The sequence below is a fragment of the Condylura cristata genome, unplaced genomic scaffold (assembly GCF_000260355.1).
Source record: "Condylura cristata isolate star-nosed mole 26May11 unplaced genomic scaffold, ConCri1.0 scaffold00025, whole genome shotgun sequence".
NCBI classification, from domain to species: Eukaryota; Metazoa; Chordata; class Mammalia; order Eulipotyphla; family Talpidae; genus Condylura; species Condylura cristata.
In genome coordinates, this window is record NW_004567126.1 from 32,253,470 (window position 1) to 32,323,854 (window position 70,385).

At 55.4% G+C, this 70,385-nt stretch overlaps 1 protein-coding gene across 1 annotated transcript; it reads left to right on the forward strand.

The window, feature by feature from the left end:
- Positions 1–18,208: 18,208 nt before the first annotated feature.
- Positions 18,209–51,220, forward strand: TRPC6 (transient receptor potential cation channel, subfamily C, member 6). Its single transcript, XM_004689428.2, has 13 exons — positions 18,209–18,226; positions 21,313–22,084; positions 31,568–31,753; positions 33,486–33,650; positions 36,364–36,580; positions 38,152–38,385; positions 40,113–40,377; positions 41,449–41,644; positions 42,630–42,833; positions 44,120–44,194; positions 48,148–48,231; positions 48,967–49,042; positions 49,388–51,220. The coding sequence occupies exons 1-13, from the start codon at positions 18,222–18,224 to the stop codon at positions 49,537–49,539; spliced, it is 2,631 nt and encodes an 876-aa protein (XP_004689485.2). The 5' UTR covers positions 18,209–18,221; the 3' UTR covers positions 49,540–51,220.
- The last annotated feature ends 19,165 nt before the right edge of the window (positions 51,221–70,385 follow it).

Here is a 70,385-nt window from a genome sequence, read left to right on the forward strand (position 1 = left end):
TGCCTGAAGGCTATGTTTGCAGCGTTACCTGCGGTGAAGTTAAGCCACTGTAACACCATATGCTGTTCATCAAAATTTAACTGTCCCATAAGTAAAATCTTAACTTTTTCTGTTTATCATTTGATGATTCTAGTTCCTGTGTCTATGGGAAAAAAAAAATTTGATTTGAAAGACTTGTGTTTACATATTAGCGATGAGAGGCTGCTGCAGAATTAAAACTAAATGAACCATAAAGAAAGTAAAAGAGAATTTTAAACTAGCCCTTGAAAGCTGACATGTGGCGGAGGCACCCAGGCGGGCGGGGGAGGGGAGGAAGGGTGGCCAGAAGAGGCCTGTCCGTGTTTTAGCGGTGGGGGGAGCTGCAGTTGCCACAGTTGGGGGACCCCATACTGGCAAATATTTACGAGGGTGTAAAACAATGGTGCTTCACTGAAAACATTTAAGAGTTAAAGGAAAAGTAATTTCGGGTTGTCCATAAAACTTCCCAGGGTTTTCAAGTCTTGTTCCCATTCACAATACTTTACTTCTTGACAATATCTGCTCTCTGGAGAATAAGCACTTTCCCCTTTTGTTCAGAATCCCAGACCTCTTTTTACGGAAAGACTTGGACAGCAGAGGGATGAGCAGAAGTATCTGAACGTGTTTCATAAGCAACATGCTGTGTCAAGCCAGAGTCCTAGTGCCAACTTAAGAGAGAACCACACGCCAGGATCAAGTGTGGCCTTGTGTGAATTTAGTATTTCTGAGAGGAAATAGTTACTTTTCATCACTGTTTACACTGGCAGTGTTTTTAGGGTTTTTTTCACCGGTGAACAATCTCACTTCGCACCTGTGACGTCTGAGAAAGGAGGAAGAGAACCAGCCCCTCGTAGAGAGGGCAGATAAGCCTTCCCTCTACCCTTATAATTTTACACAATTTGTTAGTTTTCCCAGAGTAGCAGGTGCGCTATGTGAGGTGGTGTGATTGCTAGTTCCTTTTTTTTTTTTTTAAGATTTATTTATTTGTACATACAGAACTGGGGTGCAGGCCAGAGGCTCAGGGGCGGCGAGAGGCTTCAGCAGAGACAGAGCGGGGAGCAGAACAGGCAGATCGAGGAAGTCCACTGCTGAGGGGACAACCGGCCGGTCAGGAGAGGTCTGCAGCGCCCTGGGGTCACCTCCGGGGCAGGCGGGAACTGAACTCATGCGGAAGCGGCTTCAGCTTCTCAGTGCTGGGCTTTAACCCGCTGCGCCCCCAGGGAGGGCTGCTAGTTCCTTTCAGATACGGGTATTGCTATTTTCTTAAATCATGTTTCCCCCCCTAAAAGAGCTCACCCAGCCTTTTTCAATCTGTCATTTCTGTGGGATGAACTCCATGTGCTAAAACTCACTTAATATTGAATAGTTTGACTAGGTGGAAAGATTTCTACATACATTTATGAGCTTTTACTTCTGAGTATTGGGGCAAATGACCTTGTCTGAGAATAGCTACACATTGTCAGACCTATAGAGTAATTTTTTCAAATAGTGTTTAGAAGAAAAAGATTTGGATTCTCTCTTTTTGCAAATTTTACTTGAAAACGATGACTCCTCTCTATTGTGGTGAGTGTCTAGTGGTGGCTACCAAGAAATAGCCCCTGTCCTGCCAGGATGCCAGAGGCATTTTAGAGAGTTCCTTTATTTAGAACTTAAAAATAAATCTCTCTAGTCCATCACTTTTGAGCACAGGAAAAGAATCAGGAGAGAAAAAAAAAAAAAAAAAGAAACAACCTGAAGGACTTCTAAATTCTCAAGATTTGAAACGCAGACCACTAAAAATTCTGCTTCAGAACTAGCTGAATATTGTCCTTGTATTGAACTGAATTTAGTCCTTTTCATTAGAAATGATGAAAGAATAAACTAGAGACTAAAGCTCTGGCTAGAGAATAGTCTGACATAAGCTGGAAAATCTGTAGTTAACACACCAGGCAAATCCTCGTCAAGTGTTTGAAGTGATTTTGAAACACTGCCCAATTTCAAAAACAAAAGGGCCGTGACCCTGTGCCCAAAGCCAGCGCACGCCTGGGCCCGTCTCTGCGTGCAGTGACCAGCAGGCTGGACGTCCTGGCGAGCTATGGGGTGGGGTGAAGCAAGCAAAGCCTCTGCCCAGAGAGGTCAGCAGGTGGGACTGACACGCACCTGCCTCCTGCATAAGCCAGGACCTTGTTTTCATGAAGGTCAGTTAGAAAAGTACCCCAGCACAGCATGGGGACGGCGGCACTGGGCGCCTCCCTGAGAGGCCCGCTCGTGAAGCTGGCACGCGCTTCAGCTTCGCTTCAAGCGGACAAATACCCCCAGGCCTCCTAAAAGAATAAAACCCAAGAGGTGCGAAAGGGCAGTGCCAGCCCACGAGACTGGAGGAAGCTCCAGATGCAGCCGGCACACACAGTGTTCAGGGAACACTGAACCCGGAGCGCGAGGCGGAGAGCGACGCAGGCCAGGCCACGGAGAGGGACGGCTGGGCGGCCCCGCCGAGGGTCAGGCTTCCCCTTCCAGCCGTGAGTAGGAGATTCTCCAAACGGAAGACACCTCGAAGTAAAAACTCAACGGAAGGGTTAAAATGCCAGCGAACCACAGCAGAACTGATGATACCCAGAATGTGGAGTCATAGAAAAATGAAAAATATAAACACTTCCTGGGACAGAGGGAGAAGGGGTGGAGAGGAGGCGAGTGGCCACGCGGGGCCAGACAACGTGGGCCGGCTCTCCGCAGCGGTTGTTCGGGGCACAGTGAACCCCGCGCGACTCAGAAAAGCTCACCGATTTAACATGTCATAGAGGAACTGCAGGATCCTGGAGAAAAGGCTTTGAACTAAGCCAAAATACAAGGGGCCTTACGGAGTAAGTCTCAACACTGAAAACAGGCAGAGCGGCAATGTCCTCCAGCCCTCGGGTCCTCGGGGCTGCAACAGCCGTGGCTGTTCTTGTACACAAAGGCGTCCTTCACCCTCTGGCCGGCGCTGCTGCGTTTGACACGAGCTCAGGGGGTGTCCACGGCTGAGAGGATCTTGGAAACATGGAAATGGACCAACGGGATTGGAAAAGGGTAGCTCAGCACCGAATCACAGCCTCCGAGAAGCCCAGAGGTTTTTAAATTCTATCCTTTCTTTCTAATATTGAAACAAATAGGAGGTTCTTTTTTTTAGTGGGTCATGGGAACTTTTTATTTTTTTGACGTCAGAAAGTTTGGGATGAAATTTCTCTGTGAACTCTAGATCCACGCTTTGGACAAACTCCGGACTTGTCAGAGCCCCCCAGATAAACCGAACCCCCCGAGAGTCCCCTTCTCCAGGGAAAAGCAGGTGTCTTGAGCACATTCACGACAGTGGGGAATGGACACCTCGGAATGGAGGCTAGGAAACACGTCCAGACGTTTTCTATTGTGTGACAAGGCCCACGGCTGCGTGCAAGGCCCTGGCACTCAGGTGGGCAGTCTGGCCCAGGCCTCCTGAGGCGTCCGGTCAGATTTCTACTGCTCACCCGTCTCGCTCCCACTCTCTGTCTCCAAGATCTGGGAGCTATGTCTCTCTGAACGTCTGGTACAGCTTTCACATGCATCTGCTCACACATCTCCTCTTAGCGGCTTGCCGTGCAGAAGCTGCCAGCAGGGGAGAGCAAGTGTAAGACCCACCTTAGGGTTCTCCCCTTCCTCACTTAGAATGAACAGCCTGGTCACCCTCATGGGGGCTCACGGGGGTGAAGGGAGCTCGCTCTTTCTCAAAGATTTATTTACGTATGCTTACAAGAGCTGGGGTGTAGGCCAGAGGTGCGGGGGGTGAGAGGATTCCCCAGAGGCAGAGTGGGGAGCAGAACAGGCAGATCCACTGACGACGTACACTGCTGAGGGGAGTAGCAGGGAGACAGGGGAGGTGTGCAGCACCCCGGGGTCCCTCCTGGCCCTGGGTGCAACTCCTGCTGCAGCCTCTGTGGAGAGCATCACAGTGCTGCACTTTAACCCTTTGCGCCACCAGGGGACCACCCTGAAGTCTGTATTCTGCATGACGAGAATCAAGAATCACTTGTTTTGTTTCTAAGTCTCTACTGGCTTGGATGTCATCAAAGAGTGCTGATGACAGACTATCAGCACAGAATGTTTTCTGTAGGGGTCGTGCGGGAACGGCCTGGCTTAGTCCTGGACAGACGGTCTGTTTGCCCCTCAGAAGTCGCTGTGTGACTTTCCTCTTGAGACAGTTATAATCCTTGAGCTATCAGAAGAACTTCATAAGGCAATTCATCTTTGCCTCTTTGAGAGTACGTCACAAAAGGGAAGTGTTTTCTTAGTCCATTCTTGTTTCTCTTCTTCTTTCATAAAAAATGCTAAATATAATATAATTGGACCCAGTTGTATAAAATCACCACTTGTGATTGCTCTTTGTTAGGAATCTTCTGCTGACTTTCAGGACTCGGAGAAGAGCTCATCTATATGCTGGATCTCCATTACACTTTGGCATTTAAACTTGGCATGCTACTCAAGCCTTGAGCCATTGAAACAGACTGAATCACACTTCACAAGATGTCTGTTTAGAGAAGCGTATGGAAGTGAATGAAGCAGACACTCCAGCAACGCGACTGTGGCTTAAGTGTTTCCTTCCTCATTTGGGTACCTCAGGCAGGACAAAGGGGAGACTCGGAGCTAAGGAGCATTACTGACAGCCGACCCGAGTGGCGCTTCTGCGGAGGACTGATCTAACACAGTCACGCAGAGCTGGGAGCACCAGCATTTTTGCCTGTCTGCTCTCACAGGCCCTCTCCTAGCTGTCATACAAATGTAATTTGCTCTCCAGAGCAGTCATGTGGCTATTTTTAATGTCCATTTATAAATGACAATGATGAAATCTGCAAATGTTTAGACAATGTTCAGAAAATGACAGAGCTGGGAACGTGCCAAGTAAACAACACATCTTAGCAGTGCAGGCGTGTGGCCTGGCCTGGAGGGCCGCCCCGGGACCCAGCCCACCTGCCTCCCACACCAGCGCTGCTGCGGGCAGGACGGGCGCAGAGGGTGTCCTGGGAGGACACTCGCCCTCCTTCTCGCGCTCGCAGTCACCTGAGTAGCCACAGGCTGTCTCTCCTCTACCGAGCAAGACGCCTGGTCCTGTGCTCACGATGACTAAGTTATGTTCTGGGTGAGGGGAGAAGAATGACTGCGTTTGGCCTAGAGCCTCAAAGCTACAGATACCCCTCTCAAATGCCTCTGCCTTGGTCACTAGGCAATCTCGCTGAGAAATACATTCAATGTCTGGGTGTTAAATACCACACTTGGTGGAAATCCTTAAAACTCCACTAAAAAACTATCAAGAACAGTATAGTAAAGTGATAGAGTACAAAATCTGTCATATTGCTATATGCAGTGAACTAGAAGAAAAAGAAATTAAGAAAACAATCCCATTTACAATTACATAAGGAAGTGCCTAGGAATAAGCTTACCTAAGGAGGTGAAAGGCCTATACAATGAAACCTTTAACACAGTATTAAAAGAAATAGAAGAGGGCCCTCCCTGGTGGTGCAGCAGGTTAAAGCACAGCACTGAGAAGCTAAAGCCACTGCAGCATGAGTTCAATCCCCACCCCAGAGGTGAACCACATGGCGCAGCAGACCTCTTGTGACCCACCTGCTGCTCCCCTCAGCAGTGACTGTGTCAGTAGGCCTGTTCTGCTCCCCGCTCTGTCTCTGGTGAATCCTTTCACTGCCTGCACCTCTGGCCTGTACTCTAGTTCTGTGTGCAAACATAAATAAATCTTAAAAAAAAAAAAAGAAAAGATGGCACAAAGAAATGGAGACATCGTTCATGCTTATGGAATGGCCCTTTGTTAAAAGGATCATCCTATCTGAAGCGACATAAAGACTCAGTGTGGCCCCTGTCAAAATTCCACTGGCACCTTTTCAAAGAAATAAAACAAATAGTACTAAAATTTACATGGAACCAGAGCTACCCTAAATAGCCAAAGCAATCCCAAAAGTGGGGGAGGGGGATGGAGCTATGATGCTCCCTAACTTCAAACTATACTGTAAAGTGATAGTAATCAAAACAACATGGTGTTGGAGTAAACACACACACATACACAGAGCAATGGACACTTATGTGGACAGTTAATTTATGACCAAAGAGTCAAAAGCATACATTTGAGAAAGGAAAATCTCTTTAACAAATAGCATTGAAAAAATTTTACAAAGACATGCAAGAGAAGGAATCTGGGTAAAGTGGATCAAAGCCTTGGCTATAAAGCCATAAAGACTACAGACCATGGCCCTTGACAATCTTTAGAGATACGACTCTAGTATTGGAGTAGTATTTGAGGATACTACTCTGCTAGCAAAGGAAAACAAGCAAAAATAAACAAATGGGACTACATCAAACTAAACAGGAGGCATTCTTGAGGCTCTGCTGCCACAGAAAGCGATGGCTGCTGGGGGTGGGCTCCCACAATTGACGGGGCTTGTGCCACCTCCGCAGGGCTCATGTTCCCCGGAGCTGAGACTGGAGAATTTCCATGCCAGGGCCCGGAGTCCCGAAGCGCCCTTGGCAGGGGAGCGCTGTCCCACCTATGTGGCTGCCATGCTCCAGAACCTGGGCTGCCTGCTGCTCCCCTTGTTGCTACGCGACATGTGTGAGCGTCTAAGAGAGCCCTGGGGCCCTGGGGCCCTGGGCGCTGAGGTATTTGGGGGTATTAGGAACATTGGATGTGAAAGGCCAAGCGTCTTCGGTGTCCTGCCACTGTGGCCTGGAGACTGTCCTGTGTCTCTTCTCTTGTCCATCCATTCAGTCATGTATTTGTTTATCAAAACCTTCATAGTCACGATCATGAGTCGGTGTTTACACCCAGGTCTCTACTCCTGGGGTCTGAGTGTTAATGTGGGAAGAGACGTGTTAAACGGACAAGATCATCTAGGGACATAATTTATAGGATGGAGCCCTCTGAGTTGGGTGGGGCCAGGGGGTGTCCTGAGCACGGACAGCCAAGTGCAGGGCTGAGGCCCGGAGGAAGACCATTCCAGGGGAAGAGAGAAGCACTGAGACAGGAGTAGCCTGGCTGTTCCAGAAACAGCGATGAGGGCAAAGGTAGTGTTTCTGGAGAAGAGCAGATGGTGCGGAGAAGTGCGAGTCGCAGAGACCTTCCCTCCATGTCTGTTTTCTCCATGGTCAGCCTTGGGAAAGCATCTGACACTATCAGGTTGTGGTGGGAAATGATTAGTTTGTTTGACTTTGACCAAAGTAAATACACAGTCTGGTTTTATGTTCTGAGAAACTATCTGGACCTTTGCAAGGATGGATGCAAAGAGATCAGTTAGGGTGTTGTTTTAAGAATCCAGGGAAGCGGTGAGAGGCTTAGAATAGGATTTTGGAGACATCCTGATAAGCGTGGACTCCAGAGAGATTTGGAAGCTGCGCCACTGAAAGCTCACTAGCGCACAGACACTGGGTGTGTGGGGTGAAGGCCTGCGCTGTGAGGCCGCTCGTTTGCTGCCCTGCGCAAGATGAGAGTGGCACAGAGCTGCCAAATGCCTCTAGGGCAGTTGGCGGGTGGACAAGCCTGGCCCGAGGGTGAGGCCAGCCTGGCGCTATCAACTGGCATTAAAGCCAGACGCTGCCTTTTTCTCTCTGTCTCCAAAAAGCCGCGTAGTTTCTTTTTTCCCATTTAGGTACTTTTTCTGCCGGGATTGTTTTTCATCTGAGGAAGGTAGAAGTGAAATTTTGTTTCTGTTTTTCCAATGATTCTCTCAGCATCGTTTGCTGAGACCTGGGCTCTCCCGCAGAAGCACAGCCACGCCGCCGCAGCCGTGGTAGGTCTGTGTCCTCCTCTCCTCCGCCCCTGGTCTGTTTCTCTGCTGTGCCAGATAAGCCTTGCTGGGTTAAGGCGAATCTCCCTGGCTTGCTGCTGCTCTTCAAGACCTCCTCTGCTCCGACTGGCTCTGCATCTCCCGGCTTTTTTTATGACTCTGTTTTGTCAAAGTTCCCATCTATTCTGGGTTTGGTAAGACAGGGCTTTTTGTTTTGTTTCGTTTTTTCATCATAAATAGATGCTGAATTTTATCGACTTCTTTTTTCAATGTTTCCTGCAGCTGCATTTTCCTTTCCTTTTATTATTTTTTTAAATCTGCTGCTCTCAGATGATGAGCTGGCTGCTTTGTATACATCATGTGCTCTCCACAGTCGGTTCTGCAAAGTAAGTTCTATGACTGCATCTCATCAATAAAAAATCCCAAAGCCAGATTTCAGGTACTGCATGAAAGAGCTGGCATTCAAGTTCAGATTTCTCGACTCACTTTAGATAGTCACCTATTCATTTGTGATACATTGTTCAATAAACTGCTGTTGAGGGGCTTTTGCAGTCCAGTGAAATCTATGCCACTGCTAACTTTATGTCACTTCAGTGTGATGATAAAAAGTTCTAACATGCAGAGCTAGATCCATTACTTTTCTATTTCCTGCAAATTCAAATAAGTCATCTTCACGTTCTCATCTTCTTTATTGGCCATCCATAGCCTGGAACAAGCTGACAGTCATAGGCAAGACAAATACATGACTGGAAAGCAGGTGGCGCCGGGGATGTTATAGGACATGAGTGTGATAAATCTGGCGCCTGTGTTTAGTAACTGACACGACAAATAAGGTCCATCTTGGTAAGGTAAATCGAAGCATATAGTGATAAAGGAAAAGTCCAAAAGAAAACATGGCCAAAATCTCCATGTTAGTTTTAATAATGGTGGTGGAGTAGGGGGAGAATTTCTAAGGCGTTAGCTAAAGTATAAGAATTATATCAGGGATGAATAAATAAAGCTAGGTAAGGGCTCATTTCATCTGACTGGCTTTCATCAGGACGCTCTGACATGTCATCGGTGATGGATCAGACACTATGTTCTGGCTTTCACAGTGGAAACACATTTTTACTTTGTACTAGACACTATTCTCTCTCTCTCTCTCTCTCTCCCAGTTTTCATTATTATGTTTATGCTAGTGTGACTTTTCCGGATGCATAATAAAGAAGTTTAAATTTTAGATACTAAAGCACTCACTCAAGTTAAACTAATGATAAAGGCATTGAGTGCTTTCTGAATACAACTGGATTTGACTGTGACCTTTTGATGGTGGTTAACAGCCAGCTGAGATCAATGTGTGCTTCACCCCCGACGCATCTGTAGGTCTGTCCAGCAAGACGTGCGGTTAGACTTTCAGTCAAGGGCACTATCTTCATGGTGAGGCTGAAGCAGTTTACATTTTTTTTCAGTTACTAGGGGTGCGTTTGCACTTCTTTCTGATGTATTCTCGCATTACTTTATTTCCTATTTAGTCGGGTGTCCCGGGGGCGCCCGAGGGGCCTCTCCCCTGCATGACTCTGTCCCACTGACTGCACGTGAGTTACAGTGGTCAAGACGCTGGGCTCCCAGGCATGTCGCGTAAGGCACAGTCAGGGCTGCAACCTCGACTCCTAGTTTATCTACGATGTGTCTTTGAGCCCAGTAGAGCATCCACCAACCAGTTGGTGTGTGCCCAGAACTGCTAATCCCATGGAAGTGTCCACGCGTGGAGCCATTTCAGATACTCTGGGCGTGCTTTTGAGGTAACAGCGACTCGGGGGGGGGCAGTTTCTATGTGCAGCCCTCCCTCTGGGCTCAGAGGGACTGTGAGTAGCAGTTAAACGCTTGGATGACAGCCAGCTGCACCTCGGTTCTCGATTTCCTCGACTACCACCATTCTGTTCTTCGGTAGGCACTTAGGCCTGGACTGTTCGGACCTCCGTAGATCTGTTTTGAATACCTGGAAGAGCTCCCGACCGGTTCCCACGGAGCTGGGCCCTCTCCGCCCCCATGCGAGGACAGGTTCCTTCCCCCCACTCTCTCTCTAACGCCTGCTTGCTCCCTTTGGGGCACGGGCCTTCCTCCCGGGGGAGGCGGCCTCGGCGGCAGTCTAGGCGTGCGCGTCCCTGCTGCTATGTGGTCAGCTGCTGTCTGTCGCCTGCCTCTCGCCACCACGGGTCTTCCTGGAGAGCACGCGTCTGGGTCTCTGTCCACGTCTTCCTTTCTGGCTGGATTATCTGTTCCTTGTTGAGCTGTGTGAGTCCTCTGAAGATCGTGGTACTAGTCCCTTAACACGGAGACAAGAAGAAAAGCCTATGCGGGGGACGCTGGTTTGGTCACACGCAGCGGCACTGGGCCAAGGCACCGTGTGGCCAGCCCCTCGGGGCTGTGCTTTCTGCCGGCAGGGGGCGTGAGTGGAGTCCCTAATCGGAGACTGGCAGGAGGGTCCGTCACATCCTGGCACTCAGCCTGCCCTGGCCTGAGACTTCGCTCACACAGACTGTGGCCAACAGTCATTTTCCTTACGGGGATGCGGTTAAACAAGATGAATTTCATTACACCCCAAGCGTGGGTGTGAGGTGGGGCATTTCACACTTTGTAGACCCGGGGAAAACGCCAGTGATCATTTTTTAGTGAAATGTAAAAATCTCCCATATTTTCCTTAATAACAATATCAATTTAAATTAAGAGCAATAAAAATTAAAAAGCCAACTGCTTTGACTACCTAAGTTGACTTGGTTCCCCACCTGCTCTCACTGGCCCTGTTTCCTTTCCACACCTGCTCCTGACCTGCCGATCTGCTCCAGCCTCCGCCCGCCTCCGCGGCTGGAGCGCACAGGCCCCGGCAGCGCCCCCTCCCTGCCCTGCGCCTCACTTCCGCTGTCCGGAATCACTTCGGCATCTCCTGGAGCACAGAAAGCATTGCACACAAGCGCTGCGAGCTGCGGAACGGAGGAAGCTCTGAATAACTTCTTCGTCTCCTTATGTAACTGGCTCAACTCCTGGCTGAACTTTGACATAACTGGAGGCTTAAGATGATTTAGTATTTCAGATCCACAAATAATCACAGAATAATCCGCGAGCCTTCCGCCAAAGGGCTGCTGCCTTCCCCTGCCAAACTCTCGGCACCGACGCACCTGCCCTCACCAGTCATAACATCACCTCCATCACCACAGAGACAGCAGGGAAGGAATTAAATGTATTTTTAAGTAATTCTCTTTACAGAGAAACCTATTACTACAGTTTTGTTTTTTTTTTTTAACAAGGGGGGCATCACCTGGTGACTGAATTATGGACTAAATTTTAGGAGTAATATCTACAAGCCAATTTCCAAAAAGTACGTCTAGACTAGATGTTGCAGGATTCTGGAAAACAACGCCCACTCCCTCTTACAAGCATCCAAGGCAACTAGCTGTCCAGCCAAATCAAAAGCTGATGGATATTTACAGCAAAATGGGTGACCAGGCGTCTCCCGAACCCCAAGCGCAGGCCGGCGGAGCAGCCAGCAACAGCCCAGGCCCACTCGGCCACGTCTGCCCTGCAGGGCGTCCGCTCTGGGGGCCGGCAGGCGGGAGCCGAGGCCAGGCTGAGGGCGGCGCGGAGCCCGGAGGGCTGTTCTCGCCCGAGAAGCAGGACCACGGGCCCACAGCGAGCCCCGCCCGCGAGAGGGGCCTACTTCTCTGGGGTCCTTAGCCTAAGCTGGGGGCCTTTCTGGGCAGAGACCTCAGTGCAGAGCGAGTCAAGCCCCAGCCCCGCGGGCTGACAGAGGAAGGGGAAGAAAACCGCAGCCGTGGGGTGAGAGCAGGTGCAGAGAAGGACGCTTGTGCCTCTCGAAGGGCGCCGAGCGGGAGCCAGCCCGCAAAGGCTGCTTGCCGGGTTCCGACTCCACGGCGTTCCTAACGGGAACAGCCCTGAAGGCGTCCAGGGCGGGCGGCCAGGAGAGCACCGGGGCTTCAGCGCGGGGCAGCGTGCAGGCCATGGGATGCGGGGCGCGCAGCATCACAGGTGTCTGGCGCACGCGCCGCTGGGTGCCGCGGCCTGACGCGAGGGCCCGCTGGGGGGACCGGCTCCGGGACGCGGACGGTGCGAGGGGGCGCGGGGGGGCACTCGCTGCCTCCTGTTCAGGTCTTTTGTGAACCTAAAATGCTTTAAAAAATAGTCGACTGCGAAAGTGGTGCGGCCATCTCCATCGCTCCCGTCCAGCGCGTCCTCTGGCCAGTGATTTATAGCATAAATATTTGCTCTCACAGTAGGTAGGTCAGAACGTCACATGGTCTGGCTGGTTCTCTGTTCTGAGTCTGAACCCAGAGTGCGGGCTGTTTGGCTCGGCCTGCCCCCTCGTCTGACCCGAGGGCCACCCTCAGCCAGGGAACCGGAGGCGCTCTGTGGCCGTGGCCCTCTCGCAGTGGCCAAACTCTTCCCACCAGGAAGAGCGTGAGGTTTTCAGGGCAGCGAGCAGACGGGCTTAGGCAGGTGACCCGGGCCACCCTGGACCTTGACCTAGGTCTCTAACCAGGGCTGCCTCTGCAGACCCGTCACATCCACAGCCACGGGGCCCAGGGAGTGGAGGCAGCTCTCTGGAGACCATTCAGGCGCCCCCTCTCAGGGGAGGGACACAAAGTCCAGAAACTTCAGGAAGCAACATGAGGTCCGAAATCGGCAGGAGGGAGGCTTGGTGGTGTCAGGAACGTTACCCTGAGCAGGTTCTCACCCACGAATTCAAAGAAAAAAGTTTCACATAAAACTGACCCAAAAAGTACGGCCTTGCCCTTGAATATCAGGAACATGCTGAGTGAGAGACTTAAAAACGCCAAGCTCTTCAAGAGCAATACTGGCCAGAATGAGAGATACTCCAGGCAACACAACCGAGGTGTCAGCATGGCGATAAACTAAGAGGAAAAGACACTCGGCTCGAGGGAGTAAGCACCCCGGAGAGGACTCGCGGGGTCCCGCACGCCCCACACCCAGGAGAGCGGCCAGGGGGCCCCTGCACGTCCCAGTCAAGCGCCCAGCGCCGTGACAGCTCCCAGGAGATGCCCGCAGCCACGTGAAGCCGTGGGGGCAGGAGCCTGGCTGCTCGCCCACTTCCTAGACGGCACAGGGTGGGCAGACTCCCTCTGAGGGGGGCGGGGTGGGCAGAGCTGGCGAGGCGGGGACAGAAAAACGCCTGCGGTCCCTGCGCTCCAGTGGCTGTGCGCATCAAGCCACGGCATGTCCTGGACGCGTAGATTGTTGTTTACAGGGTAAGCAGCATTTCAGTCACTGCAGCGAGTCCCTAAGTGTTCCAGGCAGACCATTTATCTGCGGCCTACTTCAGTCTTCCCTCTGGCTTCTGGCTACAGCGAGCTGATCAGTGAGTGCCCCAATTAGTATGCTTTTATGTTCTGCTTTTAACCGACTAGTCAGACCACAGTGGGGAAAGACTCTATGAGGAGGCTTTTACTAACATGGAAACCAAGCTGCTAAGTCACACCCCAAAGCCAGCCCGTTTTCTCTCTTTGAGGTGAACAGAAGCGGCCAGAGTAATGACCCTCTCATCCCCTAAAGTCCCAAAGTACGGCGGAAGGTTTGTCTGGGGACAAACGTCATCAATACTTTTGCAAAGACGTTCAATAACGTAAACTGATGCACACAAATACAACAAACTGGAGACTGACTAGCAGCAAGCGAACCTCAAAATAAGTTCAGCAGCACAGATCCGCGTCGCATTCTGGAAACTTCAAGCTCTCCGCTGCGTCCGTATCACGCCTTAGCTGCTGCCCACCTCGCACAGTGGGCATGTCCCCAGCGGGCACATTAGACCGCCAGTCTCGCTCTGCGTGAGGCACTGCCTCTGAACGCCGGCAGCTGCTCCTTAGTCTCTCCTCAGCTGGGTTACCCACGATGGAGTCGCTCGTCTCTAGCCTGTGGTACTGTTTGGCCTCCTACTTTTCAAAGTTCCGCCATGTCGTCAAGATGTAGCGGTAGGTGAGTGTTTGCTTTAGAATCGTGTGCAGTGGCACAGTTCAGGAAGGGAGAAGGAGGCTGGCTGAGTGGGGAATGCGGACACCAGAGGGGCCCGGGGCTTGTCCTGGCCGTGGAGACCGCGGCCGCCTGGGCTGCACGCCACAGACGCTTCCCAACGGGCGGGAGGCGCATCACCGCGCCCGGGAGGGACGGAGGCCGCTGGAGCGCCGACCGCAGGCTCGTTAGCCCCCAACTAGAAAGCGAAGCGCGACGACTCAAAGAGGCAGGTGAGTTCTGTCCCCTTTCTGACTTCCCAGAGGCTGGGCGGAAGTCCACATGAAGGTGTGACGGAAACCGCAGCCCACGGGTGACCGGCCTGAGGCGGGTCCTCACCCAGCAGCTCTGCCCACCTGCCCTGCAGGCTGTCATTCCCGCAGCTCCCGGCCATTGGTCTCCCCTAGACGTCAGCGGGCATTGGGAAAACAGAACACGTATGCCGCGCGTGCAGTAACCTGGGTGATACAGGCCTGACCCGCGCCGAGCAGAGCGTGAGCTAAACTGGCCGCAGGGGTGGACAAAGGCAGGCCCCAGACAGCCCAGGCCAAATGGCGGTGGCGGGAGGGGACGTGGAGATGCTGCAGACCTCGGACTGCGCATTTCGACTTGCTGAAAACAGCAGGCAGTGGAGTTGCATTAACTACAAAAGCTGGGAGGTGCCCACCTCATTCGCCTTGGGGCCCAGGAAGGGTGACCCCAGATAACCTTCCCTCAGTGCCCTCAGGCAGCCTTAGGCCTCACCACAGTGCTTCTCAGGTGCAGGCTGAGCACGCGGCCCAGAGGCGCCGACCCAAGCTGACCCGCGGGACACAGGCCGGAGGGGGCCACTCAGCCCCCCGCCTGGGGAGGTGCTGCAGCGGGACTCTAGGCTCTGCGCAAGGACCCTGTGTTGCTAAGACAGCCTTGGGGTTGGGGCCCGGCGTGGGCAGAGCCAGCCAGAGCTCAGTACTTCAAATCAGTGTTTCTAGATCCCCGCAAATTCAGACGTTGTCCGACACCCCTGGGCCGTCTGATCGGGCCCACCTCGAGTCCGGCTCCGTTCGCCTTGGCTCTGCACGGGGAGAAACGGGCGGACAGCCGCCTGCGCACGCGCCTGCCGGCCGCAGCCCACCGGGAGTGCGCCGGGAGCTGCCCTGCCGGCCCTCTCCCCGTGCCTGTCCCCTGGTCCTTCCCAGGCTGACACTCCGCCGCGCTCCGCACTCTGGGTCTCCTCAGCCTGCCTCGTCGCCAGGCTTGCTGTGAAGCTCGAAGCTTTTCTGATCTTCTGATCCGTCAGCCTGTGCCACCGTCTGCGGTCTGTGGCTTCAGAGCCTCGTGCTGAAAGCGCACAGGGCCCCCCAGAAAGCACACCTCGCGGCCCTTCCTTCCGACTGAGATGAGGCTCCTGAGGAGTTAAAGGAGGAAACGAGCCTGGCCGTGGCCCGGGCCTCCTGCTGCCTAACAGGGCAGTGAGCCCATTAGCTGCAAGTTCCAGGACGTGTGGCTGGAAGGAGTCGTTCATTTGTTCATGCTTCCAGATACCAATTTGCCTTCGGCCTTGTTTCGGAAGCGAGTCCTGCCTAGGCCCGCTTAGGTCAGTTTAGCCTTACGGAAAACAGCTAAGAATCTCTGCGGTCTGTCGAAATTCTGTTTGACCCGAAGAATTTTTATTGGCCCCTTTACTGTGACCTTCCCTAATTGGCACAGGCTGCGCAAACACCACACGGCAGTCAGCGTTCCTGCGCTTTGCAGCTTTCTATGAGAAGAGGAAACAGGCCACCCATGGCGAGGAGAACAGCGGCCGCAGCGGGCGCCGGGCGGTGTCCACCACACACTGAATGTGCCCCCCGCACCGGCTGGGCGCTGGGGCCGTCCGCTCGCGGAGGCAGGGCGCCGAGGCACCCGAAAGGCCGCTCTGACCCTCGCGTCCCACGGCGGGGTCACGCTGCCCAAACGGGGAGCGGGGTCCCACGCGGGAAGCGTCTGTGTCAGCATCTCAGGATCTAGCAGCTGACTAACAGGATCTAAGAGTTGCTAAAACTCCATTAGCTCCATCTCTCTCTTCCATAACGTGCTAAAAATATACCGCTATTTTAATAAAACCCACCTTTATTTATTCCAGCAGACTGATGTCAGTCTGGCTATGCCTCTACACCAGCAGCTATAGGTAAAAACCTGTCACACTTCATTACATTCCAGGAGAACGGGGCGGCAGCAATCCAAGCCAGAACCCAAAGCCACTGGGGCAGAGGCCGGAGAAGGCCTCCGCCGTGGCACCGTGGCCACGGTGTCCGGGTGGTGGCGTGGGCTCGCAAACCAGGGCTGCGTCAGTGATGCCCGACACTGTTCTAATACAGAGATGAGCACACTCGTCTGCTGAAACAAAAACCAACTGCTGCCTGCTGGAGGAAGGGCAACCATGAAGCAAAGCATCTACTGGCTGCTAGGCTGTGCAACAGGAAAGCCGGGAAGAGGTCTTGTCCTGGACGACCACAGATAACCCAACGATGGGAGGCCACCAGCTCCCAGCCACCAAGGCGGCCGCAGCCCACGGGGGCTGACGTGGCGGTGCTGCGGGGAGAGGGCGCCCCTGGGCCAGGAGTCTCGCCCCGCCAGAAGGCGGCCAGAGCCCTCCCCACACCCTCACCGAAACGTGCGCTGCCATTCTTGTCAGCCTCCGCAGAGGCGGGGGCGTGGCGTGTGCCCTGCCCGTGTCTGGCTAGCCGCTGCTGACCGCTGGCCTTGCGCCGCTGGGGGTGAAGCCTGCAGCTGGCCCCCACCGGGGGCCCACAGCCGGGCCGGACCCAAGTGCTGCCCATGCTTTCCCAGAGCCTCGGCACAGGGCCTCCTGCGGCCTGGGTCTCCACAGAGGTTCCGTGGGGTGCGGAAGCCACCGCGAGAGCCGCAGGGGCCGTGGCTGTGGCCGTGGCAACCCAAAGGAAGGCCGGGCCTTCCTTTGAGGCGGCGGCCCGGTGTGTTTGCGGCACGTCCACTCGTTACTGTCCCCAAGGCCACACCATACTCGCAAGTGGACGGCAGCTGACGACCAGGCGCTCCTGGAGCGCGCCGCAGAGAGGCAGACGCGTGAGCGAGTCACCGAGCGGACGGGCAGGGGCAGGCCAGGCAGGGCAGGCACGAGGTGCAGGTGTCCCGGCGGCCGTCACTCACCCTCACTTTACTGTCTGATCCCTCAGCAGGGCGGCAGACACCGTGGGCAAGGGCGTGAGCCAGCGGGCTCACTGGCGGGCCCCAGGTGAAGCGCCGGAGGCCAGCCCCGGGGCTCCCGGGGTGCTGAGGGCCGAGCTGGGGACGCGGCAGGGCCACAGGGGGCGCTGTCTCGACTCTGCAGTGAGGGGCTCGGGGCTCACACGCTGTCCGCGGGGTGGAGGATGGACAGAGTGGCAGAGGGCCACCTCTGAGGGCGGGAACCGCTCCGCACCAGGCCGGTCGGAGGGAGCCACGGCCGCGGGCTCCCAGAGGCTCCCCAGAGGCTCCCCAGAGCCCGCCCGCCGCGCTGCTGCTCGCGCCAGTGAGCGTGAGAGGTCCCCAGACAGCGGCTCCCGCTGGGTCTCCGCGCTGACACTGCTGTCAGCTGACTGGGGAAGAAACGGCCTCCCGCTTGCTCACTCCTCCAGGGAACTCACACACTCCACAGCCCCGGGGGCTTCGCTGCGCCCCTGGGGAGGCCCTGGGGGGCCTCGTCCACTTAGCCCTGCATTACACATGGGACAGGAAAACCACTCCCGTCATTACTGCCTGCTCCACCCTGGAGGGGAGGTGGCCAGGAGGGTGTGGTCGCTGATGGGGTGTGGTCAGGGATGGGGTGCGTGGCAGGAGGGGTGTGGTCACTGATGGCCTGTGGTCGTGAGGGGTGTGTGGTGAGAGAATTAAGTCAATGTAGCAGAACCAGTCTCCTGGCTATAAAATTAGAATACTTTTACAGTCACCCTACCGAGTCTGGAAACTGCCAGCGGGGTGAGGGTTAAGCTCCAGTACCAGCCTGACTTTCCCATGGGCATGACGGCACGAAAAGCCCAGGCTCCAGAAACCCCATCTTTCCCCCCTCTGGCATGAGTCTGCAAGTCTGCTCCGTGGCTCTTTCACGCTGCCGGGAGAGTTACAGGCATGCAGAGCTTTAGAGCCTCTAGCTAGCAGAAATGTGCTCTAATGAAACTATGTTCAAGGACTCTGGATGCCCAAAGTGAAAGCGGGGCGGGCCACAGGCTGAGGGGGAGGTGCGCGGCTCCCCTGGTAAGGCCGGCTGCGAGCGGGCCGCAGAGGAGGTGACCGCCCTTGCCCGGCCCCAGCACACAGCCCACTCGCTCGGCAGCAGATCTGGCGCCGGCGCTCCAGGGCAGATGACTTACTCCACCTCTGGCCATCTGGGCTGCGGGCGCTACTTCGGCAGCAAAGGGAACCAGGAACATGAGGTAGGTGGAGCCTGGATTCCCGGGACCTAGGCAGCCTGTGAGTCGCTCAGTCCTTCGTTGTTTTAGGATCATCAGTCCTTTCCTGGAGCTGGTATGCACGTACTGTGAGAAAATGAATTTTAAAAATACACACGTGAAACGCAGGCTGCTGACGGCTGGGCATCCTCAGGTGTTTTTCTCAACGAGGAGAGCCGACTTTGCAACCCTGGGTCGCTGGGGAGGAATCGCTTTCGCTGTCACAGTGCGCGGGGCTGTTCTTTCTCTGCATGGTTTTTCTAGGTTAACTTGCAATTTATGAACAAGCCTTATAAAGCTCCATTCCCAGAGAGGTAATTAACATAAATGTAGCAACAACTGGGATCTTCCTGGAAACGCTTCAGAAATTGTGACTTCAGGAGTTATTTGACTCATGCTGCTTTTACATTGTAAAACTCAGCGGTAACGGTTCTGCCAGAACAACATACATGAGACCCGCTGCTCCTGTACGTGGGGGAGGGGGCGCAGCCTGTGGGCACCCAGCAGCTCCTTTCACCCCCCCACGCAGGGAGGCTGCCTTCGCCTTGTACATTGTGGTCTCCAGAGCACTCGCAGAGCGTCTGGAAATATCGTGTGCTGTGCCTCTGTTGACTGCAGCAGAGCTACGCTCTTTTTATAAAAATGCATCTGAAATGTATGTGGCTGCATAGGACTAATATTTGGTGTTGAAAGGTCTGGGGTGGGAGATGCTAGAAAACACGTTCTACGGGAACGCCTTTGCTGTTCCTTCAAGAGCTTGAAAGAAGGCAGATGAATCCGTATTCGTTCTGAAGGAAACAGGACAGGACAGAGGTGCCAGGATCGACCTTGCGATCCTTCAAAATAACAGGCTTTAAAATCCTAACTCATTATTTAAAAAGTTTAGAAATAAGGAGGTCACAACTCAAACGCAGTCCGGCCCGCGTCAGGTGACTTTAGGGGGGCTGCGCGAACAAGTGACGCTTTGGCAGCTAGTTAACAAACGGAGATGTGTGTGAGGTAACTGGGTATAACTTTCGTTCTGCGCATGTGGGAACGGCCAGTGCCCACAGCCGCTGGAGAGCCGGCCTTTTGTGGGTCTTCTAGCTGGGAGACAGCCGAGGAGGAAAAGGCCGGCGTCCTCATCAAGTAAAGGCGCGTTCCTGAGGCTACATACAAGAAGGAAACCCCAAGTTAAGAGCTTCCCACACGTAATTTCCAGTGCACTGGAACTCATTCTGTGATCTAGGTGGGAATAACTGTCCCCACCCTTCTTTTAAGCAAAACGACAGGCAACAAACACACTGAAAACTACAGGCGTAACACACAGGCGTCTACCACAGCAATTGCAGGGACAAAGCCCGGCTTGACAGTCTCTCTAAGAATCTGGCACGTGCGACGCACCCGACTCCCGAGGAGTCGGGAGACGGCAGGTGCAGGCTGACACAGCTTCATGCGGCCGCGAGACGCGCAGGCCAGGTCTGCGCGCAGCACTGTACGCAGCGTGGCGAAGCCGGCGCTGGGACCAGGCGCCGAAGCCCCCCCAGATGCATCTTGTGCAAGAGCCACGTGCATGTATCTGTGGGGTCTCCGGTCTCCCCAACCCACTCAGTCTACATGAAACAGTATTTAGACTCAGCCTCCGAGGGGGACATACGCTGAGCCGCGGTGGACCGTCGCCTCCTGAGTGTAGTTCGAGGGGACAGTGGAAGAAAAGGGCGGCCTGGCTCTTGGCTGTCTGGCCATCGGCACTATTTCGTGTCTTTTTCTTAGTTACGTGAGAAGTTTGCTAGGAAGTTCCTACTCCCAGGCCTTCCATCTCACCTTGACCAATCCCCTGGCCCCTTTTCCCCTTCGTCCCCAACGGAGAGACAGTGCCCCTTTGCTACAACCGGAAACTAAGCCGCAGTGTGTGAAGGCAGTGAAGAGGTCAAGGCTAGCGAGGTTGCTAGTGGCCAGAAGCCCGAGGCAACGTGAGCAGCTCTCTGAGCGTCCCGCAGTGCAGCCGTCCCCACCACGGCCCCAGATCTAGATGCAAGGACACTGCTCTCGAGGCCGCACGAGCGAGGGCAAGAGTCTCGGGTTCCTGTGTCTGTCGTCGCTCTGGGAAGTGCGTGACAGTCTGTAGCTTGGAAAAATCCACCCGGGGGAATCACTCGGCACCCAGCACCAGGCCTCTCCTTGAGGGGCCCCCGGAACCTGGGCGACTGCCTGCAGGACGCGTCCTCCGGCCTCCAGTGAGTGGGGGTGGCCGTGTGAGACTCGCAGACTCGCTGTGACTGGGTGAGCGAAAGACCCCGTGAAGAGGAAGCCCCTCCCCCATCACAGTGGAGGCCTGTGCTCGCGCTGGCCACTGCCCACCGCTGCCTCTCCCGCGCCCAGGCTTCCCTTCCCACAGCCACCCGCACCTGGCACTGTGTGTCCGGCGCCCAGCAGGCTCTGAGCGTCAGCGGACGCTGCGGAGGAAGCCTGAGAGGCGGGTCGGCCTGATGCTTCTGCCGGCCCGGCCCCGCGGGCACCTGGCCCTGGCTGTCTAAACTCACCCTCCCTGACGCCCGGCCCCACGGGGCCTCTCCCAGATGCCGGGCGAGATGACGAGCTGGAGGTTTACCGACAGGCAGCTGTTACAGAGCAACACGCTCGTGCTGTTCTCTCCCTTGAAAGCTGTCAGGTTTCTGAGGGCAGCCAAGGTTGTTTTCCCCCCATTGCTTTCCGCGGGTCTCACAGAGTGTCTGGTCCTGGAGTTTCAGGGGCTCGGATAGGCAGGGTCCCTGGGACGGATTTGCTGTTTTCTCTACTTTCAAAACTACTGGAAATAGTTGCACTGGCTGTCGTGTATGTGGGTGACTGGTGTCACTGAAATCTATACCACGCCGGTTAAAACCCCGCTGGGGCCCGTGTCTGCACAGGGAGCCAGGCAGTGGCCCGCCGGCGCAGGCCGCAGTGCTGCGCGGAGCCAGTGTCCGCCTGGCCCCCACTAACAAGTCGCGCTCTCCTGCCCAGCTGGCCCGAGCTGCCCCAGGCTGTGCTGGCGCGGCGGCGCCTGCCCGCCACCTCCCTCGGCCCCCTTCACCGTGTCTCTCTCTCCGCAGCCGCGGCGACCCCAGGCTGATGCACCGGCGGCCGACTGTGCTCCGGGACAAGGGGCGCAGGCTGGCCAGCCGCGGGCCCGCCTACATGTTCAGCGACCGCTCCGCCAGCCTGTCCGCCGAGGAGGAGCGCTTCTTGGACGCGGCCGAGTACGGCAACATCCCGGTGGTGAGGAAGATGCTGGAAGAGTGCCTGTCCCTCAACGTCAACTGCGTGGACTACATGGGCCAGAACGCCCTGCAGCTGGCCGTGGCCAACGAGCACCTGGAGATCACGGAGCTTCTCCTCAAGAGGGAGAACCTCTCCCGCGTGGGCGACGCCTTGCTTCTGGCCATCAGCAAAGGCTACGTCCGCATCGTGGAGGCCATCCTGGGTCACCCGGCCTTCGCCGAGGGCAGGCGGCTGGCCACCAGCCCCAGCCAGTCCGAGCTGCAGCTGGACGACTTCTACGCCTACGACGAGGACGGCACGCGCTTCTCGCACGACGTGACGCCCGTCATCCTGGCGGCGCACTGCCAGGAGTACGAGATCGTGCACACGCTGCTGCGGAGGGGCGCGCGTATCGAGCGGCCCCACGACTACTTCTGCAAGTGCGGCGCGTGCAGCCGGAAGCAGAGGCTGGACGCCTTCAGCCACTCGCGGTCGCGCATCAACGCCTACAAGGGCCTGGCCAGCCCCGCGTACCTGTCCTTGGCCAGTGAAGACCCAGTGATGACGGCGCTGGAGCTCAGCAACGAGCTGGCCGTGCTGGCCAACATCGAGAAGGAGTTCAAGGTAGGTCAGGTCGGGTGCCGCCTCCCGCCGGCCAGTGGCCGCCGCTCGGGGCCTGCCCCGTGCTGGCCGCTGTGCACGGCCGGCGGGTCGCCTCTTTTCTCTACAATCGCGTGCTCTGGGCAGTGAAGCGTGCTCACGGACAGCTAATCAGATCTAGCATACATGAAGTATCTTCCACTTACTCCTCCCGAGCCTTGAGAAGATACTAGCCCGTCTTTAAATGGAAGTGTGCGAAGGTAAACCCCGGCTCCAGAGCAGCAACTAGGGAGCAAAGCGGTCAGAGCGACCAGCCTGCACTGGGCCCAGCACGCGTGACTGGCCAGGAGGCCGCGAGGGGGCAGTCAGTTTGCCCGGAGAGCAGACAGTACGTCGGTAAACAGGGCAGAGGGCTGGGGACGCACTCTGTATGATTTAGAGGAGCAGGGTCGCACCCCTCAGGAGTCGGGCCATGCCGTACCCACCCCCAGGCACCCAGAGTCCCTGACCATAGCCCACGGCCTCCCCTCCCCACTTCGACTCCACAGTCAGATTCCTAGGCCTGATTTCAGCTCAGCCTTTGTTTTGTTTCTCTGTATTGCACAGATATGTGACACCATCCAGTACTGCCTTTTCCTTCTAATTTATTTCATTTAGCAAAATCCCCTCCAGTTCCACCATGTTGTGAAGGGCCATTTATCTTTTCATATGGCTGCATGGTATTCGAGCGTGCACGCTTGTGTGTGTGGGTGTGTGAGACATCTTCCTAACCCACGCATCTGCCTTCGGGCACGCAGGTTGTTCACAGCTTGGCTATCTTAACGCGCAATGCAAGGACACAGGAGCAGACACCCCTCGAGTGAGTGCTGCTGTATTCTTTGTACACACCTCGGCGGGAAGTCGTCAGATCACATGGTAGATCTACTTTCAGTGTCTTGGAGACTGCCTGTGTTTTCCAGGGTTCCTGGCTCTCCAAACTTCACAGACATCTGCTGTCTCTGGTCTTCGTGCTGCAGGCCACTCTCACAGGGAGGTGGTATCTGCTCGTGGCTCTGACTGGCACGCCCCTAGGTGACCAGTGATGTTGTGCTTTGTCTCATGTGCCTTTGGCCACCTTCAAGTCTCCAATGGGAAAGTGTTCAGTTCTGCCCATTTCTGATGGGTTATTTATTTCCCCTTTGTTGAACTGTGTTAGTTCTTTGTAGATCATGAATCCCAGGAGATACTGTCACCCATTCAGAAGGGTGTCTTTAGTGAGTTGGCAAGTTCATTTTGCTAGGCAGAAGCTTTATAATTTGGCATGATCCCAATTATTTATATTCTCTTTGTTCTTATTGCTATTGGAGATAAATCCACAAAAATATCAATTATTAAAGCCTATGTATTGAGGGGCCTTGCATATGTTTTCTATGCATTTTATAGTTTCATGTCTTAAGCACCAAATCTTTTATCCATTTTGAGTTTTTTTATACGGAGTGAGAAAGAGGCCTAATTTCATTTTTTTGAAAATTTAATTTATTTATGCATACAGATCTGGGGTACAGGCCATAGATGCAGGGGTGGTGAGAGGATTCACCAGAGACAGAGTGAGGAGCAGAACAGGCAGATTGAGGAAGTACACTGCTGAGGGGAGCAGGGGGGAGACAAGAGAGATCTGCTGTGCCATTTGGATCTCCTGCCCGGGGATTGAACTAATGCTGAATCAGCTGTGGCCAGCTTTGTAGTGCTTTGCTTTAACTTAACTGTGGTGCCACCAGGGAGGGCCCAGGCCTGATTTCATTCTTTTACATGTGGCTGTCCAGTTTTCCCAACACCATTTACTAAAGACACTTCACTTTCCAAAATATGTACTTTGCTCCTCTATCATAAATTAACTGTCCATATAAGTGTGGGTCTATTTCTGGAAACACAACGCCATCCCATTAGCTTGTGTGACTCTTTCTGTCATAATACCATACTGTTTTGATTAGTCTAGAGCCTGGAAATGTGGTACCATCATTCTTCCTCTTTTTTTTTTGGTCAGGATTGCTTTGGTAATTTGGGGCCATTTGTAACCCATAATCACACGAAAGCTTTATCCATGTATTATAAACAACATGTGAAATTTTTGAGTCCTGAAAATCCTCCCAAGTCACATAAAAAGAAAAAGAATCCTTCTCACTAAGTAAAAGGGGTCCTGGATCTAATTCCAACATGGCAGTGCATGGAGACATCTCCCACCCACAAGCACCTAACAGCTGGGTGTCTGAGGACAGCTCAGTCAGCTTCACTCTCACACCATCTCATCTGTCTGGAGACAACATCAGGCTCTGCAGGTAAAGGGCTCAGTTTACCCCCCACTTCAGACCACAAACCCACACGGAGGTTGTTATCTGTGCCTCTATAATCACTAACAGATATAAGTCAGGGACCTCATGACCTCTCCTCAAATTCCACTGATTTGCTAGAGTGGCTCACGGAACTCAGGGAATCTGCGTACTAACCTAATCACCAACTTACTGCTGAGAATATAACTTGGGGCAGCAGTTGGAAGAGGAACATAGGGCACGGCCATAGGTGATGGACATGGATCACCCATGGCCTCCCAGCTGTTCCACTCCCCACCTGGACTTCCAGGCATTCACCCAGCTGGAAGCTTTCTGCACCCCACTCCTTTGGCTTTTTATAGAGGCCTTACTTTCAGACAAGATGGTTAACTCACTGGCCTTCGATTGATTCAACTTCTAGCTCACTTCTCTACCTTTTAGGGAAGGGCAGGGACGGAAGTCCCAACCCCCTGCACCTTGGCTCTCCTGGCCGCCAGCCCCGCCCTTAAGTGTTTCCAGTGGTCTCCCGCTCCATGGAATGTGAAGCACCTTTCTCACTCTCTGCATTCAGGTCATGTCCAGGGTTGGTGACTGCGAGCCAGGAACTATGCATGAAGAGCAAAGACCAATCTTATCAGTCCTAATTTTCTGCCTTCCCCATTTGAGAGGCCTTCCCCTCTAGGTAAAATGATACATCCCAAAGGTGAGTACCCAGAACAGCTTAAAAGAATCACTAACATTTAAATTCAGGAAGAAGTGGCTTGTGCATCGTTATCTCCCACAGATCCCTACTGTAAGACCCTCATTCAAGAGGGATGTGTTCTCTGACAACTGTCCAGGAATAAGGATGGGAAGGAAACCTAAGCTTGTGCTCCTGTTCCCACAATGCACCAGATGGCTGAATTCAGAGCACCCCAAAATGAACCAGCATGTTTATTTCTGCCACTAAGCTTCATCTTCAACAGAAATGTGTATTAGGGCAGGGAAATTATTGGCTCCATGGATGGGCGAGTGTGGAGTTATTCTGTACAGGGCTGAAAGACTATATTTCCAAGGAAATATAATCAACGTGGAAACTGATGACCTTAGGGTTATCAGTGTTTGATAGTTTCATGGGGCGTCTTCACACACCTCTGTGGGAAGACAGTGCCTTTATTTTGTGGGAGTTGGCTAGTGAGGACTCCAGTGAGCTCCACTATATAGTTCCACTAAGCTCCCCCCAAGTCGTCCCTTTCCATGAAACAGCCCACTGTCCATGAACAGAAGAGCCAGAGCACGACAGGGTCATGCGGCGATTTCAGCCTGGCACCTTGACTCTTTGCACCAAACAACTATTTACTGCCCATGCCACCGGGCATGCAGCTGCCCCACGCAGCTACCCCAGATAGCCACAGCGAAACCGAGCTATCGGGTGGAGCCAGAGGAACACGAAGACAAGAGACAGGCCTGAGGAGAAGCAGATCTTTGCAGGAATGCAGCACAGGCTGTGGCCCAACACACAGACCTGCCCAGGCATGCTGGGGGTGGGGGGCTGAGGTACAAATGCTCCGGGAGACCAGCACAACCAGGGACTCAGCGCACATCGCGCCAACCACCATCTGCGAGATTTGACAATTGCTAAGAGTAGATCCGAACAGCTCTTGTCCCGAGGGGGAGAAAGCACTTTCCTTTATTATTATTATTATCTTTCTTCACACTTACATGAGCTGGTGGGTGAGGACACAGAGGCCGTGGCGCTGTCTCACCACACGCCAGGCACTCACTGTGCTGCGCACCTCAGCCTCACACCCGGAGCGCGTCACTCACCGCTGTGACGTGGAAGGGGGAAAGAGGAGGGCGAGGACAGATTCAGTTTCTCATCCACTCAGATCAAATGTTTTGCTTTTGTGAAGCAAGGCTCCCGCCACCTTCAGGTTGGACGAGGCCTGGTTTTGGCAGGCATATCAAAGCAACAGCAGAAAGAAGCCAGAGCAGTGTGGCTGTCTGGCCCCCAAAGAGCCGCGCGTTCCTGGCTCCTGCCCTCTGCTGGGCTCGGCTCAGATGGGAATGATGAGCCTCAAGGTGGGCGCCAGCCCTGGTGGCTTGGTCAGCGAATGCCTTCAGCGGATGCCCTGTCGGCACCTCAGGCCACACCGTGACTTGTCTCTCCCCCTTTCCCTGGGCCTGTCTGCGCCTCAGCTGCGGCGGTGTGGTGGCTAATGGCCGTGCAGTCGCCCTCATGGCGGGACCAGCTTCTCTGTCGTTCTGCTTGGCAGTGTTGGCAAAGCTTCGTGTCTCCTGGGCCTGGCCAGTCTTGCACATGGCCTCCACATGCCTCTGCCTGTGGCTCTGAGGAAGAGGAAGGAGAAGAAACTCCTGTCGGTCTGTTTGCAAACCGGTTCTATGTTCTGGTGTGCAGAGGGTCTGGCACTGTTTGAAGCAGAAAGATCCTCTAAGAAACTTGGGGTGAAGGACCATTTTATTGGCAGACAGGCAGGGCACAGTTATCGGTGTAGACGGGTGATACACGGTGTGACTTAGAAGCTCCCTGGTCTGTGAGGCAGAAGCCCTACTTCAGAGGCAGCATGCTACCCCCTACCCCCGGGAGGAAGAGGACAGGACCACGGGGGCCCTGGTCAGGTGTCTGAGAGATGTACACACTGCCCTGCGTGTGGCCACTGCCACCGTTTCCATAATTGGAAGAAATGAGCGAAACTGAAGTGGCCTTTGTGCGATCACACAATTATTAAGTAGCAGAGCGGGAATTCAAATCCAGCTAAGTGTTGCATCCACACCACATCCCCTTCTTTATATCCCCCAACGCAATTTTTGGTAGACCTACTATGTGTCACATACCTTGCCAGATGAGTAAGCTGTAGTACGTGTGACAGAAGACATGAGTCTGTTCAAAAGAGGCGAACAACACACACACAGGAAAAAATGCAGAAAAGGGTGGAGTGTATTCCTGCAGCATTGTAGCCTCTCTGGAGGGAAGTTAATGGGTGTCCTGCTCCGTGAGGGCCCAGCCCTGAAGCCACTGGCTCACCTTCCTCACTGCTCTCCACGCATCCCAGCTTCCACGGACCTGCGTGTTTCCACGCAGAGGGAAGAGTAAGAGCAGTCACAAGCACACCAGGAAGTCACTCAGCGACCTGGCTGGTGGCCATCATCAATCATGATGTCCCTTGCATCTGACAGCAGGGAAAATTATTTCTTCAGCTCTTACTTGCCACATCGCTTGTGTTTCTGCCTTTTCTCCCAAGTAGTCTCTGATGGACATTTACCTCACTCACCAGCCCCCGCCCCGAGAAGCCCTGCCGACGCTTGATGATTATCCACATCAGCTATAAGAGAGCCCGTGACCAAGGGCCAGCTGGGGGACGCATACTGCTCCGCTGCGCAGGGGAGCTCAGTGGCACACATGGCCCTGAGAAGCACAGCTGCCCGTCACCCCACAGAGGTGGCCACGGCCTGTCTTCCTCTCCAAGTTCGTCATCTCACTTCCCAGCCCCCGTCTTGGCAGACTGCGGTATCCAGCACCGCGGGAATGCCTAAGGGAACCATGTTTGAATTTTCGATCTATTTTCAGCGTGCACCACGGGACCCCACATGCCTTGGCACTTGCTAGCACGGCTGTGCAGCGCGGGCTGGGCTGCCTGGGCAGTGCTTGTGAGGCACGGGGACAATGACAAGAAGGGCTGGGATCGCGCCACTCTGTAGGGAGCTGGCGTCCCGTAGCCTGTAAAGTCCTCATGGCAACCCCTGGAACCGAGTGCTCTAATGTTCCCTTGTTACCACCGGGATTTTGAGGCTTTACGGGATTAAGTCACTTGCCCAAAGTCCCACAGCTCGTCACTGCCTGCCTCTAATTCCAAAGCCAGCACTCACCCCCACAGTCCCATGGGGGGTTACTGAGCACTGAGGCACATACTTCTTCCCCCTCTATAAGTTTCCATGAAGCAAACACCTTTCTTTACAAAGAGCGCGCCAGACATTAAAATTCTCGATTGGAAGAACTTTTCTCACTAAATATGACAAAGATGACCTTTGAGAAAGTAATTTTAACAGGACATTTGTATGTCTTAGCATCTCTAAACCCTGTTCTATTAGTCCACTACCAGCCATCTGTTTTCAACTCAAAGGTTAATATACGGGAGCGCCCACTTCTGATCTATTGCTGTAGAGTGTGGGTGTCTGACCAAGAGGGGACCCAGAATTCATCAGACCACCAGCTCCACTTTCCTCTCAAGGACCCAGAAATTCAGAGCCACATCAGGGGAGTGAACTGCCTACATTTCAGTCAAGGAGTTCACACGTTCATTTGAGAAAACTATAGGTACGAAAAGTAAATGGTTCTCCAAGGTGGGGGTGGGAGTAGCATGCATTTCTAGAAGCAGTCTTCTTATTGTTTTAAATATGGGGGGGGTTGGGAATTGTTAAGAATTTCGAGGTGTTAGACGGCACTGAGCTCCTGCATGCCCCGTTCCAGTCCGTGTGGTTTCTCATAGAGTGTACCCCACACTGGAAGGGTCACACTCTCTTAAAATATCTGGTTCCACCTGAGTCTCTTCAAAATTCTAGAGGACGCTGACTGGCTCTGTCATATGAGGGATTCATGTGTTGACATAAATACATTTGTTAAATATACAGACGTTTTTGTCTTTCAAAGGACAAAGGCTATGTCCAGACCTACTCTGCCCTGCCCGTGGGATGCCAAGTCGCTGCGTCTGTCCTGGCTCCAGGGGCTCTCATAGAGGACATGAAACCACTTTCGGATCATGTTTTTGATGTTAGCTAATCCACAAGTTTTTCCTGACTATTTACCAAGCTCAGCGCCCTGCTAAACCTCCAGCCTGTGTGATCTTGTTATCCAACGTGAATCAGGCTGCCTGACTGTGGTCCTCACCCTTGTGCTTAAGATTCAACTGCAGGCACACACAAAGGCTGCTAATGGGTTTATGTACAAAAGAAAGGGAAATGTGTAACGCAAGGAAGGAGAGAGAGGGAGATCATTTGGTTAATGGGTCCTACCAGTTCTGCTGACCTGGGACCTCAACAGCATGCTGAAAGCCGGCATAAAGCCAGATACAAGCTGTGAGCCATGAGGCCAAGAGACCCCCAAAGCCCAGAGGTCCGGTTTTATGTCCAAACATCACTGCTTAATCCCTCCCTCAGGCCCAGCGTGCTTCTCTTTGTGATGCTGGGATCTGTAGTTCCGGTGTCTGGGGTGGGGGTGGCTTCCACAAACCCTGTGTCTGGAGAGCTCCTTCAGGACAGCTCTCCCCAGCAATCTCTTTAACGCTTCATGTCACTGGCCTTCTTTCTCATTCATAAACTAAGAATGAACTAACATAAACTAACAGCACCTGCCTCGGGATGGCTGTGCCCCCGATCATGTGGTTGAAACACAGAGCGCTGGGTTAGACTACAGGAAGCTCCAACCGAAAGCCCAGACCTCTGACGCCAGGCCAGAGTGGACCCAGAACGCAGCCCATGGGCACCTCTCCACCTCAGCCTGTCCCTGGGGCCTGGCCGGTTATTCACGGAAGGACTGAAGCTGTTTCTCTGTGACCAGCTTACCCTAACTACCCACCAAGACCCACATCCCTCAACCGCATGAGAGCCGACCCCAGCCACTGTGTCCTCAGTGGTGGTCACAGATGCTTTGGACCCGCCACTGGCAAAGTGTGGCCAGCTTAGAAGCTTCTCAGTGAGGTGGTGGGGGCGCTTTGCTGGGCCGCAGGGAGGCGTCCGGCGGGCACTTTCGCACACGACCGGGTAGGACACTGTTTTGCAGAGACTGGCCAGACACCCCAAGACATCCCTGTGGGGTCCGCACGCAGACCCACCCTCAAACCTAGTCCCTCCAGAGGGATCTTTTCATCCGACCTGCACTGCTGCCTCCAGCCAGAGGAGACAACTGCCTCTGAACCCGCAGCACTGGCTTTTAGGGTACGCTTGCCTCTGAAGCCACAGCTCAGGAAGACTGAGCTTTCTCATGTGCCAAATGGGAACCGGCCTGGCCTGACTTGCTCCCAGGTCTCCCAAGATCTGAACATGAGCCCACCTGCCAGAGGAGAAACGGGGGCGCCGTTTTTAAAGGCAGAGGGTTGGGCCCCAAACAGAATTAGGTTTTGGTAACAAAACCTGGTTCTGACACAGAGCGGCTGCCCAATCTCAGATGCATCTTTAATTCCCTGAGCAACACCGAGAAGCCAACTGGAAATGAAGTGCTCGGCTATGGGCTGCCTGACGAATGCTGGGTGAGAAGTGGCTTTATTTCGACGCGAGGGAGTGAGAGGAAGGACGCGGCGCCCGAGGAGGCCGCCGGCTGGGCGGGCTCCACTGCTTGACTAGGGCCTGCACTCCCAAGACTCTCCCGACACATGACGAGGTCGTCGGAGGCGAGTTACCACGAAAGCATGCTCATTAAACTTCGTTTTCTCCAAAGAGAAGGATTTCGGTCAGCACACTTCCCATTAGCTAACATTAGTGCTCTGGGTTAGTACTTCCGCAGAACCTCTCCCAGCGGCCCACTTACCACGTGAGAGAAAACAGTTTACAGAGTCTCCCAAAGGCCTTTCTTGCCTGCTGATGCAGTTACATGAGTATGGAGTGTCCAGAATAGTGGGCAAAGGTGTCTGCTTTGCCGTTCTCCCGATCCACAGGTGAGTGTGGCCCATCCAGCACTTTTGGTAACTCTGGTGATGGTAAGCAGATTCCCCTTGTTAAGATCGGAAGGAAATCTTCGCAGCGCAAAGATATTTCAGAGATCACGCAGCAAAACAGCAAGTAAAAAGCGTGTTGAAAGAACAGTAAGCTGGGCCATACCGATGGCGCAACAGGCTGAATGAAGCGCAGCACCGTGAAGCAACCATAGCAGCTCCAGCACGAGTTTGATCCCTGCCAGGGCAACCCCCAGGGCGCGGCAGCCCTCTCCTGTCTCCTCACTGCTCCCCTCAGCAGTGGGCTCATCCCTCTGCCAGTTCTGCTCCCCACTCTGACTCTGGGGAGTCCTCTCACCAACCTCTGCACCTCTGGCTTGTACCCCAGTTATGTATGCATAAGTAAATAGATCTTTAAAAAAAAATAAAATAAACTGAAAAAAAAATTTTTTTCCCAGCAAACCATCAGCTCACTGAAAAACTCTGCGGCGTATCATAGTAAAACTTAAAAGTGCTACTTCTGTGCTACTGGGTTCTCTTTTCTTTGTCTCTCCTAGAACGACTATAAGAAGCTGTCAATGCAGTGCAAAGACTTTGTTGTGGGGCTCCTGGATCTGTGCAGAAACACGGAGGAGGTGGGAGCCATCCTGAACGGGGATGTGGAAGAGTGTCAGGGCGGCGGAGACCACGGCCGGCCGAACCTCAGCCGGCTGAAACTGGCCATTAAGTATGAAGTGAAGAAAGTAAGGGCGGCGGGCGCGGCCCTCCCGTGCACCACTCGCTCCCGGGTTGGGGGGCGGCGGGCGCGGCGACACTGGCTGGGCTTGTCTCGCTGACGGCAGCAGAGGCGGCTCCTTTCGTGAGCACAGGGCCTCGGGTGATGATCCCTCGGGTGGATCATCTCACGGAAGATCCACCCGGAGGGTCAGAGCGCGGCAGGGATCGCAGCTTCCTTTAACTGAGGACACGACAATGACGGCGGGTGTCCGGATCACTTGGCGCCTGCTGCATTCCATCAAGTGAGATCCAAGTCCGTCTCCCCACCCGTCGACTCGGCCCAATCTGGGAGCAAAGCCCCCAGTGCCATGAACTTGAGTCTTCTCCCACTGCCCCTTCATCTGTGGGATCTTTTTAGTCTCCTCGCGACACCCTCCCTTGACCACCTTCTCAGGTTGCGTAAGCTATCTTAACAGAAACAGTTTTCACAGCTGTATCTGGTAACAGAAGTTAACACGAGCTTCCCGGAAGTTTGCCGACAGTCTAGACAGGCGTCCTTTCTTCCTCATCAGTTCGCCATGGAGCGTAATCAATTATATTTCTCCCCCCAAATTCATATTCTGGACAGCCTCATGCGGCGCTACATCATACCCACCTCCGTCCCCCAGGGCTCTATCCGCTTCATCTGAGCGCAATGAAGCATGTTGATCCTTTTCCTTAGGTTTTGTCCACGGTGAACAACCTTGTATTTTACTGAGTTTTGTTTTCTTTGTCTTTTCTAGAACGACTATAAAAAGTAAACATAAAGCTTGCTGACTTGCATGCATTGTATCTGTAGAAACAATTCCTAGCTACAGAATATGGCAGGTTTTTATTTTTTTAATTTCGGAAAGGTTTGCTAAGTTTCCTTTCGAAACAGGCACACTTGTTTACACACACACCAATATTTTTCCTTCCCTACTAGCACATGGGAAATACTAAAATTTACCATCCTTAGAAGATAAACTTTGTAACTTGTTTTAATTGCCTTTGAAGTTAGCCATGTTAAATAGTCATTTGCAGTTTCTTTATATATCCTGACCTTCATTTAATCTAATATTCTTTGCCAATTTTTATTCTGGGTTTGTAATATTTGTATATTATATAACATCCTCTGTCATATGCCAGATTCATTTGTTAGATATATTAGGTTAAAAAAATTCTGAAAACTGCAGTGAAATCATAAAGCCTTCTTAAAGATTTTGGCACAGAAATAAAAAGAGAGAACAGCAAAGTAAAACAGGCAGCCCAGAAGCAGACCCATCACCAAACAGGAATAGAATAACAATAAGATCAGCATCTAGGTGGGTAGGAAAGCTGAAATACTTTCTCTAAAAAGTGTTAAGACATTTAGAGGTAGCAGGGTGTTCAGGTCACTCCTTCCAGATAGAAAGTCCTTGTGTAGAACATGGCTAAACCTATTTCTAACACTAAATTTCCAAATTTGTCCTGTGCTTTGAAAGAAAGCTCATTTGCTGTCAGTGAACAGCGCGATGCCTTGTGCTTATCGCTGAGGATACGCATGCACACAGGTAGAGAGAACAACTCAGAACCTCCCGCCATCTTGCTCGATGTCCGTCAACTGGACGTTTTAAGTTTACTCTTTAATTCTAATGGTATTTTCCACCAGAAAGCACAGAACAAAGCACTGAGCACCAGCCTAGCTTACGCCGCACCGTCCTTTAATCACGCTGTTCCGTGTCGTCTCTCTCCTGCTAGTTTGTAGCTCACCCAAACTGCCAGCAGCAGCTCCTCTCCATCTGGTACGAGAACCTTTCCGGCCTGCGGCAGCAGACCATGGCGGTCAAGTTCCTCGTGGTGCTCGCCGTGGCCATCGGACTGCCCTTCCTGGCCCTCGTTTACTGGTTCGCGCCATGCAGCAAGGTAAGTCTACGGGGCCTGGCCTCGGCCAGCATCCAGGAGCACATCTGCTTGGATTTCTGGAGCCAGTTTAGCCGGGACAGCTTTTATCCCAAATGAAAACATCACGATGTCAGAGTCGAGTTTCAATAATCTTAGCATGTTTACTATTGCCAAAGGAGCATGCCTTTTCATAGGAAATGGAGAAAACCCTCCTGTAACATCACCACCCTGTGTGGCAGAGCCCTGAGCTCCCACACTGGGCAGCCTGTGTCCCCCGGCATGTCCATGCCTATTCTTCTCTACTTCTGAATGAGGGGCATAAGCACTGAGAGGATATTCCATACAGCATCCTGAAGGTAGGACATTTTTCCTATCTTTTTCCCCCTCCTCTGGCAAAATTGGAGATGGATGTTTTGTTTTATATTTTAGCTAATATGATCAATCAGTGTTAATTTAAGAAAAGGACAGTCATAAAAATATGAACAGACTGCTTGCTCCAGTGAAGAGTACTTATTTTGGGGACAGAGCACACTGTCACCGACAGCAAAGACAGCCTATTTTCTTGGCAAAATCTATCTTCTCAGACTTTGGTGAAAACAGTGCTCAGATGGACCTCGGCTTTCATTAGTGTGAAGAACAAGCTTGAAAAGTGTTGACCTGTCATTGTGTTCACAGGTGCAGAAAACTTTCTGTCCTACATTGTCTGTCACTCTCATTCTTCACGTTTTTGAAAGTACATATCTGGAATTGTCTAAGTTTCAACTCTGAAAGTGCGACTGGAATAATTCGAAAGGGCTCAAGTGTCGGCAGGACCATCTATTTCTGTACCACGTAGAAATGTCAGCTGAGTCACCTGCTGTTCTTAAATATGATTCATTTTCGAACATTTGTAAATGTGGGTGCGGGCACATGTATCACCACTCTCCACACAGCAGAAGTGAGCTCCAGCCTCTTCTGCTTCTCTTGGCGGGCCGTCGCCAGCCCTAGCGCCAAGGGTGCAGTGAGTGACAGGCAGAGGCACGCAGCCCCTCGGCGCTCTGCCGGCCCCGCTGTTCAAGCTTCTTTAAAGCTCCTTTTAGAAATCTGATTGCAGCTCAGAGCACACAGAGGACAAATTATACCCAAAGGGATCACTCACCTCATTCCCCAGACTTCATTGAGTGATGCCAAAATCTCCCTCACTTTAAAGGCAAAACCCAACTCTCGTCCCTCGGTAACGAGGAGTAGGAGATAGAAGAGCTGCCATTTCCGTTTCCTGCCAGCAAAGTTTTGGTTTTGCTTGCTTGCCTGCTTTTTCCTTTAAAGCAGAGTCTCTAACGAGCAGCAAAGATGTCTGGTGTTAACGGTCCTCTCCTTCCTGAATGACATACAGAGGGTGGCGCTGAGGGAGGGTTTCCCAACAAAGATGGCAGCTATGCCAGCCAGGAGCGAGGCTCAGACCAGACAGAGCAGCCGCAGACACACGGACACGAGCGTCCTCGCGGCCTGCCTGGCTAAGAGCCTCAGTGTCAGGAGAGAGGGGCTGGCCTACGGGACTCACCCCATGCTTCCAGCGGCCGTCGGGGAGGCCACACCAGCTAGCTGCTTCAGCCCTGGAAGAGGCTCCTTTGTTTGCTCTGAGAATTCATTTAGGATAAATGCGCCTGTGACAAACACGCACACGTATTTTAAAGGGCAACATGAAATTTCTCTGTAAGCCAAACAGAAGCGTGAACTGTGGCGTACGGGACCCAGGGTTCAAATTCTGGCCCCACCATGTATGAGCTGTGCGGCCTTCAGGCAAATGCCTGCGTCGGGTCTCCCATCTTCACCTTCTTCATCGCAAACAGGCCTGAGTGTCTCCGATCGCTTTGGGTACCAACAGCCACGCCCACCTGAGTGCTGTGGGGTCTCAAGCGCCCTCCACTCACATGTTCGTCTTTCTGCTCTAGGAAACTCCCTTGCAAAAGCTGTCAGAGCCCAGGGCTCCCGCCAGCAGGCAAGCCCAGGCGCAAACGGTGCTTCCGACCCTGGGGGTGCACTGAGCACTGCAGGTCGCTCGGAGAACACAGACCCCCACCTGGGGCGCCATGGGTCAGGGGCGCAGGGCTTTTACTGGCTGCACATTCTGCAGGAAGAATCTGATTTCACATCACTTAGGAAATGCACTCGGCTAATGAGGCAATGACGCTGAAATCTGAGCCCACAGTGATGGACTCTGGGTCGGTCTTCACGACATGGCACCGGCTCTGGGCAGCCTGCTGGCCACTCGTGGCTCCTTCCACAGTGTCACCCACGGGCCACGCCCGTGGGCCAGATTGGAGCACGGCAGCCAGAGGCCTCCCAGGACCCAGGCCCACAGGGTGAGCTCAGGTTGACTCCCCCCCGCCCCCTCGGCCCCCGCACGGCGCACCCTTGGGACCCAGGCCCCGCGTCGTTCGCTTTTAATGCGCACAGTGCTGGGCCAGGGCTAAGCCTGTGCCCCGCCGCAGCCACTGTTCCAGCAACAGAACTTATTACTTTGTCCGTATTATGTAATATTTGAGTTGACTAGCACTTAACAGAAGTAACCTATCCCGTTGCCAGCCAAGAACATGGCGAGTACAGATGTGGACGGCAGCCCGGTCTCCATCGCCTTGCGGTGACTGACCGCAGCACACCGTGGGCTGGGGACCCAGGAGCGCGGTGCTCATCCTGGGTGCGGGAGGGTTTGCGCGCGCACAAGACGCTGACCCCCCTTTGCTGTGTCGTGCAGATGGGCAAGATCATGCGTGGACCTTTCATGAAGTTCGTGGCACACGCAGCCTCCTTCACCATCTTCCTGGGGCTGCTGGTCATGAACGCAGCTGATCGGTTTGAAGGCACCAAGCTCCTTCCTAACGAGACCAGCACCGACCACGCCAAGCAGCTGTTCAGGATGAAAACCTCCTGCTTCTCGTGGATGGAGATGCTCATCATGTCCTGGGTAGTAGGTAAAGTCCACTCTTCGGCACCACTCGCTTGAGCAACCTTAGCGGCGCTGGGCGACCCCCCCTTCACCCCCCAGTTACGCAGGCTGCACAGCATGGCAGCGCACCCCCACACTGTGCCGGCCTGCGCTCTGAGCGCGACTCTCTTGGGCTCCCTGTGGGCGCCACAGTTGGCTCTCGCACCTCGTGTTTTCTGCATTTCCAGGAAATACCCAGAAAGACACGGGACGGTATTAACTAGCACCCCCCCCCCCCACGCTGTGGCCAAAAACAGCGCCCACACGTATTCTGGGAGATGTGTGGCTTTAAGCGTAAAAGCCAGCGGATGATTTTCTGTTGAGACTGAAGAGGAACTGAAGTTAAAAACCACTCGTGGCTATGGGCATGCATTAAGGGCCAGCGACTGTACGCTCACTCACGCCACCTCTCTGCGCCACTTCCTCCTCTAACAGACCATCTCCCTCGCAGCGTCCGTGCAGCCGTTACGGAGCGCAGGGCTCCTACGCGGTCGAACGAAACCCAGGACAGTCTTGCCGCGCTGTGCTGCTCAGGTCACAGAGAGGGCCTGCCGGCATCGGCGGTCAAGGAGCAGGTGGTTGGCTAATTCAGTGGCTGAAACCCAGTCAGAAGGAGAGACACAGGCGCGGGAAAGCTCCAGGCCGGAGCACTGTTTACGTCAAGGCCAGAGGGAGCCGCTCAGACGCAGAAGGCAAGGACCCAGCCCAGGCTGCCCGCTGCCCCTGGCTGGACCGGGCCACTCTGCAGGGTGGGCATGGGTTAAGCCACCATGTGCAGACAACTGGCAAAACAGGGAGCAGCCCCAGGAAGGCCACTGAAGGGGGCAAGTGACCCCCGCCCCACACTTGGGGGCACTGGGAGAGCTCACTCTGGAGGCCAGTGGAAGCCAGAGAAGGCAGGGCCTGGTTTGTTTATGGGGTGCCCATCTAGAGAAGAAGCGAGGCAGGGCCCAGAAGGCTGATCCCCAGGGAGGAAGAGGGAAAGGGAAGCTACGCCGGGGCAGCCTAGATCTCCACGCGGCCGAAGGAGAATTCCCCAAACCATCGGGCCGTCCCTGAGCCAAAACAGCCATCACGTGCCCTGCAGAGGCGCCCTCTGCCACTGGCCAGGAGCCTTTTATGGGCAAGGAGGACCTTCGGGGGAGATGGAGAGAGATTTCAGAGCTAGAGGCCGGTGGGCGCGTGTGTACCCGCGCTAATAAAGTGCGGTATGAAACGGCCATGTAGCCGCCTCCTGTGCCAGCCCCGCCCGCGTGTTTGGGTCACGTGACTGTGGGTGTTGGTGTGCTGCGGGCATCATAAAGCGCCCTCCAGTGAACTTACTGTAAGGTGCTCTCGAATCAGTGGATCGAAGTACATGTGTTGTTTGAAGGCTTCAGCAAATTATCGAATTGCTCTCAGGTGAGGCACTGTCGACTGTGGCACTTGTGGGGAGTGGGGGTAGAATTTTGTCACATCTTAAAGTCAGGCTGAAACCTTTCAAACTGATTTTGTTTTGGTTGAAATGCAGTGGCTGGAGTGAAGCTGAATCGGTATCTTGACTCCTTTCCGATACAGGCATGATATGGGCTGAATGTAAAGAAATCTGGACTCAAGGGCCAAAGGAATACTTGTTTGAGTTGTGGAATATGCTTGATTTTGGCATGTTAGCAATCTTTGCAGCATCGTTCATTGCAAGATTCATGGCCTTCTGGCATGCCTCCAAAGCACAGAGCATCATAGACGCCAACGACACGCTCAAGGACTTGACCAAGGTCACGCTGGGAGACAATGTGAAATACTACAACCTGGGTGAGTCTGCAGACTGCAGCTGACCTGAGTGAACGGAAGTGCAGGATGTACTTATAAATTAAGGCTAGCTGCAGTCCAGGAACCAGGCTATCAACTGAGGTTAGCTTCCAGTGTCTTCCGAGTATCTGTATCTGCAGAGGCAGAGGCGTGCTTTCTGCTTCTTTCTTTGATTTTTTTTTTTTTTAACTGGCTGGGAACTTATCCTAGTCACAAGAATCACTGCACTGTCTCTCTGGGATCAACTGGCTAGCTCCATCCCACTGAGACTGCCTGTCATGTTTGGATTAATATGTTTCCTCTTGTCTATCAGAAATAGTGCACATTTGTGTACCATTTCCATCAAAAACATGGGAATTGAAGTTGCTGAGTAAACAGCAACAACAGCCCTACTTCCCATCCAGACTTTGAATTGGAGGAGAAATAAAACAGAAGATCACAGAGGCCAGATCACCCTCTGCGATTAGCAACTTCAGAGTGGCCAGCATAGTTTCGGTCAATGGCGCTGCAATATGGAAGCCCAGATAAAGGCAGACGTAGCCTGCAACTCCTGGATGCCAACAGACAGGCATTTCTCCCCAGAGTCAGGGCCTGAGCGTAGAGAGTCCCCCACGGAGGGTAGGGTGACGACTCCCTAGACAAGGAGGGCGGGTGAAACAAAGGATGCCCTGTTAGCCAGTCCAGTTCACAGCAGAAAAGTCGTTCTGTCTCCCTGGGAGGAAGGTGATAAAGGTACAGGAATAGCCAGTGATTTGCCGGAGGGGAATAGATTCCTGCGGAATACTTATTTCCAACCCGCTGATGAGAATCAGTAAATACTGAATTAACATCTCTGTGGGCTAATTGGCCTGTTACCTAAGGGTTACTGTCTTATTATTGATTCTTAGACTATTTCATTTTAATGTTTTTATTTGAGAAATCAAAGCTACCTATTTATTTTAGTACTTAGAGCCAATGTACTATAAAAATGGAAGTTGCTTTTCATGGTTTCTTGTATTTTTGCCTAATTCTACTTCTCAGAAAATAAGCAAACACAGGCTAATAACCCTATTTTTCTTCTTTCTTACACATCATGGTTTCTTCGTACTGGTTTTATACTGATTTCTTAATTGAGTTTTATGACCCAAAAATGCCAGAAAAAAATCAGAAATGAAGAACTGCTGTGCTTTTATGATAAAAACACACTTGTTTGTGTAACCAATAAAAACAACTCGTACTAAGTTGATGTAACTGCAAGCACTCCACAAGCCAAAAACTGTAATAGTGTAAGCATAGTTTAAGGTTAAGTAATACATGCTATCACTTATTAAATGACTTATTTTCTTTTATTACAGCTTAAGATTAAATAATAAATGCCACCATTTATTTAGTGACAAGCACTTTCTAAACACTGGCCGTATTTATTGAATTCTCACAACAGATAAATGAGGTAGGCATGGTATTAACTCATTTTTAAAGTTGGCAAAATAAATAGCGCTACCAGAAGTTAACTAATTTGTCACAGTTCACCCAGCAGCCTGTAGTTTGAGTTCCAAACCACCACAAGGGCCATTTTCCCATAAATTCCAAAGTTCAAATACAGCTGACAATTAGGAAACCCTACAAGAGACTTCTATTGGGAATTGGGTTGGATTGCTAATATAATTATATTTGTTTCCTAGAAAAGAAGTTACCTGCCTCAATAACATGAAGACAATCACCATAAGGCTCGTGTTTTCCTTTTTCTTTAGCCAGGATAAAGTGGGACCCCTCAGATCCTCAAATCATCTCTGAAGGCCTTTATGCAATTGCTGTGGTTTTAAGTTTCTCAAGAATAGCGTACATTTTGCCAGCCAACGAAAGCTTTGGACCTCTACAGATCTCACTTGGAAGAACGGTGAAAGACATCTTTAAGTTCATGGTCATATTCATCATGGTGTTCGTGGCCTTCATGATCGGGATGTTCAACCTCTACTCCTACTACATCGGTGCAAAGGAAAACGAAGCCTTCACAACGTAGGTGATGCACGGGTCCTGCTGCTAAAACAAGCAGGTTACATAAGTGTCGGCTTCTTAGTTCTAGCCTCTGTTATGAGGTGAAGTTCCTCTTGAGCTAAGTGAAAGGAGTTTTAGATGAGTGAAAGGACTTGAGACCATGACTGCATTTTTGGAGTCAGGTATTACAATAAATTCCTCACAGACACCACTTTATTGTCTCTGTTTTACACCTGGGGAGACTGAAGTGGAGAAGTGAGCCCTGGTGTGGCACGGCTGCTGGTGTAGGGGGCAGAAAGGCGGTGGACTGCCCAGCACCCGGCACCGGGCGCATCCTTGGGAGCTGACAGTGACGGTAGCTGTCTCCCTGTTTGTTTGTTAGGTCTTATCGAGAAGACCCAGTTTACTAATAGTGACCAGAGTTTTGACATATGTTCATTATGGAGACACGTGGTTTGTTTGTAGGTATGCTGGGAACAGAGTATTCGACCGCTGGGCCGTCAGGGTCAGAAGTGCTGCTGAAGCGGGACTGCGGTTCTCCACATCCTAGGCAGGTGCAGCTTATCAGGGAAAAGGCTGAAGCGGAGGCCACTGTCTCGGTCAAGTGCTATGCCTGAAGCATGAGACCCCGGTTAGGTGGTGCAGGAATGCTGGACCCCAGCCGTGGCCTCTGTTCTAGCTGCACCTTTGTCCTCGCTCCTGAGGACGTACACATCCCTTACTTGCCAGGCCTGAGCAGAAGTGCTGCGCCCTAGCAAACTCATTTTTCCGAGTAGCAAGTTAGCTCTTCGCCGCCAGCGCTGTGGACTACTGAAAGGTCAATGCCCGGACTTAGGCGTCTGTTGCACACTTGCTCTGCGACAGACACCAGGTGTTCCATGAGCAAACACTACAGGCCCTCGCAGCAGTGCGGGGAATAAACCCTTGCTGCATCCATTTCACAGCAGGGCAAGTTGAGGCTCAGGAAGCAAAGGCTTTGGTCCCGGACACCCACAGTAACTTGCGAAGACGCGGACCGACGAGTTGTGTCATGCTACGGCTGTCGTTCACTTGTGCACTGATCACTTCATCTCTCTCTTCATTTTCCCCCAGAGTCGAGGAGAGTTTTAAAACACTGTTCTGGGCCATATTTGGACTTTCCGAAGTGAAATCAGTGGTTATCAAAAATAACCACAAATTCATCGAGAACATTGGTTATGTTCTTTATGGCGTCTATAACGTCACGATGGTCATTGTTTTGCTAAATATGTTAATCGCCATGATCAACAGCTCCTTCCAGGAAATTGAGGTACAAGCTCCACACTTCCCTGCCCTCTCGCCTGCATGCACTAACGACTCCAGGCTGTGCAATTTGTAGTTCAGTGCTCACCAACCCCCAGCGGAGAGCAAGTACAGTTTCCCACCTTCGGCCTTTTCCTGTCTTGTGTACTTGTTTACCAGGAATTAGAAACTTCTAACGCTTTCTGTATTTGCTTCCAAATACATAAGCAGAGGATGGGCTGGGCTAGCAGAGTAGGCAAAAGAGAAATGTCTGATTCACTGAAAATAATTTAGAAATATTCTACCAGTGTGGTTTTATGTTTTCTTCAGAAAAGCACTGCTTGTAAGTACTGCTATTCTCCAAATCTTTTTGCACGCGTTCTCAGGTGTAGAGTGAGTGTAAGGTTTTACTCCCACAAGCTGTGCCTGTGTCCGTTCAAACAAGAATAGACAGAATACAGGAGTGACTTTTCAGTGTTGCTGAAAATGCAGGAAAATATATTTATATCTGTCCGTATTTTTGTAAACACAAGCAAGTTTTAGGATCTGCTGTCCCGTGAAGGATTTTCTTTTTCTTTCTTTTTTTTTTTACATTTATTTATTTATACAGAACGGGTACAGGCCAGAGATGCAGAGGGTGAGAGGATTCACCAGGGACAGAGAGGGGAGCAGAACAGGCAGATCGACGAAATACACTGCCGAGGGGAGCAGCGGGCGGGTCAGGAAGGGTCTGCCGCGCCGTGTGAATCTCCTTTGGGGTAGGCGGGGATCGAACTCATGCAGAAGTGTCTTAAGCTTCTTAGTGCTGTGCTTTAACCCGCTGCGCCACCAGGGAGGGCCGCTGTAAAGAATTTTCAAATGGCAGAGAGATGTAGGTGACATTCTGAGAAGACCTGGGGCTGGGGTTGAGTGCTCCGCCCGGCACCCCACCCCACGCCCACCCCACACCCGCCCCTGCCCGCGGCCCTGGTATCTCTGGCGCCTCTCCTTGCTGATTGTGTGTGTCTGTCTAGGACGATGCTGATGTGGAGTGGAAATTTGCGAGGGCCAAGCTTTGGTTTTCCTACTTTGAGGAGGGACGAACTCTTCCTGTTCCCTTCAACCTGGTGCCAAGCCCCAAGTCCTTGTTTTATCTCTTGCTGAGGCTTAAAAAATGGATGTCCGAGCTGTTTCAAGGCCATAAAAAAGGTTTCCAAGAAGATGCAGAGATGAACAAGGTAATGACTTGATTTGTCTTCTCACGCGAACCATTCTAACCGCTGTGCCACAGGCCTCTAGAGCAGGCGGTCCGGGGTGACCTGTCCATCTGTCCCCAGGTAGCCCCTTGGCTCTGCCCTCTGGCCTGTGTCTGCTTGACAGGCACATTCCGCGCCTTTGCTACTTGGCCTGTCCCCACGAGGTGAGTGACATGCTCACATGCTCCGAGGGGGCCCGGAGGGGCAGCTTCTGCCCGCACAGCCCATGTCCCCCCGCGTCAAGATGCTCGGCCAGGAAAGGCGGCGGCAGCTGGCGGGAGTCAGGGCAGGGTGAGACTCAAGTGGCTTCCATGATGAGAGGCAGGAAATGAGCTGCTCACGTGCCCACGGGAGGCCGGACCGGCCGTGGGCAGAGGGCCCCTGGGCAGAGAGCACACAGCGTACGCACCAGAGGCCGTGCCCAGGGGAGGGCCAGCGCGGCTCACGGAGGGCGCTGAGAGCAGACGCTTCCTGGAGTGGGGGCCACAGGGGGCACGTGAAGGGAGCTGAAGGAGCTGACAGGCGCCAGGGCGGAGGCCTGAGCGGAAGGGGATGAACGCCTCTGCAGTTCCCGCGGGACAAGTGCAGTTGTTCTGGATCCTCAAGCTCAAGAAGGGAGGCGGCCGCAAAAGCCGAGGCCGCGGTTTTAGCTCTGTGTGAGAACAAACCTGCCCCAGGTCAACCGGGCACAGAGTGGAAGCAGCGAGGTCCCACCTTGGCCGGTGACAGGGAGTGCTGGGAGACCATCCGGGATGACAGACGTTGTCTACCCCGCGGGCTCCGTCACTAATAGAAGACCTGCTCCAGTCCTGGCCGCTGGCTGCTGGCCGCTAACTCCCGGGGGGTCTCAGGCAGGAACAGACTCTCTGAGCTGTAGTTTGCCAGAGACGTCACGCGTGACGAACCCCAGAGCACGGCGCTGACAGAGCCGCGGGGCTGGGCCCTCCCCAGGGCCAGGCAGGCCCCTGGACATGCTGCCAGCCAGCGCCTCCTCCTGGTGGGTCTGCAGGGCGGGGGCAGCACCACCGCCCGTTTCACTACTGTCTTCTAAGTCCAGTTCCCGGCACTGGTCAGCACTGCCCCAGAGAGGCCCTGGCCCCAGGAAACAGCATTTCCTGAGGGGAGAACCCAGTGAGAACGTGTGTCCGTGACACTGCCTGGAGAGCTGGACCAGGGACGCTGACAACTGGGAGCAGAGAGGGCGGGTTGGCACCGTGACCCCACCGTGCAGTCAGCACCGCGCTCACTTTGCTCTCTGTCTTTAAAAGAGAAACGAAGAAAAGAAATTTGGAATTTTGGGAAGTCACGAAGACCTGTCAAAGTTATCACTTGACAAAAAACAGGTAAGCACGTGCTCGAAAATATGAAATCATACATGTGCTCAAGTCTATCCCTTCAGAAAAAGAGGGGAACGGTCATAGAGCCCGGTGGTGCCGCGCAGCCTGAGCGGGTGGTGGGGCGCGGGGGCGCCAGGCCCTGGCCGTGGCCACTCAGGCCGCGCCGCCCTCACACCTGCGGGAGCGTGGAGAGAGCTGGTGGGCGCTGTCCGTGCGCTGGGGGCAGTGGGCTGGGTGGGACTCGCCGGCCGCGACACCGCCAGCCCGAATGGCGGTTTGGACACGCCGCGTCCCAGCCTCCTGCCCGGCTGCCGCGCGAGGCGCCACCCATCCCGCCGGTACATGACGCCCGCAGCTGCCCGCCCACGGGCCCCCACAGGAAGAGAAATCACAGCAGGGGCGGCAGGCCGGGCTCGTGCCCCCAGGCCCTGCTGCTGGTCACTCCCGCCTCAGCCCAACCCAGCACCCGGCCCCGGGAAAAGGCCGGGGCAGCGCTGCACTGCGCCTCCCTCCTCGTGGGGTGCCCTTTGGTGTGGACGCAGCACCCCGTGACGCGCCCCCACACCCCCCCGGCCATCAGCGCACGTCTCTGAGACGGAGTCAGGGAGGACCACGTGGTACAGGTCATCAGACGACGCCACCGGAATAATTACGTTTGTGACTCTTTGGGCATTACAAAAGCGTCTACACGTACAACATAAATGACTCAGAAAACATCTGCTAAAATAGTCAGCATCCACTGGAGTTCACAGCTTCCCACCAGAGAACACCTGCACTGAGCAAATGACAATAAATCATCAGACCCGGTGGAATTTCACTTTATGACAGAAACCAGACTCTCAAATCAAAACTACGCTGTTTTAGTCACCTGGAAAATACATTTTATGGCCTTAAACAAGGCATGGCTGACCATGCCTGCCCATGCCAGACGCCTTAATCTGGGCTGAGACAACTCCCGCCGCGTGTCCACCTGCCCCCCGCGCTCGCCAGCTCTGAGGTACATGGCATGACGTCCTTCTTATCCGTGAGGACCCCAGAAGTCGGGGCAAGGCGGTCTCCCTAAGGCCGAGTCACCCAGCGACAGAGCCAGAGCTCAAGGCCTGGCCGCGGCTCAGGGCCAGCACCCGTGGCCAGCAGAGAGTGCTGCACTCCGGCCCGCCCTGCCCTGCGTCAGGCCACGGAGCCATGTGGACTGGGCCACCACCGACTCCCACCACATCAGGCGCCCGAGGGCAGAAGCCCAGCGCCCCTCTTCAGGAACAGCGGGCTCCTCCTGTCCTCCCGGGCGCAGCTTGGCTGCAGGTGGGCGCTCGCAGGGGGACGCTGGCACCTGAGAGAGACCTATAGAGGTGGGACACGTGGCTGAGGGGTAACCGGGCAGTGGCCTCCCGCTCGCTCCCCCGCCCAACCAGCGTGCTGTCCACGCTGCCAGCTGAGCCCACTGTGAGCAGAGCTGCGAGCTGGCTGTGCTCGGGGCTGTGCTGGACAGGACGCCAGACGGGAATCCCCTGCCACCCAGTGGTCACACGGTTCCTCTGCACCCTGGGTAAATTGCCCTTCGGCGCTATTCCTTTGTTAGCGAGCCTGCCCTGACTACTATGCACTAGAAACTGGTCAGAACTTGTTTTTCCTGAGAAAAAAAAAAATACTTCCATCCAAATTCATAGCCCGATAGAGCAGAAGTGGCCACGCAGGAATGACCGGGGTGAAAGCACAACTGTCAGTCACTTGTCATGGAGCGACTCCAGTGGTGACATTTCGGCTGTCGCAGCTGAGAGGGGAACCACTGGGCTGAGTGGGTGGGGGCCAGGGGCACGGCTGCATGGTCCCTGGGGTGCAGGATGTTCACCCCAAAGAGCACCATCCTGCCCACAGGGTCAAAAACAGTCCCAGCCCCCACTGAGAGCATGTCAGGGAGCACCTCTGTGGGGGTCGGGGCCAGCTCAAGGCCTCAGGCAGGAAGGTCACCATCGCGCACATTCCTGGGGACAGGAGGCGCTCTGGGCATTCAGAGGCCACCCTGCTGGCCGGCCAGGCCTGCTCTCACCTGTGTCTCGAGTGGGGCTGCACCCAGCTCAGAACCAGCCCAGACTGGATGCATCTCATCAAACAAGGTGCCCAGCAGCACCCACCCCGGGATCTCACTGGGCCCTCAGGGCCACTCTGTCCTTCCTGCAGTCACATGGAACAGCGCTTGGCGCTTGCTGTGGCTGGGGCCTGCTGGTATGGGGAGGGCGCGCCAGCAGAGAACCCCTTCACAGAGCCGCACGTGTCCAGCCGGCGCTGGGCAGGCCAGGGCCGGAGCAGCTGCCTGCCCAGGCCCTGGCTGCCCGGGCCTGGCTCCCACAAGTGGGCCGGGAAGGTTTCGCTGAGGTGCTGCAGTTTTAAGGTGAAATCTAAGCAACGAGGCTGAGCACAGTCCGCGAGCAAAGCACCAGGAAAAGAATGTTCCAGAACAGTAAACACAAAGGCCGCACATCAAACAGAGCAAACGAAAGGAAGCCTGCGTGTGTTCGTGTGACAGGGAGCTGCCGAAGAGAGGTACAGTCCTCTCTGGGGGCGCAGTGTGTTGAGAGCCTCCAAAAAGACCCCAGAGAGCTGCACTCTTCGCCTCATGTCTCCATGAACACCTCGTGCTAGTGGCCTCTACTCAAGGAGGGGGCCACTGTGGGGTCATGAGCAATTGAAGAGGAGGCGCAGAAGCAGGTCCCCAGAGACCCCCTCTGAACTCCAACGAGGAAGCCGTCCTCACCCGCATGCTCTACGGGAACACCAGGAAAGCAAAGGGAACTTGAACCGGGCTGTCCACTCAGCGATGCCCCTGGTGTGAGGCATCACTGGAAAGCCAGGAATATCACATCCTTTAAAACAAACATGAAAGTCATGGTATGGTTCTATACACCTGTGCTCAACTTGCATTCCTTCCATGCATCTGTAAACTGCTGGACTTGGACAGCTGGACAGGGACTTGGCCCTGACTGGACCCTGCGGGGCTGCGGGGTGCGGCTGCTCCCCCGCCGGGCCTTGGCCGCTGCGGCAGAGCAGGTTCCGGCAGATGCTGTCTGAGGACCCAAGTGCATCTCTTTGGCCAGTCACGAGGCCGCATCACAGCTGTCTGTGCCGTCAACTCGAGTGAAAGTACCTGGCTCTTCTGCTGACATCTGTAGACAGGGTGGAAGAAGAGGGAGCCTTGCCCGAAGGAGGCCTTCTTGGCATTTCAGCGCTGTGTGGTATCTCTGCGGATCCCATCCTCTCGCCGTGTGCTGTCACCACAGCTAGCTGAGGCACCTGCTCTGCCCTGAGCTGAGCCGTGCGGGGGCTGCAGACGGGCGCCAGCCCCTGGGTGCGCGGCCGCTCTGGCTGGGCATCGCAGCTCTGCAGCTACGGGAGGGCTCCGCTCAGGCCCCGGGCTACACGCGACGTCCTGCAAACCCATCACGGCCCCTTGACGACAGACGGCGCGACCGGAGCAGCCGCCGTGGAGCTGCCTCCCCACGTGAGGTCAGCTTTCCTTCGGGAAGTCCGGCACCCTGTTGTCCCCTTGTGCCCTGAGTGTGGCCTGTCACCGCCCGCTGGCAGGTGAGGCTGATTCTTTGCTGCTCACCTGCCACGCGGGCCTCTAGCCGGAAGGGCTGCGCCAAGGGCGGCTACACACACCCGAGTCCCAGGGGGCGACTACTCCGCCCCGGCCTCACCCTGGCGCCTCAGCAGAGGCCCACAGGCTGCACAGTGCCGCTGAGGGCACTGCCCTGGCCACCTCACTCCAGGCTGCGCGCCCTGACAGGTGTAGCTGGGCAGGTGAAGCACGCCTCTCCAGGCCCCCCGCCCCCGCAAGGCCCCGAGCTGCGGTCAGCCTGGAAGACAGCAGGTTCACATCGTTTACGCGTGTCACTGCTAAACCCCGTCACGTTACTTAAAAGAAAACTAAATGAGAATGACCAGCTCGTTTCCAATTGCAGCTTGGTCACAGCAAGCAGTCCAGCATAAGGAGCTCAGAAGATTTCCAGCTGAACAGTTTCAACAACCCTCCAAGGCAGTATCAGGTGAGCGTGACTGTTTCGTAACATTTAGAATTTTAAACTTTGGGTGAACGCAAACTATTACATTTTTGGGCGATATCAAAGTAGGGCCGCAAGTCAGCAAATTCTCACTGAGCAGCCGCACGCTGGGTGTGAGGGCGGGCCGGCGGCCCTGCGGGGCAGCAGGCTGCCCTCACAAAGGCCACACGTGGTCCCGCTGAGCTCAGGCCCCACCACTTGGAAGTAAAGGCGAGTTACCTTTGATGACTAGTCCAGTGACGGGCAAGTAAGTATTTTACGTGTATTCTGATGTCATACAAACGTATACGTGATAGCATCAGCGCAGTCTAGAGGAGTCGTTTTTCTAGTATAGCAGTTTTTCATCCCACAAAACATATACTCACGTTACTTTTGATGGCTGGATGACTTATTAAGGGGGTGGGGGGAGAGAGACAGCAAGTGCCCACGCCCTCTGCCCACCGCCAGAGCCCGTCTGACTCCCTCCTTCCAAGCGAAATACCGTCAAACAAATTAGGCTGGGCTGGCTCAGTGCGCCCTCCCTCTGCGTGGCCAGTCAGAGCCAGGCCATGGGAAGCCTGCACCTCACCGGAGAGAGGCCACGTCGTCTCCCCAGGACTGTCACTTTCGTCTTTGACAGCCGCCTTCTAAAGCGCGTCCGAAAGGGGGTGACTCGGAGATCCCACCCACTGAGGCTCCCATTCTCAGGGGAAGCTGACGTGGGTTTCTTTCCCTGTCCAGAAAATAATGAAGAGGCTCATCAAGAGGTACGTGCTGAAAGCCCAGATTGACAAGGAAAGCGACGAGGTGAACGAAGGTGAGCGGGACAGGGGGCCGGGAGTGTGGCTTCAAGGCCCAGACACGAGGGCACCTGGATGGGCGCATCCCCCACGGGTCGGTGCCACTTGCTGACAGAGCTGTTGCTGCTTTTGTGGGTGGCTTGGCGGGAGGGGAAATGCTTGGGAAAGGTGAGGGGCTGGAGACCCCAACCTGCCTCCTCATCCACTATCTTAGCTGAGAACCCAGAAACTTCCTCCACCCGGGAGGTGCGACCTGAGGGCGCAGAGGACAGGAAGTGGGGCAGGCTCCAGCCTGGCCAGGATGGTAGTTTCTCTGCACGCGGCATCTGGTGCTGACGTCTCACCACTCTTGTTTTTCAAAGGGGAACTGAAGGAAATTAAACAGGACATCTCAAGCCTCCGTTATGAACTCCTTGAAGAAAAAACTCAGAATTCAGAAGACCTAGCAGAACTTATTAGAAAACTTGGGGAGAAGTTATCCATGGAACCAAATCAAGAGGAAAGCAATAGATAATGCAGACTTCCTTTAAAGGTCGTGTTTATTTGTCCACTTGAAGCCATATTACTTTTCCAATTTATTTTTTTAAGTGCCAATGTGACAACCCTTTAAACAAGGGATAATTGGAAGATAACGTGGGTCATCCTATTCTTTGGGACCCTCATGCTTAAATTCTTGGTGGTTCAATGTCATTAAGCTAAAACTCCAGACCGTGCGCAGGTTATGGCCCGCCGCGGTGCTGGTCCGGCAAAGTCCGGCCGCGACCGGAGCTGTTCCAGCTGGCCGGGCTCTCCCCCGCCGGGATTTCAAGGTCCGTTTGCTCCTGCCCATCTCGCGGTGGCGGCCTGCATCCCGCAGTTAGAGCAAATCATCTCTGGGCAGACGCTGGCTTCATCACTGACCACAACCCCCACCCAAGACTGTGACGGATCATGTCTGTGCAAAATGGAGTCAAATATTCCCTAAATTTGCTGACTGACCCCTCTAGAATGCCGTACAGGGAAACCTGCTTCTGAAGTGACGCCGGGGTCAGCGTGCACATGCGTACGAGCGTGTGTGCGTAGAAGCAGGTGAAATGTCTGTCCGGCTCTTTCGCAACCGGTATAGACACTGAGAAACTCATTATATTATTTTCTGTTGTGGCTGAAAATTACTTGCCCAATAAGAAGCCTCTGCTAGCAAAGGCCCAAAGCCCCAAACAACTGCTCTTTGGCCCAGTTACAGCGTAATCATTTCTGAGGGCGCTTAGGTGAATTTCCACACTTGGCATCAATTGTAAAGCGAATCCGGTGTTGTGGGACTCGCAGCTGCTGACTGGCTTCGCGCTCCTCCACACGGAGACTGTGGTGGAATCCGCACTCGTGGGCGCCGCCGGGTGGTGTCACTCCCGGTGACGCCAGGAGGCGACAGCCTCGGGGGAGAAGTTCCTGTTCGCCAAGGTCTAGCTGGCGCGGGGCACGCCCGAGGTCCTGCTCTACCGCCAACAGAGACCTCAAGTGCAAAGCCCGGCTTGTTCTTAAAGAGTAAAATGGTCACAGAAAATCTCCAATGCTGATTTAGTGACATCAGAGAACTTATGTGACCAGATCAGAAAATGGAGCTGAAATTTGATATTGGGTGGTTCTGTGTTTGAGGGATTCCTCACAGACGACTTACCTGGGGACACAGAAAAGTACGTTCCCAAACATCTGTGCGAATCGGAAGCTGGGAAGCCAGTCTCTGCCACGTGTGCTGCCCAAGTCCACGCCCTGCTGCCCGCGGGCGGCTGGCCTCCGTGCCGGGCCAGCTCCGTGGTAGAGTGCGGCCTGGCTCAGGGGTCTCCAGAAACAGACTCGGACCCCAGCGTCTCCACCGCCGCAGGAACCTGATGGGGCTCGGGAAACGCGGCGGGCCGGACGGTGGCTCCCGGAGAGGGCCGGCCGCCACGTACGCCGCGCAGCCGGCCTCTCTAAGGGCCACTGCCTCCAGGGCGGGCAGACGGCATCTCTTCGCATCGCCCTTGAATTGGAACGTGGAAAGAGAAACTCTGTCCCGACAGGCTAACTGCAGGCCGACTGCCCACGGCCGCCACCCTGGCCCCGACCCAGGCTGCTGGCAGCATCAACGGTAAAAATAAAGTGGCTGGAAGCTGAAGTGCCTTTGTCCAAGTGCTTGCCCTGGGGTCAGTCTCCTCTCAGACCTGGCGTCCAGGAACGCTGCTGCCACCGCTGGACAGGACAGCGGCCCTGGCCCCCGGGCCCCGCCTGCCCGCCCGCCACCCATGAGTGCGGACACGCAGCACCCTGCCCGCCCGTCCCGCCCTCGTTGTGCTCCCTGCCGTTCTCATCACCCCACGCAGCAACACACACACGTTTACTCTGGTTTCATGGATCATATCAAATAAAACGTAAGCAAAATGCATTGCCAGAATCTTCCTTCTGCTTAGAGTTTTGTTAGTATTAAAAGACTAGGAAATGCGTGTGACCTCAAGGAGCTTGCACCCCAAAGGCAAAGACAGCATGGGGGCACTGAGCCCCTCCCTTGGCCGGGCGCCTCCATGCATCAGCCCCTGTGACCAGAGGCCGAGGGGAGCACTGACACTCGCCCCTTAGGAACAGAAAGCAGAGGCTTCGGCGGCTGCGCAGCTGCCTGAGAACACACGAGAGGGCAGCGCCCGCCACGCGTCCTGCGGTCTTGGCCCGCGGCGGCTGCGCCCGCCCCTCTGCGCAGCCCACCTCCACCTTCAGGCGGAAAGGCCCAGCTCCGCCACACAGTCACTGCAGACGCAGAGAAGGCGGGGGGGGGGGCGCAACAAGGCAGCGGGCCTGCGATGGATGAGCACGCGGTACTTGAAGGGCAGGGAGCGCGAGCAGGCCAAGAGCTGGACCCGAGGACGGCACACTGGCGCCACCCCACACTCGAGGACTTGGTTCCGTGGAGCCGGTTGGGGAGCACAGGCGGACCCCCATGCTCTCTGGCGTTATCTGGGTGCCTGTCCCGACTCCCAGGCTGCTCCAGGAGGACTCACAGCCTGTGAATGTAAAACGAAAGCGAAGCTGCCACTGCGCTTGAGCCGGCATCTGGAGACCACGTGGAAACAGCGGCCACCGCGGGCTGCCCATCAGCCCCTCGGACTCTGGGGCGGACCTGTTTCAGGCCAAGAGGTGCCCTCCGTGGGTCCATTCTGAGTGTCCCTGCAAGACAGGCGCCGCCCCATCTCGGTTCTGGCCACGCCGTGGTCTGTGCGGCTCTGCAGAGCCCCCAGAGCCTGGTCGCCTTTGCCCTGACGCACAACGTGCAGACTGAGGGTGCAGACGGCGGAGGCGGACGTGAGCCCCGGCCCAGGCCATGCTGCTCGGACGGACACGCCGGCTAGCGTCCCAAGAGCGCGTTCGTCGGAGTTCGCGCGACGCGAGTCCACTACACTCCTGCGTCCTCAGCACTCTGGCGGCGCCCAGGTTCCTGGCATCGCGTGGGTGGAAGGCTGCTCGGCTCCCCTCAGCCCCCACCCCACGCCCCCCCCGGTGAGACCCGGGGTTCAGAAGAGCTGCGGCCGTGGGGCGCGGGGGCAGACGGCCCTCCAGAGCTCACCCCAAACGCTGCACCCGGCTCCTGCGGCATCTCGGTGTGAACGCTGGGGTGCTGCGCCCGGGAGGGGCCCTGCAGGGCGGCAGGAGGCCCCGCGGCCGGCCAGCACTAAGCAGGCCGCTGAACTGTTTCCAAAGACAAAGCAGCTGTTCTGGCTGGTGGCCCACGTCCACGACCCCGCGTGGCGCTAACTGGCAGAGAAAGGCCTTCGGGCGACACGCTGGGTTTGGCCGCTCTGCGCTCACCTGGCCCCGAGAGCCGGGAGCCCGCGCCCCCCCAGCAGAGGTTGCCCAGACGCCCCGACCCCCAGGAGGGGCCTTGCGGGTCTGCTGCGGGCCTGACGCGGTGCCTGTACAGACGAGCAGACTCGGCTAAGGACCGCGGCCCCTCAGGATCTCACTTGGCTCCGGGCCCATGGAGCTGCGACGTCAGGAGCCCGTCCCCAAGGAAGGCAGGCCGCGCCGGCCTCCCAGCGCACTGCTGGGCGCGCACCTTCCCTCTGCCCGCCTCGGCCAGCGCAGCCTAGCTCCTGTTTGTGTTAATCCCAGAGGAGCGACCGTGTCTCTCGTCTGAGACAGAACGGCTTTCAGCGCGAGAGGTGCTTTGCGTGCACTCACGTCACTGCCCACCCACTCCGCAGGAAGGGGCTGGAGGAACCACAAACCCAGGTCAAGCTGCTCCTGCACATGGGCCGCCAAGTCAGGGAAAGAGCAACCTGTCTGGCGTTCCCAGGCAGGGCGAGCTGACAAAGGCATCAGTGGCCGCGAGGGGGCGCCCTCGCCCCTCTGCGCTGTGCTGCAGAGACTTGGCCACTGGGCCCGGGCAGTCTGCCGGAGTGGCCTAAAGGAAGAGCCGGAGAGGGCCCACTGCTGAGGACAGACGGCTGTACAGTTTCTGCTTTGCACAAACTACAGGCGATCAGTAGGAAGGTTCCCCTTGAAGCAAACAGGGAACTGAGTTTTGCAGACACAGGTGACTTTGACAATGGAAGATTTTTTAACTGACTAGAAAATATTTCCAACGGCTTCAGGAGCCCCAGAGGGAAGTCAGGAGCTCAGACTGCCCTCCGTGGAGTAGGGTTCCCTCAGCCCAGGCAGAGAGGGCTGGTCTGCGAATCCCCAGGACCCAGGCTCCCGCCCCGCCCCCGGGGCCGGCTCCTCCAGGCCCCGGAGGAGCTCAGAGTGCGGCCTGCGCTCTGGGGAGACTCCAAATCCAGCTGCAGCCCCTCCACCGCCAGCACCTCACTGGACGAGGGCGTCAAGCTGTGGACAGCCCAGGACTGTCCAGGGAGCATTTAGCAACCGCCAGCTGAGTAAGCAGACAGAGGGTCACCCCGCCCGCCCAGCCCCAGCCCCAGCCTGCGGGTGCCGCCCCTGGCGGGCAGTGTGAGGTGCAGCTTGAGAGCAGTTTCAGACGCAGCGGCCTCCTCCCTGCCGACTGGGCTCCGGTGCGCAGGAGCGCGGGGGCCACGAGTGCCAGGTGACCGCGAGCCCCGGACAGCGGGCAGGAGCACTCTGGGAGACGCGGATGGGCACAGCTGCCGTGTGTAACTGCTGCCCCAGAGGGCGGTGGCTGCCCGGCCCCCACCTGAGAAAGAGTTAGGCCGCAGGTCTCCGTGCAGGGATGCGGGCGAGCGCGGGCGAGCAGCAGAAGCGAGCCGCGCCCTAATGGGTTTCCAGAGCCAGGCTGATTGACTGTCGAGAGAAGGAACGGCTCGTCCTGCCGCGGCCCCGCACAGGTAATTTGTGACAGCTGCAGGTCGCGTTCCTCGTTTTCTGTCTGACAAGGCTGAGGAGCGGCGGAGGCTGGTGCAAACCCAGGCTGGCTTGCAGAGACTGCACTGAGGGCCCCCGCCTGGGCTTTCGGGGGTGGAGAGGAGGCGCCTGCCCACGTATCTGCCAGCCCCCTGGCAGGTACCCCCTGTCGGTATCTGCAGCAGACAGAAGCTCCATGTCCTGAGAACGGTCCTTGAGCAGCCCCTGGGTGCCCTCCCCCGTCCCTCCCCAACAGGCGGGCGGGACGGGATGGCTGTGGCCAGGCGCTTGGCCATAGCAGAGTGGCGAGAGGCCTGAGGCTGCGCAGACAGAGGGAGCCGCACTCTCCACAGCGTGGAAGGCCATGTGCGGATCCCCACCAGCCCAAACCTCCCCTCAGGAGCTCCCACTGCACAGTGGGAGGGCACAGCCCAGGCCCCCGGGGGAGGGGGAGCCACGAGGGTCTGTGAGCCCCACTTATTCCACGCCCAGTGTATTTTTCTTACAAAACTGTCTGTGATCATTTTATTTCCTTTGGACATTAAAAACCATTCCAGACAGGACACTTGGCCAGCGTTCTTGTCCTGCTGGGCGGCGGTACCCATGTCAGTGCTCCACACAGGTGAAGCGCGGGTGAACTTGCCTCAGGCAGAGCAAGCCCCCAGGCCCTCCTGCTGCTGTGACTGCCTGGTCTCCCCATCGTCAGTCCCCTCCCGACTGCCTGCTGTATACCCCTGCAGGCAGGCTTCCCCTATACGACTCCCCACTTTCCTAAGGGAAAGGGGCAGAGGGACCCCGGGTTAGGGAGCGGCCACCTCTGTGTGTCTGGAAAATCCCTCACCCTGGCATCATCGACACCCTCGGCACTTCGGGGAAGGAAGAAGCCTATGGAAACAGACCTCCCAGTCCCCGGAAGCAAGCTCCCGAAGCGGCCTGCGACTCCCGGGCACCCACTGTGGGGCAGCAGCGCCCTCCGGGGGCCCTGGGGCGGGCCTGGAGCCAGACTGCTGCAGCTGCTGAGCCAGCAGGGGCCAACCCTCCACCCCAGGCCCCTGGGGGCTGTGTGACTGTCCTGCCAGCTCTGAAATCCTTCCCGCTGGGCCTGACATTTCCCCTGCTGGTACCCGTCCCGCCAATCTGAGTGGACAGGAGCCCAGACTCCAGGGAGGGCTGACGGAGGGGCCCCGGGGCCGCGCTGGGCCCTGGAGGGGTGCCGGCTCCAGCCACTGACATGCCAGCTTCAGAGGTGCAGACAGGGCCCTGCTGGTGTTCGTAGAAACGGACAGTTGACCTGCAGAGACGAAGTCTGACCGAAGGAGGTATTCTGGGCCACAACCCAACCCCTTCTCTGCCAAGTGAGTTCAGACTGCTTTCCTCGGCCGCCCGGAGCTTGGTTTCTGAGGGGACCCAACTGAATCTGGGCAGAAGGGCATGGGTAATGGCAGCACCCTGCCCATCTGGCAGCATTTAAAGCTGAGGACTGGGCCCAGCTCAACACTCTCCCCTTGCCAGAAGCGCATCCGGGCCTGAGAAATGGAAGGATTCCCAGCTGCCGCTCTGCGGCAGGCCAGGAGGGAGCCAGGAACCCAGCGCCCACCTTGGCCCTCTCCAGCGCGTCGCTGCTTCTGCTCTGAGCCTTGCCTGTGAGAGCCCTGCAGGCCCGGGAGGCACCCCTGGGCGCGGGTGCAGGCTGCTTCCCTCTGGAAGATTCACAGCATTGTTCCTTATAGAAGACTGCAGGAAGCCTCCACCCACATGGTGGGTGGGGGGAGGGGTGCTGGAGGGAGGGGTGCAGGCCCGCTGGCTCTGGGCCCACTGCCCCTAGGGTTTGGTTTTGCAACTCTGAGGAAAGACGGGCTGAGACTTGGTTAGTTACACAGGCCGCCAGGAGAAGGGCCCGCCTGGTGACCTCCTGGTTTAACTAACTGAACACCATGCAGGCACCTTCACAGAACAACTATTAACACCACTGGGAATCAGTGTTCCACAACAAAAACTTTGGGAAAGGCCTGCAAAAGTAACGTGTACCTGGCCACCATGGAAAGATGTAGAGACTGCCCAAAACCTAAAAGCAGAAAGTCCATACAATCCCCTTTCAGGGTATATACCTGAAAAATACAAAAACACTGATTTTTAGTTTCTTGACCCCATGTTGATTGCAGCCACCATCAATAGCCAAGGACCGAAACCAACACCACTGACGGATGAGTGGACAGAGAAGTCTATGTGTTCTCGGGGAGTATTACTCAGCTGTGAAAAAGGATGTGGTCCTGCCAGTTGAGGCAGCAGCGGTGGGCCTAGAGTGAGTAAACTAAGGCAGGTGGAGAAAGACAGAGGGGCTGTGCTTTCATTCAAGTGCTAGATGCAGACACCAGACAATAATGAGCTGACTAAAACAAAAACTAACTTTGGGACTCAAAAATTAAGGGGTATGAAAATGAAAGAAACAAACAGAAAAAGAAAACACACATACCATGGGAAAGTGAGGCGGTGCCGGGCTCCAGGGGCGGCCACACAAACCCTGGGCAGGGCCCGGGTCCTGGGCCACGGCCCCCTCCAGGACCTTCCTCCGGGCGTTACCATCCCGTCAGGGCTCCTGCAGCCCCATCGGAGCCCCTCAGTGACGGGCTGAGGTGGCCAACGACTGGGAGCAGGCTCCCTGGGCCACGACACGCTGGGGCTGGGGACCGACCACACAGGCCTCGGAGCTGCGTGCCCTTCAAGCTTCGTGGTCACTTTGATGGCCACGCTTAGTGCTGCCTTGGAACGGGTGCCCCCACCCGTGCAGAACCCTCTGGCCCTCGGGCCTGGGCTGGCGCTCCGCCCCGCCCTGCAGCCAGGCTGCAGCGTGACGCTGCTGTGCAGGGTGTGGCCTCAGAAGCCCATGCTCAGTCTGAGAGGCCAGGGGTCTTTGGAGACAAACAACTCATTACTTAATGTTTACCAGAGATTTGGGGCAGAGGATTCAAGAGGAAAAAAACTCCTTAGGAAAACAAATCTTTACGGAGGTTCTTTAACTCTTTCTGGTGTTTGCCCTCTGGGCTGCCCACATTAGTCCAGACTCTCCTGAAAAGACTGAAGCCAGGATTCGTGCGCCAGAGAGGTACAGGAGACATGCCGGGAAGGACAATGGGAGCAAACTGAGGGGCGCGAGGAGAATGGGCCCCACACGCAACCTCAGGGCCGTCCCGGGGAGGCTCTGTCAGTGGGAGGTGGCGCTTGAACCTCCGTCTCTGTCCGTGGTGCCAACCCGGGGAGCACCCTCCCCAGCCCCCTTCCCGCCCCAAGGCCCCTTCTGCACCAAGCTGCTTCCGAGGCTGTTGTCCCAGGCCACTGGCTGAGTCACTCAGGCGCACACACTGGGCACACAGCTCCTTGGGTTCTCTGCCCACCTGCTGATCTTGGCTGGTTACATCTCAGTCTAGAAGAACCCAGAGGGGCAGATTTCCCTTATGCCCCACTGTGAAAATAATTTCCTTTTCTAGGGTCATTTATTTTCCAAACTGAGATACTGTGAAGAATGAAAGAAAACTGAGCTTTCCTGGTGGCGCAGGGGTTAAATCTCAGCCCCGCCAGACTAACCGCAGCCACTGTGGCCTGTCTTCGTCCTGGCCAGGGAGGGACCCGGGCACAGCAGACCTCTCCCACTCCCCCCTCAGCAGTGTGTTTCAGTGGATCTGCCTGTGCTGCTCCCCACTCTGTCCTGGGGTACCCTCTCACCAACTCCCCCACACCTCTGGCCTGCACCCCAGTTCTTGTGTGAATAAATAAATAAATCTTTAAAAATAAAAAAGAGAACGGAAACATCTAATAATTAAGACAAGCTGTGTGTCCCGGCCAAAAGGGGGTGGAGGGGTTACCCTACAGATGGTCTCACTGGTCTTAAGGCGCTCTCCCTAACCCTCCGTGACCTACTAACTCGTCACTGCCCAGGACACTCGTACCCACCCCGACGCCGCCGGGTGGAAGAGAAGGTCAGAGGGCATGGTACGCCTCCTCCTGTGCTGTCCACATCACAGTACGAATCCGACACGGCTCAGACCCACGCGGGGGCCACAGGGACGTCCTGCTGGTCACCAGAGGCCTGCGGCCACGTGTTGGCCAGCGCTCCCATAGGAAACCGTCCCCCTCGGGACCGTAAGCCCCCAGTCTTGCCCCGAGACAGGCTCCGGGCAGCCTCACGGCCCTACGGCTTCTTCGTCACGTCCAAGATTTAATGTCATCTAACAGAACAGACCTTCTGTCATCAGCTTGGTGGTTTTGTGCCCACAGGTGTTCCGCATGCGGAAAGACAGAACACAGAGACGAGCAACTGAAAGTCGGGAAAAATGGATTCTACTGAAAGCGTGAGTGCGTCCCCAAACATGCAGAGGGGGCGATGAGAGGACACATTCGTAAGGACGATGGCCTGTCTAACCCGTGTTACTGTGACGACGCTGGTGTCCTGCAGGGCCGCTGAGCTGCGGAGCACCGCAAGTTCAGTCCTGCAAGGCCCGACCCGCATGGGCTCTCGCCAGGCAGCAGGCAGCACCCCAGGCCGCCCACCCACTCCAGGCCGCAGCGAGTGCCGGGACGGTGAGGCAGCTACAGGAATCACCAAGGAGGGGAGGACAGGCCTGCACACAGCGACGGGTCCTCTCACCCCTTCACTGGGCGCTGCCCATCCCCATAGGGCAGCGTCACGTGCCCGCCAGCAGCGCCATCCTGTGGGCCGTCCCCTGGGCCGCAGACACAAGGGCACCCAGAAAACCCAGGAAACGCCCGCTTGTCTTCTGCTCAGACAGCGAAGGTCATTAGAATGTTACCACATGTGAATATTGCTACGAAAACGAAGAGATGTGGACTCTTGATTTCATTTCAAGGACCGTGGTGACTGCACCGCCGGAATGCTATGGACTTGCACAGTGCGTGACACTGGGGGTCACGTTCCACACAGAAGACTCTCTTAGCTCGGGTCTATGACGCTATTCACAGAAACAGTAGCTTTTGCCATGCCTGACAAAAGCAGAAGCCCCTATGAGTGAATCCTAAATGAATTCTGGAATTTTACAGCACATTAGAAGGCACATGATAACTGAACACATTAAAAACCCAATAAGCCGAGGGCTATCCCAGTGGGCGATAAATCTCAAAAGTCCAAAATGTTCAAAATGGTTAAAAGCTGTCACGACTGAGCCTTCTTTGACCGCCCCGACAGGCTCCCTGACCTCCCAAGACCGCTACCACAGCGCCGCGTTCTGGACGGCCACTGGCGCCTCCCTCGTCTGATGCTGTTTCCTAAGAATTTGCATACTGCTGATACTCAGTAAGTGTGGACTAAATGGAACTCCGTGTTCAGTTTCCCCAAATTCCTTTAGGCTGTCAAAAGAAGGGAGGTGTTGAAACAGGTTTAAAATGATCTTTCTACCGAGGGCTACTTGTTCCTTCATGTAGTCACTGTCTTTCTTCTTCCTCGTTCAGGGTTTCCCAGGCTCAGCACTGAGACACCCTTCGGTCGCGGGCCTGACCTCTGCCCCTGCGGGCCAGCAGCACCCACCACAACTCGGCCTCAGGCGTCTCACCGACATGGCCGAAGGTTCTCTGTGGGCGACCTCAGCCTGGGTTCAGACTCACTGCTGTGGGAGCCTGTGGCCCAGAGGGCAGGGAGACGCAGACCCTCGGGCGAGCAGTCCCTTGTCAAGACAGGCCCGCGGGCCTGTCTAAGATGACATGGCTCCAGCGAGAGGCACAAGCCAGCCTTGCTCCGGGCACGGGCACGGGGGGAGAGGCTACGCGAAAGGCTTGCGGTGGGGCCCCCGTGATGAAAGCGCAAAGCAGGCCTGAGACTTGTCGGCACGAGGTGGCCTGGGGAAGCGCGCGGGGCCTGGCGGCCGGCGGAGGGCGGTGGTGGGGAAGAGGAGCCACCTGGCCCTGGCACATTGCGGGTTGCCGCCGGCAAGCCCAGCTGCCCTCGTAGTGACTTCCTGAGCATTCCCCGTGGCCCCGTGGCTCACAGCACTGCCGCCAGCTGACGCTGTCAATGTGTGAGTGGTTTCTTTTAAAGTTTTCTCTTAGACATCAGCAGGACTGCCACCATGATCGCCTCCTGAAGAGGGATTTCCAGTGGGCTGTATCACTTTGCCTACACGGGATGCCGCCATGGCACAGAAGCTTGAAGGACAGACCAGCCGCTGTCCACGTGGGGGCTGCTCTCACCTTCCCTGCACTGCGATTTACAACCACGGTCGCCCTAATTATTTTGAGGGGAATTATTCTTTTATTCCCTTTGGTCAAATTTGCATTTAGACATTGTTCCATTCCTCTTCAATTCTCCATCAGTGGAGCCTCTGCTCAGCAAGGTTAACATCTGACCACAGTTGTTCCTTGCACCTGAATCCATCGGTTTCAGGTGCGCTCGTCATCTTTGGTTTTGACTAGGGCGTAACAAGGGAATTGGGAGAGGAACAAAGCTACTGCAAAGTGGCCAGGCCCGGTCACTGAAGGCCGTCTAAATCACGCGCAAGGAGCACACCCTCTAATTCCCATCCTTCCAGGCTCTTGATCTCCCAGTCAAATGCTTACGTTAATCAAATCTTACACAAGAAATTTTGTTTTGTTTTTTGTTTTTTAAATGCGCAAATGTGCAGCACAGCATTTTCTCGACACCAGGGTGAAGGCAGCACGATTCCCTGAACTGGAGACGGTGCCTGAGAGGCAGATTGTGCGCCATTTCCTGGCCCGGCTTGCCGAGGGTCACGCTGTCCCGGGAGCAGGTCTCCGCGGCCTTGGGTGCACTTTCATTTCGCCGTAGGGCAGGAGTGAGTGAGGAGCGGCTCTCCGCCTCTCCTGGGCAGGGCTGCATCACTTGGCAGGCAGCTGCATTCCTCCTGGTTCAGGGCCGCCCACACGGAGCAGACCCCTCTGCTGGGCTTGCTGGGGCGGGGGGGAGGGGGTTTGCATGGGGGGAGGCGCCACAGTTGTGCTGGCCGGGAGCCGGGGCAGGTGAGAGGCAGCCCGGGCACACACACACACCCTCCGCGTGTCCAGGTCTTAGCTGCCCCTCACAAGCCGGCACCCCACACCTCAGCACAGGTGCCCCAAGACGCGGCCCGACCTTCCCTGGGCTGCCTCGGCCGACACAGGGCTCCTGTGCGCCACCCGCCGGGCCTGATCCTCGCCCACCAGCCGTGACCGTCCTGGCTCTGGTGGGCCCAGAGAGGAGGCCCAGTTCTCCTTCCTGTGAGCACAGGGCCCGGAGGCGCCCGCCTCTGCCTGGAAGCGGCTGCCCTACAGGGGCTCTTCCTTAGGAGAGGGCACCTTTCTTGGCGGCAGAGGGAAGATGACCTGACTCTCGAGGCAGCACGGAGACTGTGTTCACCCCGGAGGAAGCGTCAAGCTGAACGCAAACACCATCCTCGCTGGGAGACAGCTCTGGAGAGGGACACAGCTGCCTGCTCTGTTTACCACAGAAGTGGCGAGGTGCCTGCACGGGTCGCCTGAGGGGCAGAGGCCCTTGCGGCAGAGCAATGGACGCAGCACAGCGCCTGGCCCGCTCACCTGCACTGGGCACTGCAGTGGCTCCGTGGCTCAGCTCTAGTAACCAGGGAACGTGGCAGTGCAGGTTTCCTTTCCAACGGCGTCTTGAATTTCTTGGCCAGACGCCTAGGAGGGCGCACTGGGCGGAGGCCGGCCGAGCCTGTGCCGAGACACCCCCGCTGCCTCCCCCCCTGGGCCGGCCTCCACCCGCCGGCGGCCGGCAGGTGCCTGTCTCCAGCACCCGTCCCCAGTCTCTTCAGAGTGGCCATTCTCCCGGGTGTGAGTGCCACCTCCTGCTGGCCTTGGCTCGGTCCCCCTAATGCTGAGGACCGTGGCGCGCGCTCATGAGCCCGCGGGCCGCCGAGTGTGCTCTGTGAAGGAGTCTGTGTGTGCCTTCGGCCCACCTCTGCGACTGCCATTTGGATGGCTTCATGCCCGCCTGCCTGCGGCAGCCCTTGGTCAGACCCCGGCGTGCACCTCCCCCCTCCCACTCCAGAGTCTTCACTGTCGCCGTGTATCCCCCGCTGCGCAGGAGCTGGAGAGTGCGACGCCCCGACGCCGGCCCACGGTCTGTGTTCTCTCTTGCCCCCTTGCTGCTGGGGTGAGCCCTGACGATACCGCGGCGGCCTATGGTGTGCAATTCACTGCGTTTTCTCCTCTGTAGCTGATGCTTTCGGGCTTCGCACCCAAGTCTGAGCCATTTCGAGCCGACGTGCTGTATGTGTGAGGTCGCCACCTCCTTTCACGCAGTGGCCGCAGCGGTCACTTTCCCCGGCCACTTACTGGAGAGGCCGCCCTGTGCAGCCCCTGTCTTGGCTCCTGCCACAGATTAACCACCGTATGTATGCAGGTCTACCTGTCGGTCCCGTTCTGTTCCACCGGCCTGTGTGTAGCTATGCTCCAGCACCAGGTTGTTTCAATCATTGTGATTATTCAATAATTTCAGTATCACCTGAGGTCTGGAAGTATGATACCTCCAGTCCCTTCTTCTTCATCAAGGTTACTTTCGCTCTTCTGGGAAGACTACTCAGCAGCCAAACGGAGAAATGCCCGCCACCTGGCCACACGGACGGAGCTGGAAGGGTTACGCTGCACGGACATGTCTGGCGTCAGAAAGACCAATCCCAGGTGCTGTCATGATATGCGGGGTATAAAGGAACTAGGTGCAGTCAGACGAAGAAAACCCGAGCCATGAGAGCTGAGGACGGAACTGAAGCACCAAGGGAGGGAGCGGGGAAGGGCGAAGCCCGAAGAGGGGACGTGCAGGTCTCGGGGCAGGAACATGGGCGAGCTCTGCCCCAGGCGGGACCACCTGCGATGTTGTCAGTTAAGAAGAATTTTTTTTTTTCTTTCAAAAGAAGGCATGGCATACAGGCGCCATGGAGTGCGATTTAGCTATACAAAAGATGAGCTCTTACCGCCTGCCACAACATGGGTGGTCCTGGGGCGCGGGTCACGCGGAGTGAAACTGGTCAGAAGGGGGGCGGATAGGGATGATTTCCCTTGTCTGTGTAAGACGAGACACAAAACAAAGAAACTGACACAGTGACCCAAGCGAGCCCCAGAAATAGACCGCACACCAGAGGCCACTGGAGGGGGTGGGCGGCCAGGCAGGGAGGGCCCAGCGGCCTAGGGGAGGGGACCGTGGGCGCTGATGGCACGGTGGTGTGGACCGGAGGAGGCGTGGACCGGCCCCTAGACCATGAACGGTGCTGCAAACTGACGCCAGCTCCAGAGACAGTCGGAGAGACAGCGAGGCCGGGTGTGCGAGTGAGACGCTCAGCCTCTCGCGCACGTCTCCGTGGCCACGGGGCAGCGGGTGTCCAGCAGACGGCCATGCGGTGGAGCGGCCACCGGAGGCGCCATCAGAACTGAACTGGAGTGTGTGTTCCGATGCACTAGAGTGTGTGTTCCGATGCTTTTAGAAATTTGGTTTTGGTTGCATCTAATTTCGTGACAGATTTTGAGTTTCAAACAACACATGTCAACGTGGGCTTGCCAGCCTGGATTCACGGCCAGCGTGTCACTCTGCTCCGCACAGAGGAAGCAACAGAGGCCAGGACGGGGCAGAGCTGGGAATGCAAACCCGTTGCTCCAGCAAGGCCGTGTTTGTGTGAAGGACCCAAACTCATGCTATTAGTGGCATTTCAAGGAACTGGCTACTGCGCCTTCTGAACGTCAAGGCGGTCCTGCCGGAACTTCAGACGCTGGGCGCGTGGGGGGGGCACGCCCCTGGGGAAACGCTGAGAGTAAGCACGCTGACAGCGTGGAGGCGCGGGCTGGCCCACGGGAAGACGCGTGAGTGCCTCTTGCAGGCTCCGGGAATTGCTTCCCGGCTCGCCCAGGGCAGCCCCACAGAGTCTGAAGCTCTACTAGGGGAGAGAGACCATCTCTGGCCAAGGGCCAGTCTCTTCTGCCTTTTCCTCTAAAATGGGATGCCCCATAGAGGGGCGCCCCTGTCCTACTAGCATGGAGTGAGGTCTTTAGCGTCTCAGGCTGCTTTACACCAGGTGTCTTTAGTGGACATGGGATGTGACTCTGACCGAGCGTATGTGATTTCATTTAAAGTGTCAGCCTGGCCGCTTTCTGGCCCGTGACTGCCAGCAAGTCACAAGGTCACGCCGTGTCTCAACAGCACAGGAACAGCATTTAGCACTGTTGTGCGTGGCCTAAAACACTCTCTAGGGTCACCTGGAGACCGGGTGGCTCTGGGAAGCAGCTGGAGATGGCCTCCTGCTGCCCGCCTCGCTCCCCATGGACGCTCTGCTCCAGCGTCAGCAGCGGGGGAAGAGGGCACTGAGCGCGGCTGCCTCAAGAGTAGCGCTGTGGGTGGCGCCGAAATGCGGCCGGCCTCCTCCCAGCCGGCTCCACCAGGCCAGGCACTGTGGAGGGCACCGTGGCAGCCTCCTCTCCCTGCAGGGAGCCGCCAGCCCGAGGTCATTCCAGTGTTTGGATGGCGGAGGACTTCCGCTCAGGACGCACGGGCCCTCCCTTCCAGGCGCTTTCAGTCTTGAGGGAGCAGCTCTCCAAAAGCCCCGTTCACGCAGGGAGTAAAGCCTCCTTCTTGATTTTCTTCTGAATAAGCCTAGGTGAAATCACGTCTCCTTCCCTTTCTGAGGCGAGCGGTCCTGGCTCCACACCAGGCAGCTCCGCGCCTCTGCAGGGAGCCTGTGCCTCGCTGAGGAGAGGCTGGCTCCTTGCGCCGCTGGCGCTGCGCCCAGCTTTCCTGACAGGGCACCCCTTCCTCTTTTCAAAACTACAGATTCTGCTCTGTCTGCCCCGGCGTCGGCCTGGCCTTTTCCAGGACTGAAACGACACCCCTTGACTCTCACTGAAACCAGCACAAGCTCGAGCCAGGAGCCAGGAAGAGCTGTAAGCAGGACCCTTGACGGCACTCTGCAGAGGCCCCAGAATACAGAAGGCTCCCGGGGGCTTGGAGTCACTTCCTTTAAGTTGTTTAAATCATTAAGCGGGGGCTGAGCAAGAAAGTGAAGAGACTTCCCTAAGCGCAGCAGCGTGGCATCACAGCCGAAGATGTCACGGATGCAGAGGGTGAAGGAAGCGCGGTGGGGTGGGGGTGGGGGGGCGCGCGCCTGGGGCTATAGGTCCCCAGGAAGAGAGAGTGTGGTCCCCAGGGGTGCTTCAGTGTCCCTGAAGAGGCCAGAGGGCTGGCAGGATGAGGCTGGCTGCCCACCTTAGGGAGAGAAGCGCCCCTGCCCCGGCTCTGCCCACCCCCACGAGACTCTCACTCAGCTCCCGGTTCCCCCACTGCGCCAAGTCGTGGTGGGGGCTGTGCCTTGCCCAGGGCCACGGACGTCCCCCGAGGGCTGCCCTGAGGACCAAGGGCCTTTCCTGGGCAAGTGTCAGACCAAGGTGCCCTCTCTGCTCCCGGAAGCCCCTTCCTCATGTCCATGCCTTGGCCATGTCATGTGAGTCAGACCTGAGCTGGGCCCTCCCTGCCTTCTGCCTCTGGGCCCTGGCCAGGCCGCCACCCCACTGCCTGGCTGACCGCCCCCCACCCCTCACCCCCACCCAGCCTGCCGGCCAGGCACTTCCAAGTCCATCTGGAACCCACCCCTAAAGGCCACACTACTACCTCGGCCCCCACCCGAGCCCATAATTTTAGCTTACAGCTGGAGCTGGGGCGGCAGTGGGGTGGTGGCTCCCTGAAATGAATCACGGTAAGGTGGAGATAGCTGAGGTCTGCTTCATACCTCCCAGAGACATTTCCATTTTGGGAGAATGCCTAATACCTCACAAGATAGTAATTCTCTGATGGCAGAATTCTAGAAGAGTGAAGTTCAATTTCATGCACATTACAGTTAGCTGGGTTCAATCAGACTCAGAACTGCAAATGAGTTTTCAAGAACCCCCCCTAAATTTTGATCCTATTGCCTCTTTCCAAATTTAGATAAAACATTCCCTTTGGGTAGAGATAACTGTAACAAAATAAAAGTAAGTCTTAAATGCCCATCTTGCTTCTAGGAAGGGACCCAGCCCCTCCACAGCACCAAGGTAAACTTCAGAAGGTTCTGAAGCATGAGAAGGTCTTATTCCTTATTAGGAAATTGACAGGGGTAAACTATATATGTATATAGTGTGTGTATACATATGTACACACACATTATATATATTACACACACACACACACACACACATATATATATATATATATATTTGGGGCACTGCAGGGGCCTCCTCGTTTATAATACTTAAGAGTCCATGAAGTATGTAATTTTATCATCGATGTGAAGTCACGGCTTATTCTGACATAAAGCTACTCAGTAGTTCTCACATATCACAGCAGCCTTCTGATCAGGAGAATGTTTTCGCATTGAAAATATATAATGATTGTAGCAAAAAATCTTGGGACTTCCCGCCATCAAGGAAAGTAGTATCTTTAAAAGCAGAGCAGCAATAAACAAACAACACAAATCCTGAAGCCACTGCATACTCTGAGTTCCCAGCACCGTGTACACAGATGCACTCTTATTTATTATACATGCACATATGCTCTACATCTAATTGTTGTATTTCTAGCTTTGCTTTCCAATCGCAAAACAAAGCAGCAAATCGGTCTCTCCGGCCTCGCGACGCGCCTCTGGCGGCGCCGCTGAGTGTGCCCGCATGGCCTCGGCACCGGGTGGCCACACAGCAGGAGGCGCGGCCCGGCCACACGGCCAAGGCAATCTGAGCGTTTCGTGGAGCTGGCTGAGAAGCGCGACCGCAGCTAAACGAAGTCCGGGTTTTGCCCAGATGAGATTTCTGGCGACAATGAAAGAAGCTGGGCGCCGTCTCCACAGGCAGCTGTTCATCCCTTCAAGCTGCTGCCTTCACCTTTCCTTTCACAGCCCATCAATGCCCTCACTGCAGACTTTCTGTTCGGGAAACTTTGCTTCCTTTTGATGCGGAGCTCAATTGCCGCCCTGAAAGACCTCTCATCTAACCTACTGCTGAAGTAACAGTGCTTGAGTCCAACATTTTTTTCTTCTCTGAAGAGTCTTCTTACTTTTTATTGTCTTCTCTAACATCCTTCCAAATTGTACAGTTTTGCTATTTGGTCCCAAAGAAAATTATGTTCCATTTCCCAAGGGAAATCTTAACTTGTTATCTCTGGATTCTCAGAGTGAGCATCTTTTAAGCAGGGGCCATTAATTACCCTAAGGTAACTCCTTAATTCCTGAAATTCAGGCTGTGCATCTGAGAGGCACAAGTCACGCTGGAAGGCATCATTTATGCATTTTAAGTATGTACCAAATTTTTCCTGCATGAAGTTATTGTATCACTGACTGTAATGTCCGCTCTTTTTTTTTTAAATATAAACAGTGGCATGCTCAAGCTCCCTGGAGCAACTGGACATGAACAAAGAGATGCCATTTGTGAGCCCAACTTTCTCTTCTTGGATCTTGGTCCGTTCAGATGTAGTCGTGGACTCTAGGGACAGCCTGGGTCAGTCCTGCGGGGCCGTTACTGACAAACGCGTCTCCTCCCCTCCGAGGCCCTCAGGTGGACGTTCCCACTAGCGCTGCTTCTGCTGTTACAGTTTACCACATACACACGAAGTGCTCTGCCACCCCACCTGACAGTCACGCTTGGATACAGGTAGTATTTTCTCCAGGCTACATTAAGGCAAACAAGGCTCAGAGAGATTGGGTGACTTGCCGAGGGTCACATAGCCAGAATGCCCCAGAGTTAAGCCCAGTCATGATCAACCCCAACTTTCAGCTCTGCATCACGTCCCCTCCTCCTGGAGGTCGACTCCGAGGACCACGGCACAGGGAAGCACCCCGACCAAGGGCTTGGGGTGGGGAGGTTCAGTCTCCCGTGTGTTCCCAACACTCCGACCACAGGCCTGGAGTTTCCGATTGGAGTCAGTTTCCCTCCTTCACAAGTTTCCATCAGATGGTTCAAGGAACATCCCTCAGGCCTGTTTTCATTCAGTGTAAACTGTTCAAACTCACATTAAAAAAAAATGAAAGTCTGCTTCCGCAAGCTGAGCATTTGCTCTGTGAATGCTCCTTTGTAGTCCATAGTTTGCATGTCTTCTTGCTGCAAAAAGCTCTGGTTGGCAAAACAATACGGAAACAAGTGATCTCAGTGAGCCCAGAGGTGCTGGGCCCAGGGCTGCTGCCCGGCTGCTGGGCACAGTCTTGCTCCCGAGCAGAGGGCTGCTGGCTCCACTTCCTGCAGCGGCTCCTGGAGCACAGGGCCGGCTCCGAAACCCACGTCTCGTGTGGGCGGTGCTGACCCTGCGACAGGACAGGCGTGGGCTCTGGTGATGGGAGAGGCGGGGCGGGTGTCAAATGGCGAGAGTGTGGCCCATCGCAGCTGACCAGCCAGCAGGGGCCCCCTGCAGCACGGTGGTCGGGGGACATGACTGGCCAGGCTCCCGGTGCTGCGGGGGCAGAGCCCAGCCTGAGGGCGGGTGCTGTCCTCAGCGGAATGGCTGACCAAATGCATGTTCTTCCCATGACAGCTAGCACCGACTCGATGAGCAGCCACCTACAGGGCTGGCCCCTCACCTTAGCACCCCCATTCTCGTTCACACCCCAGCAGGAAGGGGCTGCTGCAGACACACAGTGACTGCAGGTTTTCTCACCCCTGACTGGCTTGTGATGCTAACCCTGGTGGTTGACTACAACAAAACACTGGGGAGCACACGAATCCTGGGGTGCTTGCCCCATCTCCTACAAAACTCGGGTGTGTCTGGGGACTGACATGCCCTCGTCCTGGAAACCCCGGTCTCATCCGTGCACACTCCCGTGTCGCCAGCAAGCCTCTGTCTCACCGGTCCCTGCAGTCTCCCCAACTCGCCAAGGCTGCTGACCCCACCGCCTCCGTCCGTCGGGGCAGCTCCCTCTGCTCCCCGGTGCTTGTTCCGCACCCCACGCGCACACCTCGGCTCCTCCGGAGCCTCTCTGGTGCCTCCTCCACGAGAGAGGGCAGCCTTACTCCCGGGCTCTCGCGCTCCACGGCCTTGTTGCGGCCACACCAAAGTCGCACAGTGACAAATGAAGCTGAGTCCCCGTCTGCCGCCTGGGGACACAGCTGGTACATCAGTATCCTGGAATTCTCTGCAGGTGGCACCAGGCCTCGACCTTCGGCAATGATGTCTGCCAAGCTAGATTCTTTTATTCTTTTCTCCAATTCAGGTCAAATTTTTTTTTTTTAATTCTTACTTTATTTTCACAGGCAACTTCTACGCTTTCCACTTAGAAAAGAAAAAAAAAAAAAAATACCAGAGCGGAGCGTATTTCTTACGGTGCAGCCTACCTGCCTGCAGCCCAAATGCTGTTCTTACCACTCACCACTGAATCTTAGGGGACAACGTTGTGTGACCCCACCGACAGCTTCTCTAGAGCAGCCCGTCAACCAAACAGCGGTGTAATAAAAGCCCCCTGTGCTCCTGCCCATCACTGCAGGTGGAGGGCAGCTATCAAACCTGACAGTCGCCTGTACTCCGTCAGGACGAGACGAGACAGGTCGCTGACTGACGTGGGTGGGTCTGTGGCATGTCACTGCAAGGAGTCTGGGCCTTGGGGCTGGTCTGGAACACAAGGGACATGCGTGCAGACGCATCGAGATGGGAAGTGCTTGTGGAGAGCAATGAGGCTTTCACGCTCCTCCAGCCCAGCTTTCCAGGAAGACTCTGGCAAGGGGGGAGCAAGCGGGTTTGCAGCTGCAAACCGAGATGCCTTATTAAACTGAATCCACGGGAACAGAAACATCAGGAATGGCAAAAAGAAGCCGAGACAGGGAATGCCTGCGGCCAGCACACCATTCCATTCTTTACCACGTCTGCGCCATCTGTGTTACAGAACCCGAGACGTGGACATCAACCCAAACAGACTTTTCCTTTGGCGCTAACAGCACGTGGGAACGACGGTAGGAGGCCCGGGGGCCGAGGGCCGGCGGCCTGGACACCTGGACAGGATGGGGTCACAGCCCCTGCGCAGGCGTGGCGACCGCAGACCCCAGGGAACCGCACCGCCCCCGTCCGTGGATTCTGGCAACACACCCCTCCGG

Excerpts from the sequence above, each read along its gene's own strand:
- TRPC6 (XM_004689428.2), top strand. Across the intron at positions 48,232-48,966 it reads ACCCTCCAAGGCAGTATCAG|AAAATAATGAAGAGGCTCAT; the intron begins GTGAGCGTGACT and ends TTCCCTGTCCAG. Across the intron at positions 49,043-49,387 it reads AAGCGACGAGGTGAACGAAG|GGGAACTGAAGGAAATTAAA; the intron begins GTGAGCGGGACA and ends TGTTTTTCAAAG.